Raw genomic sequence first — 61,068 nt, forward strand, 5'->3', positions numbered from 1 at the left:
AAAACTATAAGGCAAAATTTTCACAATATCGGGTCATATTTCAAAAAATAAATAATTGATGTTTTATTTCCATAATTACAAGTGAATTGCTATTAATAACCTGCATTCGTTATAAATTCAGATTCAAAAACCCATTATCAAAATGCACACTGCCACTATTTTTTTAATTTTTTTTTTGATATTTTCAAATTAAATTTAAACATGCTTAAATAAATAAATATAAATGCAAACTGTTTTAGTTTATCGCAACTATAGTATTAATTAATTAACTATATCATTTGAAGAAATGTTATTGCTTTCTTTTCAATCATTGTCAATCTGAAACCAACAATTGTGGAGTAAAACTGTTGTTACAAAAATATCTTTCATATTATTATACAACATATTAAATGGCTTAATAAATTATAACATTTATTTTGAAAAGTATTTATGTCTTTTCTATGTATGTAATTATAAATTTTTTAATTTGTAAAGGTCTCATTATACTAAGAAGTAGATTCTACCCCCCCCCCCCCCAATTTTTTCTATATTTAAATGTATTTTTCAGCGTAAAAATTATATTCTGCCGTCAAAGTTGCTAAAACAATTTTGAAAATAACATTATTTTTACTACCTACACTGTGAGTGTAAAATATGAACGAAACTAGGAAATAACTTTTAAAATAAAAGTTGCAATACACTGTTACATACAACGCAGTTAAACATTATATCACATATTTATTGTGTGTGTGCGTTTGTGTTAAATTGCGTAGTTGTTTGGTTTGTTACTTTTCGAAACTAGGGATGTATTGTGGACTGTGGTGTATTATATTATTTGTATTACTATTGAACGAATATTATCTGAAAAATAACGATCGGCGATCGGGTGGGCTTTTGGTGAAATACTATTACACTATACACCCATATTACTATCGCGTATATATATAATATAATATAGGAAATATCGCTCACATATAAAAGTAGGTACATATTATATTATGCCGTAAAAATAACCTTTTACTTACTAAAAACTAAAACGCAAACACGTAATATTTATATATATATGTATATAAAACACATATAATAATATACATATATATAATTTACAATACATTGTGCACATATACATATAGACAATAGAATACATCTGATGATCTAAAAAGCTTGAGAGAGCTCGGGTGAGATTTGGTGGACGTATATTACACGAAGATAAATAAGTTTAAATGCATTGTAGGTACGTTTTACACGCGCATGATTTCGATAATAAACTATGTTTATGTTGAAATGTATTCGATTTCTATACTTACTATGTGTATTATAATAATGTACATTTAAAGACTATAATATAATATAAATATGTATAAAAGACAATTTTTTGATAGTTCGATTTATTATCGCGTATGTATAATTAATGATCTAATATATGTGAAGTTGGTTCCCGACTTTGTGCGACCGATTCGAAAAATAAATCGATACTTTATAAATCAATTGCAAATCGGTTTTTAAAATTTGTGATTATATTCAATTGATTTGCAAATTTTAAGAAACTTAATCAAAAATGAAAATATCAACCGTGAATAATCAATTGATAATTGTTGGAAAAAATGAATATAATAATTGGTATAATCAGTATAAGCATACAAATGTATTATTATTATATTAATGTAAATAAAATAAACTGTCATACCGAAAATTGACAAATCCGCTAATTCCGGCTTTGATTTGAAATCCGAAATTGGATATCTAGATAATTCGAATATTTGCATTACCCGTATTATATAAGTACTCTCAGAGATTCTATATTGACATTCCTAATTTATACTACGTGTTTTTAATACCTAAACATGTAGAATTTAAGGGAGAAAATAACAAGGTTATTGAATATTGATTAGGTATGGGTATTATACATGTTTACCAGCAAGTCTATTGCAGGTAGATAGGTCAATCAACGCCCCGGGGCTCGGACTTGACACGATAGCGTGTATAACCAGTCCCTTGGAAATATAATTTATATCAAACCTTGACAAAACAAATCATAATCTGTGATGACAGAAATCAATTAAACATATTTGCAACCGAGTATATGGTAAACAGTTTAGGTATACACAAGGCTGCACACGAAAATGCTTCTACTAATATAATACTGCACAGCCAATTTGAATTTTTATGGAATGTCAATGGTTGTACAGGTTTACAATATTACTATGTTATGTAACACGGTGTGTTGGGATTGTTTATTACTAGAAAAATAGTTTCGTTATATTATTGACAGATTAAGGATTATAACTTTTGAGATTATAATCTAAATAACATGAATATTAGTTAAAGCCAGCCATATTTCATATAATATGTAAAAATACGTGCAGTGTATTAAAGTAATACATTATACGTATAACTGTACTAAGAATACAATCTTACGAATAATCTTGTGTTGTATGAATTATAATTTATAAAAGAAATTTAAATATGCAAAATAATGCACTATTATAATGTTATATCATTAAATTTAAAATAATATCATACCATGATAATTTACAGCGAATAAAAAAATAACTTTGAATAGTACATAATTTGTTGACGCCATTTTTAATTTTTATAGATCCATTAATCTTATAAATCTATTATAATCCTAAATGTAAATACTTATATATATTGTATATATACTTTTAAAATGTAAAACCTTATGTACTTTATGATCTTATGTAATCTTATCTATCATATCTGTATAATTCTAAGTTAATATAACACTGTATAGGCTAATGACCATAGATGTCGAAGCCTTTATTCTTAATAAAAAAAAAAAAAAATTGTTGTAGCGATTTTATTACCTATAGATTAGGTTAGGGTTAGATACGCTATCTGTGCGTATATTATACCCCAATAGTTAAAATCTTCGAGATATAATCAAAATTAAGAAATTTTATGTTATTATTTACAGTATTAAGTGTCTAATGTATCATTCAATAGATTGGTTAAATAGTTTCACTCATTTACTACAAGTCATGTAATGACATCATGCATAACGTATACGATTTCGTTAAAACTATAATTATTATGTGTTTAACTATTTTCATAAAAGTAATTAAATGCACTTGCCACACAAACATACTTGATATATTCTCTTCAAGAAATCGTATCATCAGAAAATACGACGATATTTAAGTCCAAAACAATATGTACTTATGTGATGTTATTTCGAAATCGTATCTAAACAAGATAAAAAAAAAATCGGTATATAAACTCATAAATCGTCAGAGACGTAGGTAAATATTTGTATTATATTAGTATAATTGTACTCGTCCATCATACCGAGTACATTGAGCAAAAGTGTGTCTGGGACAGTTATAGGAAGAGGGGAAAACATAACACAAAGTGCACTTAACCCTCGTCATTTTCTGTCATAATCCGCATGCCATCAGGAAACATACTTAATAAACAGATTTTAAACACGCTGAAAGAAAGTAAGTCCATCACCATCACCGTCTTCGTTATAAACAAATAAAATCACGATCAGCAATACGGAATACAATATAATATATAAAGAATGCATTAAAAAATATTGTATTATCTATCTATCTATGTTTGCGTGCTAGATATCGTTTTTTAATTATTCATTTAAATTTTAAATTGTTTTGAAAACTTCCTAACATTACAAGGCCTTTATATTACTATTATTATTATTACATTATTGTTTAGTAATAATAATAAGCAGTATTCGTGTTTCCTATAACTGCGTGGTTTGCTGCAGGCGACAGTTGACAAACGACTACTATCGTTTAAAAAAAAATACGTTAGATATAACGTTTCTATCGGGCATTCACGTCAATTATTTTATACCTACTACAAAATGTTGACTATTTTTGATTAGTATATATCTAACAATCTGACGATATCTTGTTTACGGTTGTTATAGTTGGTATATAGGTATGACTTTAAACAATATACGTTAAAATCACAGTGACATCGTTTGTCATGTACAACAATACAATTATTATTAAAGCATAACTGAAATAACGAAAGTTATATTATAGCAAAGTACCGACTTACGTTTAAAAATAATTTATACAGTGTCTTAAAGAATATTTGTTCTTTAACCGATACAGCATAAATTTTTACCAAATAATGTGAAAAAGACTTATAATAATAATAACAACCAATCATTGAATTTCAATAATTATCCACGATTTTTTTTTTTTCATTTTAATTGTAACTCATAAAATTAATGTAATTAACGATGAGTAAACGAACAATTAATAATAATAAAACAAATGTAGCGAAAATAAAAGCGAGTAAAAAACAGCTATTTAACTGTTTATAAATCTACTGCTTTACCTTTATATATTATTCTAACGACAAAGTCTTATACAAGGTTTTAAAACATTCAAAGTTAATTATGTTGGCTAGATTTATGTGTTTTTAATACGTTTTGTGCATAGTCAAAAAAAAATTAGCAACTCCATTTAATTATATATTTATTAAAGTACAGCTATATCCATTAACATATTAAGACTTAACCTCTGCAAGGATTATCATAAGCCAGTGAATTGAAACTTTATTATGTTATATCACACATCAGATCGTAAATTTTGGCCTCAACACATGCTTCTACATTGTTAAACTCAGTCTAAATATTCATGACAATGCATAAAAAACACCGAAACTTACTCAGTGTTTGGAGAAAAAATAATGGTTCTTGTATCTTTTACCTACTCAAAAAATCTCTCATACACTGTATGTATGTGTATGTATATGTATGTGTATTATAAAGTCACTCTCTGAAAAACTCCATAAATATTCTTAAAAAGTGTTTGATTCGGTTATTATTTCTTCCTATATTCAAACATCAGCAACACCCGACTTGAATTCTGATTTTCTTTTAATTTAATACGCAGTCTTTTTCCAGATTTTTTTTCAAAGAAAAGTCAATACCTTCTCTCTTTTTAAAACCACTTTAAAATTCTTATTACTTTTTTCTCAATCAACTCTTTGTACCTATTATATAATCTTGATGAGTAATATCGTCTTAGTATAGAACGCATTATAGCTCTACATTTTAAACTTTTTTCGATTTTATATTATTTTGTGAGTAGAATGTAATGTTCCATAATATGTTTCGCACGTTAATAAAAAACTCTTAGAAAAATTACGTTATCCTATTGATTTGATTATACTAATATCTATTCGAACCAAGTGGCACGGAGATTATACTAAGCAACTTTACTTAATACTTATAGATCAAATTGTTTTTAGATAAGATGTAATTGAAAAATTATAAATTTTTCAACAATTATAAGTTATAACGATTTAATTTGAACGTTAAAGGGTTTGATACAATCATTACATTTTACGTTTTTGTGATAAATTTTTATGACGGTCCTCTATTAATAACTTTATATATTTGCCTTTTTTAATTGGATACAATATGTACGTTAGTTTTATTATTTTATGCACAATAAATTTTCTCAAGATTACAACAATTTATTTTACTTAACTTATTTTTTCTAAATTAAAAGCTATACGCATTTAATAACTACCTACTTTAAAATTCTTGAGTAGGGACAAAGAATTTATTGCTTTTACAATAATGTATTTTTTTTCTCGAAAACCCTTTTTAAAACAGTGAAGTTCTCTGAAAGTTTCATAAAGTATGTCTATCGATTGGAAATTGGACGCAGATGGTACTCTGGTTAATTAAGATTAAAACGTTCAAGGAAATTTAAAAAAAATAATAAGAAAAACAATGAAAAGACAAAATTGTATTATCGATTTTTAAAAACGTATAGAGAAAAAGAAATCCTAATTTACGGTGGAATTTTTAAAGGACTCATAATATACAGGTATTTTTATACTCTAACTTTATTATTATAATCGATTATTTAAATCTGTAGGTTGTTATTAAATTATATATATATTTAAAGTGTTTACTATAAAAACAACTAAACTTTGTTTAGAATAATATATTTTATAATATTCTATATTTCTAAATACCTATTTACGTATAGTCCATTGACTAAGTTTTTGATGAATTACAAATTTTATTTAACCAACGGTTGAATTATATTCACACAAGTATACAACCTATATAGACTATATAGTATATAAATATGTAATATATTATTATATCGAACATTTGTCATATTAAAATGCAATAAAACATAAAACTATCATTCGATAAAAAATGTACTCATTAATAATAATATTATTCAATCTTTGATCATAAAATAACGGCGGTACACCATAAATTATGTATTATATAGGTATTATTATTATTATTTTAATGTTACATCGAATTTCTAAGCATTTATTATGTACACGATGATATACTGTTTTTTAATTACGAATTTTATGTTTTTATTTTTTTTTTTCAAAGATAATAATATTATGTATACTTAGATATATAGTAGTATAAATCATACGCGATTAAACCCAAATAGTTTATTACCGAAACTGGCTACCATTACTTTCATAACTCATTTGGGAACAATGAAATTCGTATTTTTTCCACCTAATTTCCACATTTGGCAAAGATTCAACGAAATTCACTCCGTTTTAATGGACGAACACACTTTCCATGTTATATATATTATTATTGTTAAATGCATTGTAAGGAAAAAAAACTAAATATAAAAAAAAAAAATTATTATCCATCAGTTATATATTAGGTATTTACCTACGCTGACTTATTTATTATATGCGATTACAATTCACAAACCATTTAAAGTCGTCATTTTAAGAAATCATGGGTACCTTCTTGGACAGAAAATATCATATACTAAAATAAAAAATTTAATTAATGTATATGGCTATTCCCTAGTTGTTGACGGGATTTAAAAAAATTTTAAATGATACGTCCGAGACCGGTTTTCTATTCAAAGCTCTACAGCTAGGCCACTTATTATTGTTTTACTATTAATTATTCCTTATCTGATAACCACTAACGACGAAATATTAATAAATTGTATTATTATTGTTATTATACGTGTTAAGTATAAGTATGGTATGTCGATGATAACGAAGTGATCAAGTTGTATGTATATTACAAATAATCAGTCATTAAACGCCTTACAGTTCAGCATCTCAGCATTATGTGAAATGCAGATATTTGTTAATAAAATTACAGCTGAATTATAATTGATTACCTATCTACCAACAACTTTCCGAAATAAAATCGATAAATATATATATACTATAGTAATGAAACTATTTTGACATTTCAATGTAATCACATAATGGTAAATATTATAATTTATATTATATATAATATATAATATATATATATATATTATATTATATTATATTTGTATAAATTAAATACACAACAATATAGGTATCTAATCTGACATTATTTAGAATTTTTTGATTGTTTTTGACTAAATTAATTAGCGGTAAAATTTATGGCGTAGGTAATATAAAGTGTGCGGTTAGGTTAAAAAATATTCATTACTATAATTTTAGCCTCACCGATCAATATTGTAATGATATAAAAAAACGAATGTATTTAATTAATTAAAAACACTTCAACAATTTAACAAGACTTCTAATAATTAATTAAATTTAATCAATTGATGATTTAATATACGAATAAGACTTTTGATAAAATAAAATCACCACTATAAACAACAATTATTTCCTGTAAGTGATTTTTATAATTTTTCATCATATAGGTTTAACGTTTTACTTCTACATTCCTATACCAACTCTTAAAAACACATATCTATATAAACATTATAAGCAAAGAATTTACTTTAACCTTTCATATTATTTATTAAGGGCAAAAAGTAAAATACTTCGTCGTATGTATTTTAATTCAAACTAAAAACTAAAAAAAGTATTTTCGAAAAGTTTTTATCTTCATAACACCCAATCCTTTCTGTATATTCTTTGAGAAAATACAATATGAGCAATAATTCTAATTTAAGGTAAAGTTAAAATACAATTTTTACTCAGTTAATTTTTATGAAAGACAAGTTTTTTTAATTAATTAATTCTTATTTAAAAAATAAATAAACTGATATTACTACTTTTTTACAGATATACTATTATCGTTCCATATGGAATATATACGTACGTTAGAAACCTGCATATACGTAAATATTCAACATGCCAACTTTAAAAATTAAACTAAAACTTTTTCAATCATATTACTTAAACATTTTTTATAAAACCAATAATTAGTTAATGTTTCTACATTAAACAATTTTAAAGTGAAACTTGATAATTTTTACGATGATTATAATTTTCTTGCCTACCACATATGCATATATAAAGCGTATAATGTATATTATAAGTATATCGCATCTTTAAAAGCATCAATACTGTATTGAATAGCTTAAATGTTTGGCCAGGTGAAATTGTAGGTCTTCGGTGGGAATTCCTGTAGTTCTTACGAAATTAATGTCTTGGGTATTGGAAACCAACTAAATATGTAATGATTCCGCAGCTGGTGTTCAAGACGTACATTGAACACACTTTCGATCCCCTAGGTAACATTTGTATACGTCGTTATAATATGTTGGCCTAAAAGAGTCACTGGTTATTTATTTTATGCCTAAACAGTCCACTTTTATAGACTAGTGTAGTATGTACGTTTAGTTGAGGGCAATCACTGATCATCAACTTTTGACGATCTGGTGTGTATTCCCTTGCTTGTATTCGGTACCAAATTGCATGCCAAAAATAAAAAGAAAAAAAATTGGATTTACATGCCATCTCTTAAAAGGTTGTTCCAAAATGCATGACATGGGCCCTTTTCCATTACGTGAATTATAAATGTTACATCTGTACCTATCATAGTTGTATTTACTTTGCGTGTTATCACATTCTAAACAAAATATTGAATTACTCTTTTCAGTTCCAAGTCTGAAAATGAAAAGAAGAGAAAATTTTCTCTAACTTTATTCTTGTATAACTATTCAAAATATAATCACAACTTTTATATTCAATTTAGTAATTATTATAAGATGTTTTATACTGTCATACATATTATAGCTTATATGGATTTATTTTTCTTCGTAATAAAAATTTGATAGTAATTGATTTATTAGACAATCAAACGTACTGTCATTAGATATATTATGTATGCATTTTATATGTGACCGATTTTTTACTCGCGTTAAACGTAGTGTATCGATAAATATCGCGGTACGTCCGAACGCATTATTAGTCTAGATTATACTCAGACGGCCTGCGTCCACATACTATAATGTTAAAAATGCCTAAATATAAAAATATTCATTTCAAACAAAAAATTATTACTATTTAAAACTAATCATTGTTATTACATTATGATAAAAATATTTGTAAAATAAATAAAAAAAATTATGTTAACGAATATTATAGATCACAATTACAAGCACTGTGATAGAGTTTTAGTAAATGCAATTTGAACAAAAAAATAAAAATAACTGCGTTAAGATGCACGCAAAGAAAATGAACATATGTTGCGTTTAGACGTCTCATTTTTCTACGTTTAGATACTGTGTCCGTACACAGCGTACACTACAGAGAGAACATTCCTTTAAAAGAATTTTAGAACTTTGAGTACATGAAATAATTAAAATCATAATAAGTAAAAGTATAACTTTATGATGCCTAATGTCTATATTTTATGGTATTTAATGAGCTATGGTAATGGCATACTTGAACCGATTATTTTAAGAGATAATATTGCTACATAAATACAATTATGCAAATCGCATGGTTTTTCTATATTTTACGTAAATTAGATCCATTCCTCATATTTATTATTCAAAAAATGGTTAGTATTCATTATCATTTATAACGATAATTTTAATGAATCTGTCCTGTAACAATATATATTTAATCAGATCCGATCTTAATTCCAAATTCTAAAATTGTGTCCCAAAATATGAACATTCACGATTCAAAAGTCAAGACATAAGATATGATTTTCATTTATTGCTAATACGATATTGCAATGTCTTAAAACTGTTTTACAGCTACTATATATATAATTTGATTTATCGAAGGTATACGTGCGCTATACCATTTTTGTGCGTTTCCTGAATTTTTATTATTATTAACATTAATACGTACATTATTTTGCTTTTTATAAAAACAAGAAATATCACTTTTAGATCCTTCTTGAAATACATTGGAAAAATTTAATAATTTCATATTATTATTATTATTATTTAAAAGCGGACATTCACAACTGTAGTTTATCCCTTAACTTTTATGTTACTATAATTTTAACGATAAAAATTAACACAATTCAAGTAATTTTCGTTGTTATTATTGATCAAAACAATATTTTTCTATCAAATTATTACTATTTTTTTTTTTCATTAAATATTTCTCAAGTTATAATTTAATCTTTTTATAATCATTACTATTTCCAAATTGATGATTATTTGTAATAAGTACACACACATAGATAATTTAATTATTTACCATTAAAAGAATATACATATAAAATATCATCAGGACTTAAGTAATAAGAACCTTTTGTACTATTAAAAGCCACATACTTAAATTTACCTAAGTTTAACTGTAAATTATTATTTTAACGCCTTTATTATTATTATTATTATTATTATTATTATTTTTTTGCTGACGATAAACAATAAATGGCTATGTAAAGAAATCATCATATTTAAGACTCTTAACTATGTATAACTCAATATTTGTGTCTTCAGCATATAACACAATATGTAAACATTAAGGTTTAAATTCAAAAGTTCGCTTTTGAAAATAATAAGTAAAACAGAACCAAGTATTGTACCTTGAGATAATGAAAAGCGATTTATATTTTTACCACTAAATCATCAATTAAAATTTACCTATTAAGGACTATCGAAAAGATTATTTTAAATTAATTAAGAGCATTGTCATTTATACTAAAAATTTAACTTATTAATTAATAAATCAGGGTTATTTACAAAGTCAAATTCTTTTTATAAATTTAGAAAAAAGCCTATTTCTTCAATTTTTTTTCTAAATTACAATGTATATAATAAAGAGTTTTAGTAGAATATTGATTTGAATTTAACATATCATAACAAAATTCTAATTTATTAGACGAAAAAAATTTTTAATTGTTCAAAAATATGATTGATCCTGATTTAATATAATATTTCAAATCATTTTATGGAAGGTTAAAGTTGCAACAAAAGATCTACAATTTTCACATTGTTTATTATCATCAGATTTAAACATAGGTATAAAAATAGTTATTTTATAACTAAAAAGATATTTTTCAAAAATTAATGATCTATTTAAAATAATAGAAAACAGAGTAGATATAAAGTCTGTTTATTAATATTCATTTTGATTAGCCACTATTGTAAAAAGAAGATTTATCATGTATTTTTTTAAATTAAATAAAAAAATAAGACGGAATAGAAAAGTTTATCAAATTGGATATTTATATTGAAATTATTATTCAAATCATCATAACTCAATTTCGTAGTTTATCCTGTCGTATTTAAAATAGGAACTCAATATTAACCCTGAGAACGGCTAAAGGCGTTGTGCGTCAGACATGCGCTTGATTGGAGTTGTCATCACGCTTGGGACTTTTCGAAAACAACCCCGCTTTGCACAACCACTCAACAAAGTCAGCTGTACTTAAATCCACCTAAACTACAATGGTGATTTATTTTAGTGACCTTGTTATGAAAGCCTGCGCGAATTCGTTGTGTCGCATGAAAATAAGCAGTTATAACGACATAAAGATTATTTTCAAATACATATAACATTCCAAACAACATATTCCATTAATTAAAAAATTTTAAAAAACAAAATGTTTTATATATTTTGTATTATTATAATATACGTGTACATATATATTCTGTATTATTACGGGGTCCCCCCATATAATTATAATTATTTTTGATTACATGAAAATATTTATAATAATAATCATTCGGCCTACTACATATTGGTATGCCAAACGAGTCTCGTTTTATCGCTCGCTGGCTCTATAAATTGCTTAAGTAAAATATATTATACTAACATTTTTTTCAATACATAAAATTATATTCGTAATAATTAAATGCTTTATCTAATATTATTAACATAAAAATTCTCTTATATTCCTCCATATTTTATTAATTTATCACCTTACCAAAGATAGACAAAGTTTTAATTATATATAATATACGTAAAAGTTTTAAGTTTTCACGAATAATGTTTTAAATTATAAGAAAACAATTAATATTGTTGTTTATCGTTTAAATATTTTTGTCTAAATTTGAAGCTAAGGTTAATGTCTGTAAAAAAATAATTGTCTTTAAATATTGTTTTTAGATTTTATTGTCCTAAAATGAACTAATTAAGGAATACTGTATTGCATTTTCAAAGCTTAAATATAAAAAAAAAGTTTTTATGTAGATATTTCTAACTACAAAATAATTAGCAGTTTTTTTTATTTTAATAAATTTTGTTAACATTTTTAATTCAAATCATATAATCAAAATAATGACTTTCATTTTTAATATTTTTATATAGATATAAGAAAAACTTATGATACATTTTGTATTAAATTTTAAGAATTTTAATCCAGTGAATATTTCTATATCCATATTTATAAGAAAAAAAAACTAAGAAAAAGCAATTGTTCATGCGTATAAATTGAACAAAAATAAAAAAAAAAAAATTAGAAATTATATCATGGCATCATACAAAGAAAATTTTATCATAAAAATTTTGAGAAAATGTCAAGTATCTACGGATATTCATTTATGAATTTAATAAAAAACAAAAATGATTTGAAAAAAAACAATTATTTAATGGGTAAAAATCCCACGCTGTTGTAAAAATTTTAAATTCAATCGGTCATAAAAAATTTTTTCTGGAAGAAATTTTTTTCATATATAATTTGTAAAACGTATAAAGAGCTTTATTTATAATATTATTTTTTTTAATCTAAAGTATAAACAGAATATTTTTTATGAATTTTTTACTAATAACTACAAAGTAATTTGTAATTTTCAGAATTTTGACAGAATTCCGTCATAGTTTTAAATTTAATTGCTTTTTAAAAAATATTGTGACTTTTACAAAAATGTAATTTTTGATATTCTTCAATTGAAAAATTAACCACAGAAATCAAATATTAAATTTTGAAGCATTTTTACCAGTTCATAAAAGTTTTGTCAATATTTATAACGAATAATTTTAAAAAAATCGAAAATTTATATTGTTTATAAGTAACTCAAGAAGAGTAAAATTATTTTGAAAATTATAACATATGTAGAAAATAATAATATGAACATATAATTGAAATTTAAGGTTTTTAATTTATAACAAAATTAAGAAATCTATCTAATCAAAAACCAATTTTGTGTAAAAATTCCCGTTTTTCCTTCATTTTTTATTCATTTTTCTCAATATAAAAAAAATCACAAGACATTTATAACTTTATAACCTTTTTAGAGAACAAATTCAATTCAATTTTCTACCCAAAACTACTCTTAAAGATAAAAGTCAAAGCATTTTATCAATTAGGTACTTATGAAGTACACATATATAAAAATAAAATTAAAAAAAAAACATATTATGAAATAAATACATTTATTGCTTCGCTCAAAATCTAAAATTATTAAACTGTTGAACTATATTGATTGTGTAAATTTTTACTACTTATAGCAACGAATATTATTTATTTTAATACATCAAGTTATTTTTTTATTAATTAATTATAATTTTAATAATCATTAATAAAAAATTATTAAACATACCAATTAACATCAAAATGCATACAGAACACAGTTTTAGAAAATCCTACTTTTTTCATTTTAATAAATGCATGTATTGCAATAAAATAAGTGTGCTCAAACCAGTCTATAAGTGCACCGGCTGTTCCAAAGTAAGTCACCAAAGCTGCTTGGATAGAAATCAGTGCACCACTAACGACCGTCTCGGGCTAGACAAACGTATAGTCAAAGACCAAAAAAAAACTACTGAAAATCAAATACAATGAACTTGGGGAACTTTCAGAACCAAATTACCTAAATAATATGTTGGTAATAGAAAAACAACACCCAATATCGTTGATGTCGGAGAAATACTTGAAATCAAGGCATACAGAGCACAAATCCTTGTTTTTTTCCATTCAGGTACCTCTTATGATCTTTTTATAAGTAAAATTATTGTATTACCTATTATAATATGCTAATTATATAAGTTAAATAAATATTTTTGAACCTAGTTTTCAAACTGTACTTGTAAAATATATCAAATTAAATTTCTATTAGTTTCAAAAAACATGTTTAAACAATTGATAATAGTTTATTTTTTATTCCTTAGCTAAAATCTAGTATCATGTCTGATACCGTTATACTAATATCATATTTCAAACATATATCTTTAATAAAGGTATTTTTCAAAGTTTTTTCTCTTATATTAAAAAAAAAACCAAAAATAATAACTATTGACATATAATATTATAGACACTATGTATTTAATTCTAATAAATCAACTATTACTACTAGGTAGTGTTTTATTTACAACCCATATACCTAAAGTTATTAAACATGATAACTGGTAGCTATGTTGAAGTTATCAATCTTAAAAAACCATTCGTTCTGTAAATAATATTTTTTTTCTACGAGCTTCGGCCGTCAAGTTGATATTATTAGGTACCTAAGGCTCTTAATTTCTCGGGTTTCATAAAGTGTTGTATTAAAATGTATCAATATCAACTATTTACGTATTTACGTATGCTTAATTCAAACTTGTTTTACTTTATCTTAGTTTATAAAGTTATTATTTAGCACTCTTGTAGTAAATACTAACAACATAATTTAGACACGTGTTTTGGAACCATATACCACCGTGTCGTTATTGAGAAGAACCGAACAAGAATCGAGTGCACTGAGTGCAGCAGTTACAGAACCGGTACAAGGTTTAAACGTATTTCTGTCTACACAGGAAATTAGTGCATTAGTCTCGACGCCAGAAATTAATTTAGAGGAACAGGAACAAAGTTTAGAAGCTCTAGAACCAGTTTCTGAATCATCGGAATCAGATGCGAGGGTACCAGAAATAAATTCACAAGCATTAGAATCAGATGCAAGAACACCCGAATCAAGTGCTAGGCCACCGGAACTAATTACAGAGGTATCAGAACCAAATGCAATGGCAACAGACCCTGATGCAGCTAAACCAGAATTCAGTAAACCAGTTTCAGAACAAGTGTAAAAATTCTGTAATCGAGAGTAGATAATCAGATTTTAATACAGCCACAATTTCACTAAATGCCGAGTCATCAGAATCGTTTGTATAACTGTATTAACAAATTAAATGTTCTATAATTACTAAAAATTGTTAAAAGTTGTTTAACTTTGGAAATTTAAAAATGTCTATACATTACAACAGCTCAACTATATATTGTGATATGTGAGAAGCAACAATACACATGTATTATAGCCATGTATTTTGGCTATGTGAAAAATATAATTAAATTCCCAAATAAGATATTTAAAATATATATTTTAAGATCGTTCTTTTAAAAGTACACATATTTATACCGCAGTATAATAGCTACTTGTCTTACTAAATAATCATACGCAGACAATATTATGGTTTATGATATTATATTGTATTCTATTAACAACTGTTATGTATACACTCATTATTTACAAATCGGTTTACAACATGTTTCAATAAAATAAGAATATTCATTATACGATTGACGTCTATTGTCGAGTAAATATCATTACAAAAGTCTTTATTTATTTTTATTTTTATTAATCGAATTTTAGTTATTAACATCTAACTATATAATTTTATTATATAATGAATAATGATTTATAATTACATCATTTACAACACTAGGATTATAAAAACTAACTGATTTACAGCTGAAACACTTTAAATACATTTTATTTTAGGTAGGTCCAAATAGTTTTGTTTTCGTACAACAGAATAATAATTTTTGTAGTGAAATGTGTACATAATGTATAGCCCGTCAGCCTGATAAAGGTAAATACATCGTATTAACAATGTTATTATATAGTGTTTTTATATTTATTTGTGTGTATGTGAACTACAAGTTTACACGTTATCCCGTTAAAACAAAAACAAAAATAATAATGAATAATCCATTACGACAATCTAATGCACGAGAGTGCCAGCGTTGTTGTTTTTCATATAATAATTAAACGATCGGTGACGGTGATAAATGCGTTTCTATTATATTTTTGACCTTTTTGAAATTTAATTGCCTCAAATTATAATTATCACGGAGGAGTAGCCTGTTAAGTTTACCTAACATTACCAACAGCACCACCTATATCCACCAATATAATACGCCTGCACCTGAATATATATATAAATGCATTATGCATATAACAATATAGTGTCATTAAAAACTATGTTTTCCGTCACGAACGTTTCTTAATACAACAATTAAATGATTTATACGACATGCATTTATCATCTACGAATATCTCATCTATACGTATTATATTATATTACATTAAACATTTTATTACAAAGTGTATACCTATAAACTATAACTTTTATACAATTATTATAAACATCTATATTTTGTGGTTAGGTACAAGAAAGGTCATTACAAAAATAAAATATGTAATTTTGAACCAAATAAAACATTTTATAAATGTTTTTAGACTACAATTTAAAAGGCAAACATAAGACTTATAGCCATATTTAAGTTTAGGGTACCTATATAATTAAGAAAATATTTAAAAAATTGATAAATCGTTGAATAAGATGCTTATATTTTCTGTACGAAACTATAACAAAAAAATAAAATATTTTTGATGCACACTATGTTTTAAAATATTTTTATTTTTCTGATAATATTCAATAATAATAATTTGTTCATACAATATTAAAAACTAATTTTATATTTTTTGTTTTCTTATTATTGCTTAGTTATTATTTAAATTAGGTAATTTACCAATAACGGTCTATGGTCAGCTAGCGAACCAAATATTATTTCTGCAATATATTGTATAAATTAAAAAAATAATAAGTTAACTATAAACATGTATCGAAATATATTTTTTATTTTCTCCGGATTATTTTTAAAATTAAATATTTTAATAATTATTTAAGGCACTATAAAATATAGCAATGTTAATGATTTTTAAGAAAACGAAATGAACTTCCATTGGAGTGTTGAACGTCACGTGTTATATAAATTATACGATGATACCACTACAATTAAGCATGTAGTACTTATGAGGGCATAAGGCTATACATACATATATATTATACAAGTCTTACGAATAAAAAAGTATTCTTGTAATTTACCGAAATACTCAAAATTAGCAAAATCTATATTATATATGTCGCATCCACATTATGAGACCACTCATTTCATGAACTGGATATCCAGATAGTGAAATTCGTCCACATCGTAAATTTTGACGAAAATACATTATAATATTGACATCCATTTTATGAAATAGACAATACCTATATCGTGTACTTTGTGTAATTATTATTTTATTATATAATGGTTCATAAATTATCATTATACATTTATACGTATATTATGTTTTATTATATAAATAATTATATTAAAAAAATAAATATTTTTATTTTATTTTTCACGATTGATTATGATATTGACTGTTACAAAGCATACTTTTCAATATCAATAAAGATAATAATGCTTTATCCGTTATCTATATTATATGAGGCTATTAGAGAGATATCAAATTTAATTTCGGTAATTTCACATCCGATATCATATGAATGTTTCTTTATCGGATATTTGGATGGCAGTTAACGGATACCTATGTAACTCCTAGGTTATTTAAAAAATAATATTTAATGAGTGTTTGTGTATAACACAGTTACTATTATTTTTGCAGTTTATACGTGTACAAATATACGTGTATATTTCATAATAAATAGGTAACAATCAATGTCATAATCAATTGTGAAAAATAAAATAAAAATATTTTTGTTAAAATATAATTATTTATATAATAAAATATAATATACATATAAATGTATAATGATAGTTTATGAACCATTATATAATAAAATAATAATTACACAAAGTATACGATATAGGTATTGTCCATTTCATGAAATGGATGTCCATATAATGTATTTTCATTAAAATTCACGATCTGGACAAATTTCACTATCTGGATACCCAGTTCATGAAATGAGTGGTTTCACTATGTGGATCCGACATATATAATCTATTTTTCGATACTAACGATTTTATCGGATGTATAATAGTATTAATATTTCTATGAATTATATAAGAAGATGGACCCTTTTTCCCCATACCACAATGCGACAACGGTAGCCGGATTTGGAAGTCTTTTTCTCACAAACTAACCTGCAACTGTTAACAACATAATATGTTACGTACCTACATGACTAAAAAATATAAGTGTCATCACAGATACATTTATTAACATCTTCTCCACATCAAGCCTATGTCATAGTTCTCCACTTTTGATTAGTAAATTTTTCCCCTATGTTTTAATAATAATAATAATGTCAACTAATAAGAAGTGGAGAACTATAGTACGTATGCAAAAAAACTATGATGATACCTATCAATATTGTTATAGTTTTTTCTATAAATATATCATTTTTATATTCACAGTTCGAGCGTTTTTCTTATATAATTTAGGTAAACATTTAACTAATTAAAGACCATTGAATAATTGCATGCGCGTTATTATGACGTATAAGGAATTTAATGTATTATATTATTATATATATTTTTTATGATATAAACTGTATCATATGGCACACATATGTGTTCTCATATTCCGGGGTTTTATATATATATACCTGCCGAGTGCCGACTACAGAACAAGACCCATCTGTGAGGGTGGTACTAAATAAGACACTGAGACAGCGTCGACGATTGCGGTGTTATTTACACGTGTTATGCATAGTTTGCAATCTATTTGACTCGCTTCTGAACGAGATCACACAGTGTTTAAGTGTTTTTCATACAAATTTTAAAAACGATCTCTTATGAAATGAGTATAATCTGTAATATTGGGTGTGCTAATGTGCTAAGATGTGTAATTATTTTTTATGGTCCTACTACCCGAGTACCCCTTTCCAAGTCAAATAATAAATAAATATGTATTACTTAGGCTATCCATTGTATTCATCATATTTTTGCCGTGCTATAAGCTTGGGTATATAATAGCTATTTTAAAGACAATTATTTAAGTAGTTTTATTCAGCTATTGTAGAATTCCATAATAATGTAAATATAATGTATATAATTGAAACTTACTCGTTTTCTATTTGTTGCATAATTGCTCACCAAAACAATTTAATTTAGTCTATACTTATGCATATATATGATTATAAGTGATCTATTAATTGAAAAATAAAATTTAATTTAATGTAATTTTAAGAATTATTTTACAGCTGCAAAATGTATTTTGTTAAAATAAAAATTTAACAAAATTATTTATAGGTAGCTGACTTATTTTACTTATAAGTTTTTAACGAACTCGCTTTTGTGGAATTTTTAATTTTTTTTCTTTTGCCAGTTTTATCTATTTAAGTATATAAAAAATAAAAATAATAAAAAAAAATGGAATAATTAGTGAACTAAAATTATAAATTCATAGATCATTAATATTATGCTACAAAAATAAACGTGACTCCGATGGAGAATTTAAATTTAAAATACCCATAACACCTATACTTAAAATAAACTACCCATCATAAATTTAATTTTGTTTTTGTGTTTCACCTAAATTTTTTGGAAAACAAAACTATTTTTAAAATAATTTAAAAGTACTAAGAACAAATACCCATTGGCCATTTTACTAAAGTAAACGATGATAGATTAACTGTTTACAAATAAAAAAACAATCCTTAGATAGTATATAAAAATGCTTAAGTAGATAAAGATAATATATTGAATGTCAGCTTCAGAACGTATTACATAATATAATAAAAATATACATCACCAATGGTGGCAATATGATGTGCGCATATGATGAATGGTTGCTTAAATAAATAACATCCCTTTTCCACTATTTTCCCAAAATTCTAGTTGTGAAGACTGTAATTTTTTTTAAAGAATTTGATACCTTTACAATATACATTATATTATGTGTTTAAAATAAAAATAAATAGGACTGCGTATACGGAAAAATTAATGCTGATGATAACTTTATGTGTATATATAATATATATAGAATATATATGTATAAAGTAACATTGTATTCCCTATAATTTAATTGTCATTAGCTTATTGCCTTACCGGAAAAAAAATAACGTCGACCCCCTATAGTGAAATATATACGTCGCCGCAGGAAATCGCACACGTATATTTTTGAAAGACGCTTTTTCACCACCAACAGTGCAGCAGACGTAGTTTCTTGTCAATTTACAAACTCACTTAAGACTGAACGGTGATTATTAGAAATAGTAAAAGGGGTCGGATGCTAAATTACCCGGTAGTGAATAAAAGTGACTTTTATTCAAGTTAGGTTAGGAAAACTACATATTTTTGATTGGCATATAATGCGTATATTATAAATTATATACTCAACCATGACATATACAAGCGATCGTGGTAGTTTTTTATTCCCATTGAATTGTCTTGGACTTGAGCCATCAGCAACAATCTTTAGGATAAAAAAAAATTCTTGCCACCCTCCTAATTCTTTTATAGTATATAAAAGCGCAACAGGAAAAAGACGCACGATGACATAAAAAATATTGACGGAAATAAAATGACGTCGCAACTTTTTCTCTGACTCAAGGTAATTTGAGAAAATATCATGGGTCTATATCAAAGTTATCCGGGGTAATACGAAAAGAAAAATTTGAAAGAAGATTATAGCTGAAGCCTAATGTAGTACATGTATATAATAATCTACCTATACATAGCTATATATATAAATATATATCTAATCCAGCTATGTAAACATAATATTATATATTATTAGAGAAAAAGAGTGAATGAGGCTATGTGTATATATCGATATGTCTGTGAGCCAAATCCCATTTCTATATAGTTACGAAGCTACAGTTAAGATGTATTACACCTCAATGACATTGATTACTATAAATTAATGACCAAAAATCAATGCGAACATTCATTCGAAAATACATGACGAGTTGTGGTGATCTATTCAGTACAAAAATGATCTAAAATCAACAATTTTTATTGAGAAATAAGTATAAATAATTGATACATATACAAGTACATATAATAATATAATGGTGGGTAAGTATATTATATAGTTAAAAATAATATCAACGTACACAATATCACTAAGAAAATATTAAATTAAAATTTAATCAAATACAACAATTATTATTGAATTTACAACATCACTGTATTATTAAATTTTACTTCTTAAAACCCGACCAGGAACTACACACTCATCGTGCAAAATTCTTATTTAGATATTACACGCATATTATTAACAGTTGGATTAGTATAGATTCATATAAATTATGCTAAATTTGTACTTTAATTATTATTTTATGACAAAGGTTCAAATTTGAGATTATTAGATATACATACGTATGTACGGTATAATGTATAACCAATACAATTCGTACTATGCGATTGTTTCAACTTAAAAACTCGACTCGACAACGATTAAATGTAACAATTGAATCCTGACCAAATCAAACGCTATAGTTGCATCTTTATACGGGTTAAATAAAATATAAATTTGACGTTTAAACTCACTGTGTAAAACAAAAAATAAGTGTTTAATAGTGTTAATTGACTAATTTGTTAGAAATATTGAGAAATTAACTAAAAAAGAAAAATATAAGCTAAAATTGGAAAAAAATAAAAAAATGTAAAATAAAAGATTTGAATTTATTGTTCCACGATCAAAATTCTGTATTTAAAAAGCTACATTTCACAATTACCTAAAAATAATTCAACAGATTCACAGCTCTACTTATTGGTGTGTGTAGACGATTATATGTATATATTATACAATATGGTGTCAACTACTGAACTACATTAAGGCTAAACAACAAAACCTCATATTATAATATTGAGTAGAATTGTTAAGTACTTGGTTACCACTTAAAAAACTTTATGTCTCGAACAAATAAATCGTAATATATATAATATAACAAATAACAACATTGTAAATAGTTATGAAACTTATAATAAACCGGATTTAGCTATTTGCTTATCTGTATAAAGGTAGTAGGCACCAAATATAAATTTTATGTGTACACGTCGCAATAACAACAATACTTCAGAAATCATAAAAAAAAATTATCAATAGTTTCAAATTAATTATCATTTATAATGTATAAATAACTGAGGTAAATCATTTTTTAAATCTTTGTTCTTCATATTTCATATTACAATAAAAAATATGCTTAATCTTCCTATTTATATTTAAAAATAATCTGGACAGAATAGAAATCTGCAAGTGCGAGAATCTTCTCGCCTAGGTATAGAATAATTATGTCAATATAGTCATTTTTTTATTATACTCGCAAATAAAAATGAATAATAAATCATAACATTTGAAAAGCTGAGCTAATTTCGTTTTATTATTTGTCTTACAAAGGCGTTTAAAAACGATTAGTTAGTCGTAAAAGATAACTAATAATTAACAAATTTCAACATTTATTTTATTGAATACGGTAGATAATTAATATATTAAGACAACCATTTTCTTTAAATATTAAATATTTAATACATATAAAGCTATAAAAACTAGTTAAAGCAACGAATTCAATTTAAAATGTGTTGAGAAAAATTATCAGTATAAAAAATAAGAAAATAACTGTTATTCAAACTTTAAAGCGATATTAAATATATTTTAACTATTATAAATAGTAATAGTGTATAATTATGAATAACTTTATATTAAAAATGCGGATTTTAGAAAAAAAATCTATACATATTTTATAATACGTAATTTATACAGCGTACAGAGAAAAAAACAAAATATTTCAAAAACTTATGATTTATATTTTTCATTTAGAAACTATATTTAACAACCAATATTATATTATATCATGAGGATTTGGAATATCTAACCTGCTGCCTCAATCGACACCTTATAGAATATACACAGAATGGTTAGCGGGCGAGCAGAACGGACTGTGTTAGGATATTTTGACTGCCGAAAGGTTTTGACGCGTTTATATCGATAGAGGTAAAAGGCGAAAACTCGCACGCGCAGTATTATTGTTGGGCCCAGACCGGCGGCAGCGGACCCTCGCCAAATACAAAACAACGCACACCTATACCCTCATGCTGTAAGTATATGTGCCCATAACTTGCGCGACTAGCACGCCACATCGGCAGTCGTCGCTGGAAAAGCGAGTTTACAAAAAAAGAATAACAATATAGAAACGCGTAAAAAACTTAAGCAAGACATTTTACAACCGCCTGCAATGCATGTATAATAGATAATTGTGTACAAGTATGAAAACACACTTTTGGATTATCCACGACGCGACTTTTTCAGCAAAGTTTGACAACCTCAAACATGTTTCCTTTTTTTGTCTGTTACAAACGATTATTTTTTTTTTTAAACAATAAGACACCGTCTCATTATAAAAATGTGTAGTGGCGTATATTTCTATCACATTATTAGCATAAATATGATTCTCACTCCACCATAATATAGTTTTAGGGTATGAGACATTCGGCGCACAAGTTATACGATGTAAGAACTATGGTAACTATACCGACTACCGAAGTTGTTCAAATTTATTGCCATCTATTTAAGTTTAAATTTAAATTTATTATACCCTACACCTATACAATAAACACAAAGCCGTGCCATGCTATAAACCATAGGTAGCCAACTTGCGGCTCGTGAGCCACATATGGCTCTCGTAATTGTCAGGTGCGACTGACGTCTTATTTATAAAATCAAAAATTTTAATTTTTTTGGTATTAGATCATAAAAAATTATCAAATTATATAAAATGTATATAATATAAACTTTTTGGCTCTTAGTATTATTGTATTTTTTTAAGTGGCCCGGGAACCTATTCATATTGACTACCCCTGCTATAAACTATTCAAAGATAAAAAATGTTATCAGATTTTCTTTAATCCACTTAACGGTTTTCTTTTTAATCGATAGGTATATAATTAAATGTATGATATCGTTTATTTCGTAATAAATAATAATATCGACATCAACGACAACGACAACGATGATATAATTCACAGCGATAATGCACTAATGGTAAACACACAATATAATTAGATATTACTAAGCACTAAAGCATTATCTCGTAGTTTACTTAATGTACCTATATTTTACTCTTTCGTTTTTAGTGCGGAGAGGATTCATTTGAACTTTAATGATATATGTTTTTATACTATAGTAAAGATAAAAAAATCTCATTATACTATAGCGTAACGCGTTTTAAAAGTTAATTACAGTTTTTTTAAATTAGTTTAAATTGATATTTATATAGATTTAACGATAACTATATAGTTTCCATCATTCATTATCTTGTAAAACAGAAAAAAATTCAAAACAAAACGAATAAATAAATAAATTTAAATCACCAACGTTTCTTTTCTCCTCTCATTTAATTACAATATAATACCCATGTAGGTAGCGTGTACTTGCCTTCTATAATAATTAAGATGTTTTAATACTATAATGTATTAATGGTATGGTCAAACAATTATATATCAGCTATATACGCAGCAACGGGAATGGGAAAATAAAAAAATATCTATAGGTATATGTTGACGCAATAAGCTATTTTTACCACGTACCTATCAAACCAATTTAGGCCATTTTACGGTAAAGCGCTACTTTCATACTGATTAATGACAGCTAACAATATTTATAATTTATATAATAATGCGTTTAAAAAAAAAAAAAAAATTCAACCTACAAAGCCAAAAATAAATAAATTACTAATAGCAATATAAAATTGTTTTTTTTTCTAAACCATTCAACTTCTAACAAAATCTTTGACTTTATTTATGTTTTTGTTTGTATACTTTTAAATCATTTTGGTTTTTTGCTTAAATAAAGACTGCAGTCTTCGTTTCCTCGTCATCTTTTATAGTTCATTTAATTTTTTTGTTGTTTTAAATATATTTACTTGTGATATCTTTCGATTTTTTTATTTTTTTCATTTAGTAATAAAGTTTTTTGATTTTATACACATTTATAATATTTTTACTAAATAATCATTTATTATAATTAAATCAATAGTTATTAATTTATTGGGTTTAAAATATTTAAATATCAGAAGATTAAAAAGCTTCCATTTCACTATGAATTTATAATTCTCAACTTGTTTGCTTCTTAAAATTAAGTTTATTATGTGGGCCTTAGATACTCCCCTTGATTTTTTCCTATTAAAGTCTTTTAATTTATAATTATTTATACATGCCATTTCTCCTCTAGTCAGTTTTTCTATATAATTTTATAATCAAATTAATTAATTTTTATACTTTTTAGGTGAACTCTAGCTAAGTCACATTGAAATAATCATTCAATATATATAAGCTTCATTGTTCTTAATTTTTGGGGATTAAAAATTTGATTGGATTGCAGTCTTTGGTTCCATTAAAACATACTTTAATCATTTACTATTTATAATATAAATGCATGCAGTATGCACATTTAAATGCGACACATTTTCGAGACTTTAAGAGGTATATACCGCTTATTTGTACACAATTGGCAGCCAAATAAACATATCGATAAAATGCGGCGTAAGTTTAGTGGAACAAAGCAATATATTATATATACACGCTATCTACTATCTACATATATACAGAACTATTATTAAGTACAATACACATATATGTGTATACATGTATACATACCTGCAAGTTAGGGTACGCACGTACCTATTTATGTCCACTCAAAATCCAATCGGTATACATTTTATAGCGAATACGAACAATAGCGTCGACATATCTGGATGGATTCCAAGCCTAAGTGGGCATTTTCCCGCGACGGTGATTACAATAAATTCTACCGTTGCATAGAATAGAAAGAAATCGAAGACACGATAATTTAATATGGTCGCTAAATCCTTATGCGATCGACTGTGCCGGAACTAAGTCTCGTATGATTGAAGAACAATTACACTAGCCAAAGGTAGAAGATTTCTAGTAAAAAAAAAAAAAATACATGGCTAATTATCGCTTTTTTGTTGAAATTAACAATAATGTAATATAAAGTAGGTACCTATTTACTACTAGACACTACCTAACTATTGTTCTCATAAATATAAAAATTATTGTATTTTTGTAAGATAAAATTACATAATAGGAATCTAATAATAAAAACTTAAAATGTAGAAAAACATTTACGTATACACACCTGAATAACACTAACAGCAAGTATCTATAATGAATGTTTTTAACGTTCACTTTTTTGACCCACATTAAATTTTTAGCGTTACAGTTTCAACTTCACATTTTTATAAAAAAAAAACTTTTTTTGACAAGAAATTTAATTTTAATTATTTTTTATAATTAAATAAATATAAAATAGGTACTATTTGAAACTTTTCGCTATTACCTACTCATTGCATAACAGTATTATATTTTCTATACACGATGATAATTTCAAAATATACTAAATTTAAGTTATCTATTCATATTTTGCACCAGTTTACCTTACACGTAGTACGTACCTGTATACAGTATTCGTAAATATTAAGTATTAACCATAAAGCATACAGTGGTATAAAATTATGAAATAATATGATAAGTATAACTAGACTAAAAAATTAATAACAATAATATTTTGTACATATTATATCGTTGTACGATTGAGCCTTACTATAATTAGTAGTTACTCATACAAAAATAAATTAATTTGTAACTAGGTTCTAAACAATAAATAATTAATCTCCTTAAATAAATCGCAAACTTTATTGCTACAATACACTATAGCCAGTGCAGCCACTTATCTAGTCTTTCACTGGGTTGCCATATATTCTTAGTTGTAAACTTTATTTAGGAATCTGTGTATTAGAAATAATAATAATTAAATTCACTCGTAGGTATAATAATTTTAAAATATTTTGTAAACACAACATGTCAACACATCAGGAAAACAAATATGATGTCCGAAATTTTGTCTTTATTTACATTTGTCTTAAATGTGTCTATGAGGTTGATTTGTGTAGTCATCTCAATTCTCTGCTATCTACACTCTGGCGACTGGCACTTGAATGCAAAATTAATAAAATAAGAGTGCAAGTTGCATTATGAAACTAAACACGAAAATTAGAAAACACCTTAATAGAACAAATACCAATCACATTACCTGTGGCAGTGGCGTACTCACGAGGGGAGGGGGGTTCATGGAGTTCATATGAATATGAAATAGAAGTATAATTTGAAGCAGTTAGCAATTCATGGAGATGTACCATTAACAGCAGAGGAAGTGTTGGACGATCTGGCAAAAAAGCCAAGAAGATTTTTTATTACCATAATTGTAATTAATGTGCTATAAGTAATAAGTAATAAAATCTTTTAAAACAATACAAATTATTATGACTAAAGGGGTGTGGGGGCAGAGCCCCCCACTTTTGTATTTTAGTAAATTGTCAGACCCCCTCCCATAGAAAATTCCTGAGAACGCCACTGACCTAAGGTAAATAATAATTATTAAACAAACTATACAACAGCAAATAATTCCAAAAAGTTAAAATTAAGACTTTTAAGAGTAGTGTAAAAATCAAACTATATTTTAAGATAATAGTTTTTGTAAGAGTTACATTCAGTAATCTTAATTTAAAATTTTTTTTGTATTAATTGTTAAATTATCTAGTCTTGAATTTTTGTGTTAGTTCAATATACATAATAATTGATAGCTTCTTAAATATTTTTCAAAAATAAAATAAGGATAAAAAAAATGTAACACATATTATATGTTTGCAATGCAAAAGATAAAATGTTTTAATACAGTAAATAAAAATGTAATTTATCACAAAATAAATCTTAAATTATTTACTTATTTATTTTCTTCTTTTTAATTGCTTTAGTAATTTTATTCTGTAAAATGAATAAAAAAATTGTAATTACTAACAATTATATAAACATAATAAAATGCAAACAAATATAAAATATTAATACAAGTTCATACTTACATTTTTAGTTTTCAGAGATTTATTTTTATTTTTATCATCTGGAATAACCTTTTCTACATTTTTTTCATTAGTTTCTTTGTTTTTCTGTTTCCTTTTATTTTTTGACTAATAAATTAAACACAATTAATATATAAATAACACACAACATATTTTTCATTTACTAAGATACCTGTAATTTTTTTGTTTCTTCAAATTCCATTAAATATTCTTCTTCAGCGTCATCACCATCATCTGCTTCAGATTCAACTTCATCAGACTCTAAGCCACTACTTTTAATTACTTCCTTTTCATTTTCTTGATCTATTGAAACATCAGATTGCTATAATTAAAAACAATTTATAATTAATCCAAAATTTAAAATTATGCAAAAAATATAAAAATAAAATACATTATAATTATTAAGAGAATATTTTTTATTTCTATATATATTTTTTATGGTTGGTTATATTATATGCTAAAAACTGAATATGTACGTTTATATATTTTCATATTATATGTATATCATAATGTTGAGAATTAAAATAACAATTTTTATCCACTTCTACATTTGTGTTTTTAGAAAAGATTAAAAAACTCATACTATTTATTTTATCAAATTTATGTATTATATTCAAATAATTCATAAAAATTATAGATTAATTCCATATTATAATGTTTAATTGATACTGCACAATATAATATGACTAATGCAATTTTAAGCTTTCTATTTATCAATAATTCTTTAAAATTCACTATTTAGACAAAAGTATTTTAAATTTTAAATACATTTTTTATATCATTTATATATATATTATATATATATATATATATGTCATTTCAATACATAATTATCAATGCCCTAATTATTCAAGTATGAATATAACTAACTTCATCTTCTTCGTTATTTTCCTCAACAGATTCTTCACTGTCATTTTGATTATGTATTTTATTAGAAACATTATCGTCATTGTCATCATCAGATTCATCTTCAGATCCCTAAAAAAAAAAAATCAAATTTAACTCTTCACAAATAATTTAATTAACTCATAAACTAACCGACAAAATTGTGACATCTCCATTAGGTTTTACCAATACACGTTTTCCAAACAATTCTCCTTCAACTTCTTTATCCTTAGAATACAATGTAGATTTAATGTATGGTCCATTAACTTCATTTCTAGATACTAAATAATAATTTGTTAATTAAAATTATTGTTTTTCTTTTAAATAGATACTCACTCAGTGAATAATATATAGGCAATGATTCAGAAGTTGGACCCTTAATCAACAAACACCTGATATTTTTCAAACCGCCTGGATAACTATGTGCTAAATTATTAAAGGTAGCTACAATATTTTCAGCCACTTGCTTAACTGTTTGTTGCATATGACCAACCTAGTATAATTACAACTTAACGTTATTAAACATTCACAGGTAATAATCAACATTCATTATAGATTGTATAACAGAACATTTTTAATTATTTTACATAACATTGAGATTATAACTAAAAAACAAAAATTTAAAATAGGTAAACATGATAAAATAACATACTTGAACAGTTTTTGTAGAGCCTCTGTAATCCAGAAAAAAAGATGTCTTATGTAACTTTGATTCTATTTCAGCTTTCAAGTGTTTTTTTGTTAATTTAACAGTTATTGGGAGCCTGAAAAAAATATTTATTATCTCAAGGTCATAGATTTTTTCAAACCATATATTATAATATATTCTCAACTTACTTTCGTTTAATATAAAATTCTTTTCCTAATTTCTTAACCAAAAACCCACTTATCTTCTGATCAATTAAAAATATATCATGCGAATTACACAAATTTCTTCTAGCTTCATACTCATTAAATTCCACGCGAATTTGTCTTGCTGGCAAAATCTATAAAAAAAAAAAAAAAAATGAATTAATCACTTTTTGTAATTTTATGTATTTTGTTTCATTAAAATTGAACACAAATAGTTGTAATCTGCTATTTTATTCAAAACTCTAATAAATACCTACAATATGCATTGAATTGTTTTTTTTTTAATTTAAATATTTTAAAATTTTATGTTCTTGTAAAACGTTGTATAACTTATATCAAAATGTCTTATGTATAACATTAAATAAATGTATATTACATTAGTATTTTGAATTTAACTTTATATATATTACATATTTTTAGATAACTAATTTTAATTTAACTTACAGTTTTTATATTTTTAATGCCATTTTTTGCCAATAAATCTTTATAATGATGATATGTTTTCTCATGATCCACATTCCGACCACGTACAAGATCTGGTACTATGAGGCATATATCTGTTGTATCAGTAATCAGTGAATTTGGTAATGCTCTAAAGAATACAATATTTATTACACGTAAGAAATGCTTAAGAAAAAAAAATTTTAAGCTTACATTCGAATAACACGTTTTGGACCAACTCCTATTTTAACTCCTGTAATCACTAAATGTATTGGTGTAGCTTCATCCCATAATTCGGTTTTTGGTAAATTTGAATCATTTTTTATTAATGTAAAAAGGCCATTAACAGCTGCTTCAACCTATAAATTAAATGTATAAAAATTTAATATTATTAAAAATTATTATTATTGTGTAAAAATAAAGAAGTATAAATTTACTTTTTTTATATCAAGTTTAGGTTCACTTTCATTAGTATTCACTTCCGTTGTTAGATTGGATTCAAGTAGTTTAGATTTCATTGACATCTTTGATGATCCTTCAACTGTATCTTTCTTAATTTTCTTCTGTTTAGGTTCCACAACAGTTTTCTTGTCTTTTTTTTTCTTGTCGACCGTACTTTTAGGTACCTTACCATCGGGTTTTAATTTGTCCTTGGATACAGTTTTTTTAACAGGTTTTGGTTCTTTTGAACAAGAAATCCCCGTTAAGTCGTTTCCAGACTTAAGCTCTTCAAAGGCATCGGTGATTTTCACTATGTTTTTCAAAACACCGCCAGTAGGTTTTGAAAACTTTTTCTTTTGTATAGCACCTGCCAAAGGTTTTTTTGTTGGCATTTTTTTGGATGGAAGAGTTTTAACTTTCATTGTGAATATGTAAATACTAAATCAAATAAAAAATCAACTAAAAATATTTTGATGACTTCAATGAGATAGAAGATAGAAGTACAGAACACGTGCTATTCAGTATCTACAAACAAAAACAAACGTTATCGAAAAACTCCTTATCAATATTAGCACGCAAGCGTGTCGTTTTAATAAACTCTAAATTACTTTTACTTGGAACATAAGTTCTCCTGAAGTGTGATAAAAATTATTGGGATTTTTACTTTTTAATGTTGGCATTACTGGCAGTTATAAATTCAAAAAATGAAATTAATTTTTTTCTTATCGGTCATCACTCATCAGTAATTTCAAATTTGAAATCTCATATTTTCATCACTTCTGGTTTTCGCCGTCTTCGGATGTTCGGACACGAATCACGATATGAAAATATATAGGAATTCACCATATGTCCATATCTAAGATTATTTTGGGAAAAAATAACAATGACCAAGCACTAAGCAGACAGCTGTTTTATATGCTCCCAAGATTGAAATAACTAATAACTATTAACTACTCATCTATTTTCTTTTAAGTAATTAATATTCAATGATCAATGATAGTACCTACTAACCTACTTATCTCAAATTTAAAAGAAATAATTTTTTCGGAATTTGTAGTAACATATTTTATTAATACCTACTATATCCTACTATTTAATAAATAATAATAAATGTAATGTTTTCGTCAAAAATTAACTCGACCTAATAACTAACGTATTACCTACTAATAATAGTAAAATAAATTATAATGGGTAGATAGTAAACAATTTTGAGGATTTGGAGTTCGTCATAATCACGAACATTTGCAAATTATTTTATTATTAAATATCCCTAAATTATTTTAATATTCATACCTATAATATTTGGAAAAGTAATATTTCATTCAGTCCCGGTGCTCAAGTTAGTGGATAAGTGGGTATAAATATCACATAAAATTTTGTTTTTTTAAAAAATAGTTTTTCCGGGGTCTTTTGATGTAAATTTTTCAAAAATGATAAGATTGCATAAAAAGGTACATTATATCAAACATTTTAACTTGTTTCAAACAAGTTTACAAACTCCTTAAATTCTAAAAAAAAGGAAATAATATAAACTAGGTTTTTAAAAAAAAAAAAAATCAATAGGTGGCTGTGGGCCCTATAAGAAAAAAAATTGCATACCTATTTTTACTTTTTCTTATGCTTAGTTTTCCGACTTTACATCTACTGGTGAATGTTAAGTTTTGAAATTCAAAACTTATTCTTTGAATAAGTAAAACTACTCATACAAATTTTTGTGGTTATGAGAAAGGGGTATAGAGGAATAAAATAATATTTTTATTTTAAGTAATTAAAAAAAAATTAACATTTATTTATAAAAAAAAAAATAACAATCACATTTTACTATGTTAATGCATCATAATTATTTTAAAGTAAATTTATATTATATACAATTATTAATTTAAAAAATATTTTATAGCACAAAATCTATTTGTCGGTTTTTTTCTTTAGCGAAACGATCAATAACTTCAGCCGGATCGATATGAATTTACCTATGAACACTCAAAAGAGCTAAACCTGTAAATCGTTCTTGGCCTGATGAGTTGCAACATAGTTATTAAATTATTAGGTATATATAGGTAGTATAGGTACAAAAATGGCCACATGGTAAATTAGTATAATTAAGTTACTTATATAAATTTATTAGTTGTAAAATATTTCCGGGGGGGGGGTTGAACCCCCAAAACCCCCCTCATATACGGCCTTGAATCCGATTTATTTTCAATATTTTTTTTATATAGCCGTTCGTCCCAAAACATTTTGTTTCAATAGGTACCTTACGCGATCGTATCATTTGTATCAATTATCCATGTTCCTAATGTAACGTCCCCTCTTCACATGCGTGTTTGCGCGCTCTCGCGTCTTCTTACCTATAAAGTTATGTTTTGATTAACGAGGTCTCGGGGACTCGACCTCGGTGTGTAATATTAATATACTAGATCAGGGTTACCTTATTTAAGTAAAGCACAATTGTATAAAATGTAACGTATATTTAACAGATAATTTAAGATTTATATAATAGAATGAAGGTTACCGATCCGGGTAGATTGACAAGCCGTGAATGTGGATGGTGGATGGCTGCACGGATCGTTGAGGAGTCTTCTGGTCGTCTGTCTGCTCCTGGTGTCGCACACACACTCTCCTGGTGTCGCACACACACTCCTCGCACACACTCTCCTACACTACACGTATTCGTCCTTGTTATATACCTTAAACTGCTGCCTAAAAGCCTTAGGTCAGCAGTCGGCCCGGCTTGCCATTCCTCACACTCAGCGTTTTAACAACGTGTGCCCTACTTAAGGAATAATGTACGATGTCGATAGACGACAATCGTTACACTAATAAGCGGCTTCAACTGTTGATTGGAAATTTAATTTTTAACATCTAAATACAATTATTAATGGTATTTAGAAATTATCACTTTTATTAAACCAATTTAAGATAAGATAATTTAAACTTCAAATAAAGTTATTTTTTATTTATTAAATATATTTAAGTAAACATTTCATTAATATATAAGAAAAATTGATTATGGATTTTATAAATAACATAGGTACACAGCTAATATTATGAATATATACATATACATAATATATATATATATATATATATATATGTTATCACTGAAGTCTCAAATGTTACTTTAAACAAAATACATCGCATAAAAACAAAAAAAAAAACAAAATCCTTACGAATGTCTTAAATATTTTAACATAATAAATTAATATAAATTATTCAAATGTGCATGGCAGGTTGTATAGTACAATAGAAAATACACAAAATATATAACAATTATTATTATTATTATAACGAAAATACCAATAATGTATTAGGTACTTATTAATAATTTTACCATGCTATTATACAAACTGAATATTTCTTGTTATCAATGCAGAATCATAGGTAAATAACAAAATGAAAATTTTTTATTACAAAAATAGCTTAATAAGAAAATAAGATATAAATAATTTATTTAGATGATTCTTTTTTTTCTGTTAAGCATTGCAAAGCATTTTTTGATATATAACTATTATTTGTATTTAACTGGTGATAGCTTAAAAAAACTGTATAAGGTATTATGAATTATGAACTATGGTAAGTACTGAGTTTTCATTTATTTTATTATATTTTAAAAATTATTACTATACACATAAAACATATATATTCACCTAAAACATGGCACATTAATTAACAATATTTGAGAAAACAATAGAATAAAATATACAAAACCAAATAATTAAGAGATTAGATTGGGCGGATTATAAGTGCGATTGTATTAAATAACTACTACTTAATATATTCATATCAAACATACATTTTCAATTTTGTATTCAAATATGTTTTACTTCTAAAATTACTAACATTATCACAATTTGTCTTGGTAAAAATTCCTGGAAGGTAACTTATATTTATTTTCCTTAATTTGTAATAACGTTCAAAATAAAATATCATAGGAATTAACAGATTAACAGAATACAAATATTCAACATAGTGATCTTAAAAATTTCAATAAATATAAGTGATTGATTATTTGGTAATTACTTATTATATCCAATATCCATATGTAAAAAAATATGAAAAAAATTATTATTTAAATATTAAATAAATTATAAGAGAACATAATTGATACTACTATTTTTGAATATTATACTTTGTATAACATAAAATAATTAATTTAAATAAAATAAATATTTTAAACAATGAGTGATTATCAAAAAGGTACAAGAATTTACAATATATTCATATCCAAAAATTAAATTAAAAGCTTTAAATAATACAATTATAATTTATGTGACATTTCAAGGTTTTGTATAAAATGTTATAATAAAAATAGTTACTTTTTTTTTTTTTTTGGCACAAAAAACACTTAAGTCTTATATAAATAAAAATTTAAAATTTATAATAAACTGCCTTATATATATGCTTGTAATTCTTAAAATGTGTAGAATTTAATTTTTGTTCATTTTATAAATTGAGTTATTTCACAAATGATGTAAAACATTTATAATAAAAAACCATAAAATAAATTATTAATTTTTAAACAGCAAATGTATACTTACACCCTTTTAATAATCACTCTGCATTATTTAAAAATTAAAGATTGCTAATGATAGCACAAGTTTATAAAAAATAGAAAAAAAACAATGACTTAAACAGATATAAAATACTAATAATTTTTTAAAAAATCAAGTATCTAACATTTAAATACTTTCAATGTATTTTTTTCTATTCATATCAAATACTTTTGATTTAGGATTTAAGATTATTTCAACTTTGTTTTAAAAGTCAGACTGTGAGAATAAGTCATTATTTATGTCAACATTGTACTAACAAAATTTCTGAAAATGTGAACTCCAATAACAATTTTTCTTAAGTTTCTCATACAAATTAAGTTATTAACATAGAATCTATCATTTAATTAAACTTGAGCGAATCATAAAATGGCTATATTTTGATTTAGGGTATTATAGTATATTGATTGAACGGTTAAATTATACTTTGGTCAGTTGTGTTTAAAGGTCAGTCAATTAAAATAATATATGCATGATACATAGGATAAAAATATTAATGGAAGACTTCAAAAGTTACGGTATGAATCCAAAAAACTAGCAAAGTCACAATTATTGTTGCCTCAACATTAGCTTGGACCAGCAAATTGAAAAAGTTTGTATATTTATAACATTTAAACTGCAGGTATTATAATTACAAAACGACAATAAAACAAAGACCCAGATTCTGATTATTCAAAAAATCAAATATATGTATAACGAATACATTGCTTATTTACGGATAAAATATTTTGAGATATGTAGCATATGAATCGGTCTAAAATCGGTCATCAATGTTGATTTCATGTTTCATATTGTTGGTCCCATAAATACCTTAAAAATATACATTGTGTTTGTATAATAGGTATAAACTGTATCATATGTATGATATATAAAACGTATCAATTTAGGGTTGATTTACAAGCACTGTTTGGGATTATGTATTGTGGACATTGAAATATGAGATATAAATCATAAACCCTTAAACAAAAATTAGTAAAAAAGTTTTCACTTTACAATTTTAAAACACAAGATAACAAAAAAAAAAAAAAAACGATTCCTATTTAAATTTCTTTACTAGGTATTACATATTAATAAACTCACTACTCAGACCTGTCATCAAACGATGTCGGTGAGAGTTAAAATCACAGACCTGTGTATTTGTGGTGTGTGTGTGTGTGTATGTGATGTGTGTGTGTGTGTGTGTGTGTGTGTGTGTGTGTGTGTGTGTGTGTGTGTGTGTGTGTGTGTGTGTGTATTATATTATATAAGTTCTATGTAATAAAATACAATTAAAGTATATAATTTATTGTGTATAAAGGCACCGAATAATCTTCGGCGAAAATCCGATTCATGTAACAGAGGCTAGAACTGAGTAGCTGACCGACAGATTAATACTATAGATACACCGTTTAAAATTTAAACCCGTAAGTATTTAAAGTGATCTATTATATAATATCGTCTATAAAATTTACGAATCTAGTAAATATCGTATATTATATCGAACGCATTCTTTTTTCGCGTAAAAAATCGATCCTTTTTGCAGGCGAGACCGACATTTTCCCGCTATCGATTCTCTTCCGATAACGATATGCAAACGGCAAAGAGTAAAAATTAAATAACATACTTTTGTCTATAAATAATAATATATGATTCACGTTGTCCTAAAAACAAATGTGTGTGCGCGTGCGCGCACGTGTTTATGTGTGAGTAAAGCAGATAAGCAGAAATCTCGATCGTCTTGTAGCGGTGATGCGGCGTCTTCTCCATTATTACGCGGTCAATAGCACTCCCGGCGTTGACGGGGTGGATCTCCTTTGTCGACGTTTGATGACCCACGGCAAGAGGCAGCACCGGACGATGGCCGTGAGGATACCGACCAGCGTGGTGATCAGACCGGAGAAGATCAACACGAACTTGTACTGGGATGCGTCGGCGCCCGGCTTCAGCTGAACAAGCCCGACGATCAGCAGTATGGCCCCGATAAGTATGGTCACCACGGCTATGTGCAGAACGGACACCTGTGGCAAACATATCCGTACGGCATTTGAGACACACGTTTACGGTTCGGCCAAGCGAATAAACAATTACTCAAATGGAATTTGCAAATATCGTGAAAACGAATACCTTTGTTGTCCCGCTCGGATCGACCGAAATGGCTCTATTTCATGCAGTTTTTTTTTTATTTTTATACCCTGGTGAACATAAATATAATATAAAATAAAATGAAAAATGCAAAAACAAATAAATAAAGCAAAAATAATAATAATAAATCTATGACTAATAATATCACAGTATATAATATATTTATATGTAAAAAAATAATAATAATAACAACACAACGAAAACCGAATAATTTGGTTTTTAATTATTCGATTTAGGTTATTTGTTTGAAACAAAATAGCAATAAATGATAAAAACAAAAAATAGAAGATAATGTATTTTAATATCTTATATACGTCCATTCGCAATTAGCATGCGTATACGATTTACCATATTATACTTACGTACGTCTAATGATGTTTTAAATACTATTTCAATTGCTACAATATACTAAGGAAATCTTATAGATATATTGGAAACAAGGTGTCAGTAACGATGGTACATTTATATAGGTACCTACCACAGAATTATAATTGACAATATAATAACTTTTCTGCTTATCAATATCATTGACATTTTTTTTTTTTTTTTAATTGAAAAATTATATTGTTAACTAATTATTTACATTTTTATTTTACAAATACTATGTATTTGTTTTTAATTGTGATTTTTACTAAAATGTAAATAAGATTGATTAAAACTACAAGATTTTAAAACATTTCGAAACGAATAACATTGTAAACATAATATTTAATAAACGTATAATAAATTATACAAAAACATGTAGACTATGCAGATTAGGATACTTTTGAAACTTTAAGGTGGAAACCTTAAAACTTTAACTTTTTACAATTGAAAATTACAATATTCAACATATTTCTTCGAAAAATACATAGGCATACAGCGATCAATTCAAAAAGGATATAATATCCCAAATGATTAAATACAACGCACATTTTCATTCAACAATTTGGACAAGACAGTTATAACAAAACAACAATCATTAATTCATAAAAATAACAATAATCATAATTTGGAAACGGATGAATACGATAATTGAGAAATTTTCATACGCGGTACCTATCTTAAATTGACCCTTTAATACCTACAAAGAGCGTATGTTCTCACAATTCATAGTAAACTCGTATATACTGCACCAACCGCCAACCATACAGTATATAATAATAAACATATTAGACAAAAAGAGAGAAGATTTAAGTTAATCATCAGTTATTGCGTTCTTGGTTGATTTTATTATTTGTCAAAAAAAAAAAAAAAAAATAATAAAATAAATGTTTTTCTCATACACATAATATAAACTGTTTAAAGTACCTAATTATTAATTCTTATACAATAAAACACGACATTTTAATGATAAAAATAATCTAATAAGCAGTTAAAAAATTTAAACTTTAAAATCAAGAAAAATGGAGTACTGTATCACGCATTTTCAGGGTACTTTAACATTATATATTTATATAATCACTCGTATCTTATGAAAACTTTAAATTCTTGTTAGAAAAGTTCGAAGTTGCTTCGGATTAAGAAATTAAAAACATAGTTAACTATTGAAACTATAATTGTGATATAATTATTTTAAAAGTTTAATTAGTGCTGTAGAAACTTTTTTTTTTCTATTCAATAAAATCGACTAACATAATGACCAATTTGTGTTAAAATAATCGTATATGTCAGCAAGCTGACTGGTACACAACGTTGGCCAAAGGCTAATTATAATAACAAAATACACATCGTTAACCCTGTGGGTGATGAGGGATATGTGCGGGAAATAGTCGGCTTACTTTTGAACAGACGTATATATCTGGCAGTGAGTTTTGGACGTACGGCGGAGATGTGATTGGTGTACCAGTCTGGGAATGAGGTGACTGCAATGTTAGAAGACTCGGTCTCCGATTTCCAGTGGTGTTCGATGTGCCTTCCCGGTCACCGGTATTCAGATTATTCACACACACAACTTTTTTCTCCTGCCTCCGCCGCTCGTGGCGGACGGCCACAGCAGGCATTGCTCCAATCATGGTTATTTCGTCTGTATTTTGTATAAACCGTGTAAATAAAATTAAAACGAAAAAAAATACATAATAATATTTAAGAAACCCGCTATTACATAGATAAATGTGTATTATACTTAAACATCATAATTTATTCAGTTATTATCATGTTATATCAATGTTACAGATCTTTTCAACAGCCCCAACGATGTATCTACAGCACAGTACACAGATAGCTGTACCCAAAGGCCAAAACAAATACATAGGTACCTAATAGTAATTTTTTTTTTTTTTAATTTAAAAATGATCATAACTTGCTTCAAAATAAAAATATCAATAAGTCTCTGATGAGAAAACCCTAGATAATTATCTTACATTTAATTCTGAATTCCTGAGTAAATCCAATCTAATTTTAAAAATAACAGAGTAAAATAAATTATAGTAAACGTAAAATTTGATGTGTTGTAAGTTTGTATAACAAAAACATAGGAATAAGGTTTTCCATTAATTATTTTTTATTTTACCAATGAAATGATACTAAATTCCGATAGTGATTTAAATAACCGGGTTTTAAAGATCGAGTTTAGTCTTAATCCTACAATCTGGAAGAGCAAATAAAACAACATCTTACAATATGAAGTAAGTTTATAATCGTTCAAATAAATTAAATAAATTTTATTTTAACTAAAGTATAATAGTTAGGCTTTAATATTAATAAAATTATAAAATTAGTATTAATTCTGATAAAATAATATTATATATTAGTTAGAAATATATAGTAATTATTATATTATAAAAAGAGCATTTGCTCATGATCATAAAAATAAAAATTATAAAAGATTAAATTTTATTATGTGAAAAAAAAATATTATTCACAGGTACAGTTGTTAATGTTTATATTCACTTAAAAGTTGACTCAACAAAAAACGATTTCAAAACAAATTATTTACCTATTGCTATAAAAAATAATACGTAATATAAATAGTCAACAAGCTATATGTCATATTGTTATAACAACTATGCATTGAAGTAGGTATTCAATTTAAATCTTTATAATAATATATGTACTTTTAATTAACAGATAGTTGAACTTTTAACACATTAAGACCATCATAATTTTAATCATAATAATATGACTGCCAAAATTCGTAATTAACGATATAAATTGACAATATAACTGACATAACATGTTATATTATTATTAGTCAAATATTTCATACAAGTGTGTAAAAAGATATAATTTTACTAACTGTCAAATGCAGTTTTTATATAACAAGTATTAAAATGTTTTATAAATTGTATGTTACAAAAATTATAGCCCATGGAAATCACATTATATTATTATGTAACATCTTCTTTGTTTAAAAAGTCAAATTTAAGTAGCTCAATTATTACCCAACTATAAAATAATTATTTATTTTTAGAATCCTAACAAATATAAAACTGTTAACAATACATTGTCTCAGAGATTCATTGTTAATAAATAGAATTATAACTTTTATACTATTATAATAAGTTCCAAATATGACATTTTTTAGATGATATTTCCCATATTCAAATTAAGAACTTAAATATTTGTGAATATAATACATACTGTAATAATTATAATAATATTGAATCTTTATTTAAGAAAGTTTTACTATAGGATTAGTGTTACTTTTGCTAATTCATATAAAACATATCAATTTGATTTTCATTATAATTTATAGCTAAAATTATAAGTATTAGATTTACATAATAATATAATGAAGTCATACTAGTAAACGCTTTAAAAAGGTGTATAAAATAAACATTGTTTACTATTTTCAATTGATAAAAAAAAGGAATAACAAGTAACAAGGGTAAATTATTTAATACTTCATAAAATTTTATGTATAATTGAAACAGACAATAATTTGACACAAACATAATATAAATAACTAATTAGTATTCTGTATTAAACCATATAAATTCATACATAACCTCAAACAACCAATTAAGACAGCTTTTTCTTTCCCTTAAGTTATAAGTCATAACATAACAATACCTGTACAGTATGCATATTGAGAAACAGTTTTCCCAAATCAAATACTGATTATTTATGTCATTCGTAACAAAAATCGGTAATAAAACCAACTGTAGCACAAATAAATAAGAAAAATAATATATGATTAAAAAACTTTATTTTATTATTTTGATGAATATTAAAATGTCATTAATAATTGTTTTAATTAAAATATGTTAAGCAATCATAAATAAATATAGTAATTTTAAATAAATTAGTTCTACTTAAATAATTATATAGTTGAATGATATAATAAGTTATTTATAAAAATTCAATATTCAATGCATTATTATATAGTATATATGCCTTATACTTATCATTAGTTAGATATATAAACACAAAAATCACAGTGCAAGTTATTTCATTCAAGTCAAGAACATGATTCAAACCAAATAATAGGTATGAACACAGAGTTAAATTCTCTAAATATTAACCAAATCATTTTACATGGATATTAAAACCATAGAAACAGTATGTTTTTAACTTTAAAGTGGTGTTAATCATAATTATATAATAAAACAATAATAAATAGCATAACTTAAGACAATTAATACTTCTTTGATCCCCGGTGTTCATTTTTTAATTCTTTAAAATCAAGATAAGTGTTGAGCAAGAATTGAAAGTACAATGATTGCAAAAAATATTTGTTTTACTAAAAATGGAACATAAATTAATATTTTCAGTCTTGCAAAAGAAATTCTTCATGAAATATTTATTATACATACTCATTTATACTTAAAATAAAATTAACTCTATAGTAGTACTATGATACGATTGTTGATTTAAATTACATAACATATTAATCTAAAAACATAACAAAAACAATAACTAAATATAAATTAATTGCTTATAACTTTTTCCTTAACAAAAACTAAATATAACTTTCTAATTTGCGATTTCACTGTTTAAGGTAATTTTAAGTTGACAAATAATTTTTAAACAAAAATATTATAATACAAGCAAAACAATAAATACAATATTTATTTTAATCAATTAAATGTTGACAGTTTACTAAATATATTGTGCATCTATAGTTAATTAACAATATTTAAACACAAAACTAAAAAAGTCAACTAAGTAGTAAATAGTATAAAAATATCAAATTACTAGTATAAAATATAAGTATAATTAAATATTTAAATATTAGATAATTAAGGAAGTCAATGTATACATACATTTATATAAACAGACAAATTAAATAAATTTAAGTTAAAATGTAAATATATTTAAAGTATAAATTAAATTTCTTAAAAGTAATTTATCTTAATGTCATTTTTTTTTTTTAACTACTTATCAAGTTAATTTATTACAACTTACTATGCTTCAGTAGTATCATAACACCGTGTTACCAATAATTCCCTATTATATGCATTATGGGTCCTATCTGGATGCCGTCTCTCTATTTCAGGATTATTATATTGATCAACAGGTCTATATTCCGAACCAGATGCTTCTTCTTCAGCAATTTGATCAAGATCTGAACCAGGAGAATTTTGCTGTTGACTTTGATTCTGTTGTCTTACTTTATGTTGTTGCTTTGTATGCATAGCACCAGTCTCTGCGTCTGGTACCAATCTTCTGCCTGATCTTGTTCTGGTCAATTGGCGTTCTACATAAGCAGCTAAATCTGATTCTGCTTTGCGGTTAATGAAATGATTCAATATGAGCAAAAAGATACCAATTAAACTTGAAGTTATACCAGTTATTACAAGTTCATTAACCCAATTTTTTGAACCCCAAGAAACATAATCATCAGGTATAATACCAGACCCAATCAAAAAAAGACCCAAAACTAGAAACACCACACCAACATGAAGCATGCCTATGCTAGAAGCGACTTTGGTATCAAGCATTTTAGGTGGTCTCTTTCTTCTCCTTGGTCCTTGTGATAGGCTACCAACAGATCCATGATATTCTGTTGGGCTCGTTACTGTAGATTTAGAACCATGAATCCCACTTTCTATTGATTGAGAACTAAGGCGACGTCTTTCCATGTGTCGTTTAAGTTCAGCTCGTCTCTTACGTTGACGTCGAATCGCCAAAGCTGACTGCAAACCAAAACTATGCATTCTAAAAAAAAAGAAAAATACACAACAAAAATGTATCAGTTTATTATTTGAAATTTAAAAGTATTAATTTTTAATTAGAGATTACAAATTGTCTTACCTGTTATTTGAATGCGACTTTTGAGCTTTATTAAATTTAAAAACTGGGATTTTAAGCTTGTAGATTTTACGTGTTACACTTAATTTAACAACATCTATTCGTTAATGTTATATAAATGACGTTTCAATAATGAACACTAATCACACAACTCCCGATTTGATGAAAAAAATCAAAACAAAACGCAATATTATAGTATCGAACAAATGTGTTCAACAGACGACGAGATAATGTGTAAATAAAGTAAACAACGTAAGGTCTGCATGGAATAATCAAGGGTAGTAGTAGGTATGTAGAGAGGAGAAATATAGTATTGATCTACAGCAGTGACGGCAAAAACCGTACGTTACTATAGAAACTGTGAGCGTACTAGCGTAGAGCTCGCGATTTATTTCATATTACACCTATAGAAAAATAATTTATTTTTCCGTACTCAAATACATTATTGTTTTACGAAACTTTGTTGATTTGAAAAGAAAAAAAATGATTACGTTACCTTATTATAATTAAAACAACAGTTATACTTTGTACCTACTATATGTACCTAATATTGTATTAATGCATTATTAATTCCACAGTACCTTTAGAATAATAATATAGACGATAGACCCTATTAAGATAGATAATCCTAATTTATCATCATATTAAAATAACGTATGCAATATTGAAATGAACGTTCATAGTTACGTAATACTAGGTAGCGAGAAACAGATAATTTATACATCTATAACCTAGTTGTCTCTTATTTCAAAAATAAAGGAGCTTTCAGACTATTAACCGATATAATTGTTGACATCTATCTATAGAATCACTGATATGTTCGTTTAATATTTACGATCCATTAATCACATATAATTTATTGCTTTTTAGTAATACGTACAATGTTTCAATAATTAACACCTAAGCTAAAGCGCTAACTTCTAATAAGTATTTGACAAATGACTTAAATGTATAAAAAGTCGGTATTAATTTAAAGCGTGTGGATACAATTTCCAAAATGAGAGGCTTAATAAATACTATTTTTTTTTTAAATTTTGTACGCTAATATACCTTTAAAATGTAGAATTATGCAAATTCATAAATAAATAAACCTAATATGTATAAATAAGTGCATAATAAACATACAACTACACGAACGTCATGGAATTAGTTGGTTTTTCCAATTATTTTACGTCAAATATAAACATAACAAATCATCGCTAACATTTAATTAGTATTGTTGAAAAAAAAAATTATAGTTAATCTTGGAGTTATAATTTTTAATTATAATAATAAAAACCATATGAAAGTATAAAGTTCACAGAAATAAATCATTCTAGTTCTAGATATTATTTATTTCAGTAATTAAATAAATTGATTTTTAAATAAGATTATCTTCTAATTTTGATTATATATACCTATTCTTTCTAACAATACATCAAAACATCAAATATTTCAAGTCTTAAAAAACTTGTAAATCTAAAAACTTCTATAGCAAAGAATTTTTTTTTGAAACATGTTTCATTTATGAATACAGCAATAGAGTAAAAGTTCTATACTATACTCATAATCCTGTTAAAAGTATTGTATTTTATCTAGAAAAGTAATAGACAATAGTAAACACAGATACTTTAAAAGCAAATCATTAGAAACTATTTATAAAAATCTAAAATACAGTACTAAATAAACGCACCAAAAAATATTACAAGACAATATTTACTTACACCCCCCTCTATACTAAAAACTTGTTTGAGTATTGTCTTGCCTACTACTTCTTATTAGAAAATAGTAGGATTTTCAAAATTATTTTTTTATATTAAAAAATAAAAACATGTTTATTGAATAGGATATTATTTCATAGTTATAAGATTTTGAACATCAATTTTACATATACAATATTTTGTTATTTTTTTTTTTTTTATATTATTTAAGAACTCCATTCATATACTCTCTAGAAAAAAAGTATATCCCTCAGCTCATAGGAAATTCAAGCATAAAATCTGCATACCCAGAGCATACAATTATGGTAAAAATTTTTAACATAAGGAATTTACTTTAAAGTTATATGAAATCAACCATTTGCTGCTTTTATTATATGTTTAAAAAAAATAATATTATGAAATAACTAATCCCTGAAACTATTCTAGAGAAAATATAGATACAGTTACAGTAAACCTACTATTTATCTGAAACCACACAAACTACCAAACTTAATTTTCATACTTATTACTCAGTTACACCAAATGAGTTTGGAAAGTGTATTACCTGATTACTACCTTTAAAAATAAAAATAAAAAACTCAATGTTTGGTATCTCCTTTACTTATAAATTATAATTAGTGTCATTAAATATTAAACTCATATTCTATAAAACTCTATTAAAACTTAATTTGACTTATGAAATCTTCACATAAAAATTAGGAGAGCCTTTAAACATATAAGCTACACAATTATTCCAATCCATAAGCTTGCCTAAAGTCAGAAAAGTAATTAAGTAAGTTACAAATGTATTAATGTTTTCTAGCCATAAACTAAATAGAAAATACGATTGCTAAAACCACATTATTGTGTACCATAGATTTCACAAAAATACCAGAACAATAAAATGTAGAATTCAAAAACTTATCCAGAAAATTCAATAAATTTATTACGTTAAATTTGGTTCAGAAATATTTTTTTAACAAAACCTATTAAAATTAGGTGTTTCAACTTCTATTTATTTCAAAGCTAAGTGTATTTCTTACATTTACAAATAAAACTATTATTTTTACCATATTTTTTACACAAATAATAGTTATTCAATAACAATAAAAATAATAATAAACAAAAATAGTCTATTATAAAAAATATGTTTCTTTTAAAATTTAATTTATATTTAAATAATAGTAAAAAGAATAAAAAAAAATACTTAATTTTTTTTTTAATGGACAAGTCGATTAAAAAAGATAAACTTTTACAAAGGTAATTTTTGGCTTTTATCATAATTATAATAGGTTTTACTGCACTACCACTGTCTGTTGATAATATATATATATATTATTACATAATAAGATCATGAAATAGATAACATTAAAAAATTATACTTAACTATAAGCTAATATTATATAGTTCATACCTAAATTATATAAATTTTGTGGTTTGAGTAATTAATTCAAGATAAAAATATAAAAATACATATTTAGTATTCAAAACTAATTAATTTAATTTTTGTATACTTTCAGTCAAAACAAAAAATAATAGAGTTGAAAAACTATAGTATTTTTCAGTTGTTTCTAATAAATTCCAATTTTATTCTTTATTTTCTATAGAAATTATGCCTAGAAATCATTTTATTAAATATGATATTGCTATTAACAGTGATGCACATAGGGAGGATCAGGGAGTCAACAACACCCCTCAGATAATTGGTGGTTTAGTAGGTGACTGGTTATGTACAAATTTGGATGTTATTTTAATTAATATTTTACCAAAAATACTTAAAAATAAGAGTTATACTATGCCTAAACTTAGATTTGACTGTGTGTGGGTGGATTACTCGAGATATATATGTTCAACACCTTTGTGAAAAATCTACTGTTTGCCACTAGCTTACTCAAAATTTATCTAAGTAAAACATTCATGAGTCATGACTAATGCAAATATTATTCAGACTCAAATTTCTAATTATTAGTACATCTATAATAGTGTCAAGTGGTCTATTTAACTATTTGTACTTGAATACCGAATATTTTCAATGGGTTATTACCAATAGCATATAACAATTTTAAAAATTAATTATTAGTTTCAAGGCTCTAAATATTTTCAAATATCTATTTAATTAATTATTTGTCTAAAATAAATTAAAACATACATTTTTTTTATATATAAATTTGCTATTTTTAGTTTACAGTTAGTATTATCCATAACAATAGCTAATGAAATGTTGAAATATTTACATAGATATTTAAATTTATAGAAAGTGAACAAATTTTAGAAGATCAGTTATTTTTAACTGTACTATTTTTAAGTTCTATGTAAGTAGATATATAATTTCACTTATAAGATATTTAACGAAAGCATGTGATAACAATTATACAGTTGTTATTAACAGTTTAATTATATATAAATTATATTAAAACTGATTTTTATGTTTTGTTAGACTATATTGTCATTAGAATCTGTTGTTTAGTATATTATACAAATACAGGAAATTTTCCAAAACCCTGAAATTAACTTTTTACATTTTACCCAATATATCTTATAACTGGTGTCATAAATTATAGATGATACAAGCTGAACATTTAAATTAAATATATTTTTTTTAATTATAATCATTTCTACATTTGAACAAAATAATGCATTTTCTAATTTTTTCAACAGTTTAAAAATATTTTATTAATTAAAGAATACACAGCTTAAAGTTAAATAACAACTAAATTATAATTATTTAAATTATTCATTTTAAAATTAAAATAAATATATTTTAATTTTTACAGTACGAAATGAGAAAAATTCACCTAAAATATATAGGTAAATTTAAGCAAGATGTAAAAAATAAAGTCACTGTATGAAATATAGCAGGTGTGTAGGTCTGTAGACTGTAAGTAGTAGGTATAACGTAAATAAAATAATAGTATTTAAATATACAAATTTAAGTCTGGAAGTATAGTCCTAAAATAGGAATAGATAATATTTTTTTTATAAAATCAACAATAATTTTGTCAATTATTGAAATAAAAGTAGAAACAGACTACTTAAAATTAATATTAAAAATTAAGTAGTTGTATATTATAATAATAATTATAAGTAGTTATGAAGAAGAAATTATTTTATCCTAACAAAAATAAGTATGAATTAAAATCATAAAAATTAACAATAGTTGCTTAGACTTATTTTGAAGCAATCTAAGAGTTAGGTTCAAGGCACTTAAAATAATAAGTCATTTAAGCTGTTTTCAGCCTGAGATTGTATAATAAAAACATCTTAATCCTAGGGTATAATAATTATTCAAAGATGATGAGCCAAATGAGATGAATATTAATTTTATTTCCTATTGTAAAATTTGGTAATTTATTGTTTTCAAGTATATAAGAGTAAATCCTACTTAATAACACTGATTATGTTATTGTTGTTAAGTATTTAAATTTTAAAAAAATAATATTTTTAAAGTATTAGAAAAAATTTTCTTCAGTACAGTCAATATTTAATATTTTAATGCTTATAATTAGTTTGGCATTTTTTCTGAAATATAGAATTGATAAATTTAAATTTATAACAACTAATATATTAATCAGAAGATTCAAAATACAAACATTAACATTAATATGGTTTATATTTTAAAGCTATTTTAATTTTAATAATATAAATCTTGAATAATATTCATAGAAGTACAAGTTATGTTCTGTACACTTTTTATTTCTAAGTTAGTTTTAGTTAATTAGTATTAGAACAACTAGGGTAGCCAAACTTAATAATTCCAAACATACATTTAGTACCCCTAATTAACAAAATATTTTTCTTTTACACATTATAATATATATTTGTTTTTATTTTAACATAATAATAAATAGGAATAATTGGACTATAATATTCTTAATATTATTGTACTAATAACTAAAAATAAAACTATTATAATTTATATACTAAATCAGATATATTTTTAATTCATTGATATATGAATAAACATGACTAATAATTTCTATAAATATAAATCATATAATATAGATTATTGGTACACATACACAGAATATACTATAGTCATTAATAATTATAAAAAGTATCTTAACAATGTTGCCCTTAACAATAATTAAACTATTACATTAATCTAGCCATATTAAATGAAAAGTTATTAATAACTGGATATCATGAACTATGTACTTATTTAAACACTGTACAATTTTGTTTCATTACTATGTTCATAAAATACCTAGTGCATTTTCTTCAAACTATTAATGATTAAACGACTAGAGCACTTACTACACACTACCTAGTTAATTTGACTGTTTCCAAAAGATTAATACTATACTATATACTATACAGCTGTAATATTGAAATTTAAAATACAAAAATCAAAATTATCTATGTACCTAATCCAAAATCTAATGTTTGGACTATGGGCCTTATATAAACCCAAAAAATATACTACCTAGTGCAAACGAACCAATATTAAAATATATGAAACTACATTTTAAAATCTAGACTTCAAAATAAATGCTATTAACAGGATTTTGGGAGAATGTCCTAAATATTTTACAAAAGCCGAAAAGGCATTAAATAAATATTTCCACTTACGTAATTTGGTGTTTCGGTATGAGCCTCCTTGCAACAGGTACTGAAGTTGCAATCCCGGCTTGTGTTTAACAGTATTCATACACCCTACATCAAAGAAAGGAATATTATAAGTCAATATGTGTACATTTTTATTGTTATTATTTTTAATTTGACAAGAGCATTTTCCAAAAAAGAAAACAATGCTTGTAAAGGATGCTGACCGTTTCCGTTGATCTGATGTGGAAGCGACAATGTAACGATAATGTTTTCTTAATAGTTGGAACGCATGCTGCCAGATACCATAAACCATTTAAACGTTGTCATATTACTAAAACAATTATTTCAAGAAGCCCCAAACGCGATCAATAACAACAACAATAACGCTATAGGTGTCTATTACTTAATATGTAAATTCTCGGCAGTCAAAACGGATACATCATCAACTCTCAAGTCTCATTACTCCTAATTACTATTCTTTGGTTGCTTATCTATGCTCTGAGGTTCTCAACTCTTAAGTTTCAATATGTGAAAATTGTGAAATGTGAATTAAATAATTTATTTACTTTTATTATTAATTCTACAATACTATCACTACGATAATATTTTCTAGCGACTAGCCGACTAGCCGACTAGCGAGTAGTAACTAGTAATCAAAATAATTAAACCAATAATATTCCGATCACGATAACTACCGAGTAGTTTCCCCGTTGAGTGTGACGTCATACGGAAGTGGTTGCTCACGTTCGTGTATAGTACGTGGGTCGTGTGTATGCGTGCTCGGGACTGTGACTTGTGAGTTGAGGTCCGGAGATACGCCGTGCAGTGCCGTACACCCGTCATTCACGGCCCAAGCGCCGTTATCACAGACCAAGTAAATCTTTTGTTTTTCAAATCTCACAAAAGACGCGTTATCTTGTTTTGATCATTTGATGTAATAATAATAACAATATGTCAATATCGAATGTACATTGTACATTGTAAATCGTAATATTGTGCTATTTCATATTTGTATAACACTCGTATAAGAATTAAGAAATACATTTTTTTTTCGTTCGCGAATAGGATCTTTTTCTGATTCAACCGAGAATCGAGGCTTGATTACGACGATCGGTTTTTCGAATGTATCTTGCACGAAACCCACTTACGGGAATAACTTTGTTAATTCTGGTTCCGTTCTGAAAACGTGTCATCGCGATCGGTGTCATTCACAGCCAAACAAGACTTGTCAACAATAAATTTCATTTTTTCCTTACACGTTCGTGAGGTACCTGAGTATTAAGTAACGACCGTCGACAATGATTGCATTTATGATATCTGTACTATGATTATGAAGAATACCGAGAGGATCTAAGATGAACGTTCAATATATCAATGACACTTTTAACATTAATGGTAGGTGTACTTTCTAAGTTAACTAAATATTATAACAGGCTACAACTCTGTCATCAGTGTGAATGGGTAAGCAAAATATTTACTGATTTAATGATTTAATTGATCATTAAATAGTAGTTTTTTTTAGCCAATATTATTATTATTATTTATTATTTATTGAATTATCGTCTTGTTAGGCTCAAATACAGAAATATAAAACAATTAAACACAATTAGTCATCGTGATAGATAATGATAAGTTAGATATGATATAAACAACAGTAAACATAAATAAGTAATAAGTTATGAACAATATTATATTAAGACCTTTATTAATTTAAATTATGATAACAATCAATATATATATATCACACATTTGTACATAAATTCCCTGACAAAATATAAAAATTATAGTGACAATCATATTGTTTTAAGTCTATCAAAAATAATTAACATATAGTTAGGTCATATATATGCCATAGTTTTCTGAAATTTTATATTTTAATAAATTTGGGAACACAATGACACTACATTAAAGCTAATAGTGAATAGATAATCAAATCAATCAAACAATAGAAATTTTAAATGCAAGAATTTTCTACATCTCCATATACATATAATGCTCATCTAATTTAAATGCGATACTATATCTCTACACACTTAAAATCATTCATATTACAGCTGAACTTTTAATATATTGTTAAGTATAAATAAATTTCTATCAAATTTTTTATGCTGGTTATAGCTTTAATTATGTTTTCTTTTAATTATTATTCAAAAAGTTTCTTCTAAATTTTAATTATACTCAATAATATTTTATTACTATATTTTAAAACATCAGATATAAAATTTATTTAATAATTAAGTAATATCAATGTAATTTCTATAAAATCAAGAAGGATGAAAATAATAACCCAACTTTTCAAATTGATTAATATAATTATAAGTATGTTATAAAGAAAATTATTTCATTATTGTAAATTCTAAAAGAAAATTTTTAAAAATGTTTTTTATACACCTGTTACACTAACAATTTGAATTAAATTAATATTTACTTATTACTGAAATGAAAAATAATTATGATTGATTGTACTTAAAAATTTATTATTTTTATTTTAGAACTTTCAACGGATCAACAAAAACTTTTAATTGAAATTAGACGTCGTAAGGCAGAATTATTACTTGAAATACAGGTTAGTATACAATTATATGTTATCTACATATTTTTTATATATTGTTTTGATATATTAATTTAACCTTGAAAAAGAAACATAAAATAAAATTGTATCTAAAAAATAATTAATAAGTAGGTATAATTTATTTAATTTAAAAAATAGTACTGAAATAAATTTATATGTTTAAATTATTTTGAATAAAACAATTATATCTAATTGGAAAGATTAATATTTAATTAGTTTGATACTGTTATTTCATTAACTTGTAATAGTTTCTATAAAATTAAATGTTCATTTATTCATCTACCGTCTAGGTTATTTTGTTCATTATTATAACTAATGCAAAAATAATTTTTTTATTTGACGATTAGGTTGTGAGTAATGAGTACATTGCTATTGTATTTTGCTTAATTTTATTATCTATATATTAAATAATAAATAATTTAAAAAAAATTGTATCGTCTTTAAAGTATATATTATATTTAACTAATATATAAAATAGAAAACTATTTTTTTTGTTTCAAAGTGTGAATATTTTACTTATCAATACTTTTAAAAATAAAAACTAACAATTAAAAGGTACTTAATTTTTAAAATTTGAATTACAAATCTTTATCTTAGATACAATTTAGAATTTTTCAAAATTAAACAAAAATTGTAATTTCAAATAATTATCATTTAGATAAGTAAAGTACCTATTAATCTTTAACAAATACTCACACTTTAAATTAATGCATGACACATTTTATCATATGGATTATTTCAATCTCATATTAATACTTGAAACAAATAGCTGATAAACTTGCAAAACAATTTTTTGTTGTTGAAAATATACATTATTAACTTAAACTATAAACTTATTATGTTATCTATTACATATTTATATGTTATGTCTAACTACAATATTAATTATTAATTAAAAATTCCTAAAAAAATTATTCACGTGTTAAATCTTGATAGTTTTCAGAAATATGAAAACTCTTTAATTATATTAATATTGCTTTTTCATATGTTATTCATTTTTAATTGTTTTAATTTAACACTTTAAAACTACTAAATGGTGTATTATTTAAAAAAAAAAAAAAACATTTTTAGTGTGAATCTTTATTATTGGAAAATAATACTATGTTTAATATAAATTGTATAACTATTTTTAATATTTTATTTCATTGTTATATTATATTTTATTTTTTAGCAATTGAAAGATGAGTTATCCGAAGTTGTTAGTGAAATGGAAAACATGGATTCCAATGACGATAGGTAATTATTATTCATATTATTAACTTAATTCAAATATATTTAATGTAATTTATAAATTTAAATTTTTTTTTTTTTTAGTAAAAATCAAACCAAAGCTAAACAAATATCGATTGGTCGTAAAAAATTTAATATGGACCCAAAAAAAGGAATTGAATTTCTTGTTGAACATGGTCTACTAAATCACAATGAAGCTGATGTAGCTGCTTTTCTCTATAAAGGAGAAGGATTAAATAAAACTGCAATTGGTGATTATTTAGGAGAACGAAATGATTTTAACGAAAGAGTTCTAAGAGAGTTTGTTTCTCTACACGATTTTACTGATCTCATACTGGTCCAAGCTCTAAGGTAAGAATTTAAATAATATACCTAAAAACCAATATTAAAGTTCCTAGTAAATAATGCTTAATATGATATTAAAATATATATTTTCACTTTTTTGCAATTATATAATAATAAAAGTAGTTCAGGTTGTTCATAGCATGAGATTTATGTTTAATATTTTTTTGTATCAACTTTTCTCTAAATATTTGATAGATATAAGGTATATAGATAAAATATATTTAATACAGTGTAATATAAATATAAAAAGTACTTAACTTAATGTTAAATATAATATAATATAAAATAAATTTATTGAAAACTATTAATTGATAAAAAAATATTTAATTATAACTATTGTTCAATATAAAATATATTTGTAATTGATTATAAGACTATTTAAATCTATCATCAAAAATATAAATTTAAATAAACTACTGATTATTTATTAAACATTATTTCATATTTTTAGACAATTTCTATGGAGTTTTAGACTTCCAGGCGAAGCACAAAAAATCGATAGGATGATGGAGTGTTTTGCAGAAAGATATTGTCAATTAAATCCAAATATTTTTACCAATACAGGTAAAAGTCTTAAAAACTATATAATTTATAATATTATCTAATTTAATATTCTTGTAGATACTTGTTACGTTTTATCATTTGCTATTATAATGTTAAACACTAGTCTTCATAACCCTAGTGTCAAAGATAAACCATCAGTTGAACAATTTATACAAATGAATCGTGGTATCAATAATGGTGGAGATTTACCTCGAGAACTTTTAATTGTGAGTTCAAACATTTATTTTAGAGATTTTCAATACTATTTTTTTAAATATTTTTAATTTTTTGTTCATTTAGAGTTTGTATGATAGTATAAAAACAGAACCTTTTAAAATCCCTGAAGATGATGGTAATGACTTAATGCATACATTCTTCAACCCAGACAAAGAAGGATGGTTATGGAAACAAGGTATTATATTATACATGTATTAAATTACTATAATATCTTACAATTTCATTAAAAATTAAAAATTCTAGGTGGCCGTTATAAAAGTTGGAAGCGTCGTTGGTTTATTTTAAATGATAATTGTCTATATTATTTTGAATATACAACTGACAAGGAACCTCGAGGAATAATTCCACTTGAAAATATTGAAGTACGAGAAGTATCTGATCGCCATAAACCACATTGTTTTGAATTGTATGCAGCTCCTGGGACTACAGATTTTATTAAAGCTTGTAAAACAGATAGTGAAGGAAAAGTAGTAGAAGGTGAGAATAATTTTAAATTTATAACTTATTGATTATTATTGCACTGTTAGTAACAGTTCTTTTTTCTAACTAAAAAGAATCTAACTCTTGGTGTTTGATATAGTTTGTAAAGCAAACTAAAAATTAACATAAATGAACCCCAGACAAGTATAAAATTAACTAGTATTAAAACATAATTACTTATTAGTGTAAGAGAGAAGCTTTTGAAGGAAATACTTGAACATTAATGAAATAATATAATGAATGATTGATTGGTTAAAAATATTTACTATCAATTTAAAATCATTTGTATTAAATTAATAATGGTATTTTTATTTTGAAATAATACAATTTTATTACTGATAATTTTACAAATAAAAATTAAGTATTTATATTATTAATTATATTAATTGACTAAATATATTGTAGGTAAGCATACTGTTTATAGAATGTCAGCAGCTACAGCAGAAGAAAAAGATGAATGGACAAAATGCCTTAAGTATGTTATAAAAAATAATTTTCAGTAATGATTAGGGTGAATCAAGTTTGTCTTGTTGTTTTAAATATAAGGACATGTTTTTTTTTTTAATAATTATAAAAATTTATTTAGAAAGCTCTGTGTTAACTATTAATTTATTTCATCATACAACTCATCAGTATTTGAAGAATAATAATTAATTTTAAAATGATTCTGTTTATTATTTGTAATATGCAATCTGAGAGTAATATCAAAGAAAATATATACACACACACACCATATCTAAATAAGACATTTGTATAGCTCTTCATGTTGTTAATAATCAGTATCACTTACTAATTATTAATTAGTGACTTATGTCTTTGACTAGTTCATACTATAGACTAAGATATAATCTTAAGAGGATATTTTAAATTTTTTAAAAAAATAATGAAAACTATAAAAAAAATGTCTTTTAAGTATCCTAGATAATGTTTTTACCATAAATTTAATAGATTATTTGGCTTTAATATTAAATCTAGTAACTCAAAATTTTATCTACTGATTACTAATTTTCTATTTAATACTAGGGAAAAATCATATTATGTGTTAACAGCTGACATACTCTTAAATTAAATCCCCATTATACTTTGTTGTATTTTATTTTCTCGATAAGTTAATTTCATCAACTATATATTATGAATTTTTATAAAATATTGTAGTATGAAGCCTTTAGTCTGGTTTATCCTCATTATTGTTCTGTACCATTTATCACATAAAAATTATAATTTAATGTATTTTCAATTGCTTATTATATTTATTTTACTGGTAATGTAGTATATATATAATTAAATTCAATGAAGTTTTACATTTGGATTAAATTCAAATAATTGGTGGTATTTTAATATTTCCAACAAATAACATAAATGAATTTTGTACACATTTTTTTAATTGCCTAATACATCAAAATTATGATTTTTATCACCTAACCTACACAATAATAATTAAATCATGATTCACCTTAATCGAGAAATTGATTACCTAAACTATCACTATGTCAACATGTGTATGTAATAATTTCAGTAATTTATCATTATAATTTTCAGACAAAGTATTAGTCATAATCCTTTTTATGACATGTTAGCAGCACGTAAAAAGAAAGCACAAAAAAACAATGTTCATGGTCGAAGCTAGCGTCATTTATTCGACTGTTTAAAACAGTATTTGGTAATTTATAATTATAAAAATATTAATATTATTTTTTTTAAAAACTATAAAACTTTTGTTATTAAGTGGATATAAACAAACTATTTGTTTCCTTTATCTGACCCATGTGTCACATTGTAAATTTGCATTCGCCAGAATCAATCTTATGTTGATGTTTTTAATAATTTTTGTATAAAAGTAAATTATTATAAAAATTAGTTAAGAACATTATCTTTTGCTTAACTTTAAATTAAGTAATATGTAAAATATTATATTTTAAAAACGCTTATGTATCATATACAATTTTAAATATTATAAAAAAACTAAAAACTAATATATTAACATAGATATAGACTTCATAGGTCTTTAGATCGCAATTAATAATAATAATATGTATTGATCAATAAAGTAAAATCTTCCAAAATGGTGACAAATAATTAGAAATTAAATTATTATTATTTACTAGTATAGTAATATTTGAAAAAAAAACACTAATTAAAATGTTAATAGTATCAGATTCTGAAAATCAATTTTAGTACTAAGTAATATATTTTTTTTAACAGAAAAATTCAACTTAAGTCAATCTACCACTTTCTTAACAAACATTAAAACACTCAATACTAAAATTCTATTATTCTGGTCAAAGCCTAATTTTATAGATAATATAGAATTGTATAATCTTTTTATATGATAATGTTATGTTAATATAAAATTATAGAGTAATGATTTTAACTTAACATAAATTATTATTTTATTTTAAAATGCATTTTTATTTTTAGTGTACACTGATGTATTCGTATGGACACTTTAGATACTGGAAATCTAACAAGAAGATCAATTAAACAAAACTTTCAAGTAAAATAATGATACCAACGATTTATTTTTTTATTTTTTGTATCATTTGGATCAAATTGAAATTAGTCTGATTGAACAATAATCAATAATTTTTATTGATTTGCACATTATTTTATTATGAATAAAAAATTTTTAATGTACTTCCTGGCATCACCAAATTTATTCTTTAAAAGCTATCATTTTCATAATTTAGTTCAAATTAATTTTATTATATATTTTGTTTATTATCACAATTTTATAGTTATTTTTATAATATATTATCTAGTCCCAACATTTTACATAATTATTATTTTAAAACTTACTTTATGCATTGTTTTGGTGGAATTTTTGTAAATAATTTAAAAATAAGTATATTTGTTCATAAAATTAAATAAAAATTATAATTCGATTGTTATTTATTTTACCTAAAAACGAAAAATAACACAAATATTTTATCATATTGTATCATCATATTATTTATGGTTGTGTCAAATAACAAAAAGTTAATTATAATTTTTTTTTTTTTTTTTTTTTTTTAAACCATTTATTACATTTTATAATCACAAACATACAATTACAATGGTTTATCTACTTCCTGTAAGCAAAGCTTGAGTTGGAAGTAGAGAGTTATGAGTTATGAATTTGTTGTTGTAATGATAATTAATATTGCTTATCTATATATACTAATGAAAACAGATTTAAAAAAGTACAAATAATAGCTAATAATAGCTATGTTCAATACATAACATATATATATATATGTATATACACACATATATATATATTGTATAGTTAATAGTTGTGTCATTAAGTAGGTCACTGTGTAACAGATTTACTTAGACTTTATTTTTAATTCAATAGTTTATTATTGTGTATAAAAAATTATTCTGGTAAGTTGCACTAATATTTTTAAAGTATCATTTTGTATCAACTGTGCCTAGTTAATAATAATAGAGGTATATAATAGTAAAAAAATGTCAAATCCTTACAAATAATTATTTTATGATAAAATTGTATGCCCATATTGGATTGGTGAACTACCAAGATTTCTGTAGACCGCTCAAAATATGGGTCAGTTATACTTATTTGTTCTTGATTTTATATTTTAATGATAAATTTTTACAAACACTATTCAAAAATATAATTGAATCAAATCATTAAAACGTGCTGTATCTGTAGCAGTAATCTAATGATAAAAATCCTAAAACTTTGTAGGGTGATACCTTGCCTATCTGGTGCTATACGTGATACCTACTATTAGCTGAAGAAAACTTACATAAATATGATATTAATAATTACAGTTTCTTTTAAATGTTTTATTTTTAACATTTTTATTAGTTATTTTCTTGAGATACCCACTCACAATAAGGTATGCCATTAAAAGATACCTATGCTTTTCAAAATGTAAGGATTATACTTCTTATCACCATCTGATCTTAACCAGTTTTACATTATTAGTATTTAACACGGCCTATAAAAGGAATTGGATAACTAGATACATGGTAATAATGTGGTATAAATGTATAATGATCGATCATCCAATCAAATCTTTAGAAATATGTTTTCTAATTCATATTTATAGTTTAAATGTCTAATACCTATATAAGAGGTAAAATTTTGATGAATAAATAGGGAGCACTAATGAATTCTACTGAAGGTTATAGATAATATATTTACACAATAAGAAACTTCGCACATCCGTAAGTAAATAATCATATTATATATAAAATGGCTTAAGCAGTTAAGTCATTATAAATGTGTATAATTATACTGTACATAATATTGTAATATATAAATATTTATATTATTTATAAAATAAGAATGAATTAACTATAGGTGAAAAGTAACTTTTACTTTTTTCACTCTTACCTCTTGGAAACTTAAATTTTATCAATTGTAGGTACCTATATTGTTTTAGTAAAATAATTTTATTTTATTCAATAGTTCTATCTATAAACAAAAATCAAATTGAACAAATGTGATTTCTGTTATTTTGTAATGTTCTGTGAATAAAATGTATTCATAGAACGTTATAAAAAATAATAAATTCTATGATAAAAATTAAAAATAAATTTTAATCCAATAATTTTGGTTATAAAGTACCTAGTTAATTTTTATAAATACATCTACCTAAAACCTACTAGTTACTGTTTAACATTATAATAATAATTATCATATGAGTATACAAGTATCCATATTTAACTTAAGTTCAATAAAAAATACTTTGATTCAAATATAATATGTTTTCTTTGCTTTTATTATTCAAGAAAAAAATTATAATAAATTTATTAAATAATTATTTCGTTATATAAGGAGTTTTAATGTTAATTAATAATTATTTATTTTGAAATTGAAAATTTTAAGAAAAAAATTAAACATTTTTCTATACAATAACAAAATAAATATTAAATACAATTTTGCTGTGTATAAAAAACCGCCCTACAAAAATTTGTCGCCCTGTGGGACTGCATAATTCACAGTGCTTTGAATTCGCCCCTGGATATATATTACATATATTATATGAAAAAAAATGAGAAAGATTCCAACGATTCGCAAGGCGTTCACTATACGAGTCTACGAGTAAATTGTGAAGGCATTAAAAAAAATAATAATAACTTCATCAAAAGTTGCAGTACATATAGATATGCATTTTTGGTTTTCTTAGGTTTTCATGTAAGAATAACTCATGAGAAACCTTAAATTAAAAATTTCAAGATTTTTTTCTGAATAAAACATTTAATCAAATATGTGCATTGAAATAAAAACTAATAATAGCAAAAGGAACTAAAATTAAAAAATATAAATCGTATGTATAATGCTTGTATAAATATTTGATAAAAAAAATTAAGTCTCAACTTCAATACTATACCTTTTAAGTTCTAAGCTGGAAATTTAAATATTTTTACTGCTTCAAAAGATAAAACCCCCCAAAAATACATTATTATTGTGAACCAATACATATTTATCAGTTTGCTTAAATATTGGTGTAAATGATTTAATATTATGGTCTCTATATTTACAAACACTTTAGTCTGAATAACCTATCTTTAATAAAAAAATATACACAAGTAATACGATGGTACCTACTTAGCACCACGAGAAACCGCGACCAAAACAAATCATAATCCACGCATCACCCAACATTATAGGTAATCATACGACAACAACTGAATGATGGGGCCGATGGGGGAATCCATTATTTGGATACGTATGATGAAGTTATACGGTATTTACTCTTTTGTGGCACAAAATATAATTAAAAGCTATTAAAATTTTTATTATACTTGAATACATTGGTATAATAATAATTACGACTTTAAAATAATAGCAGTAGGTATTTATGTAATCATGAAAAATTATTAATATTTTGGTAGGTATAATAAGAATTCTCAGTAGATACAAAATAAATTAGTTATGAAATCATATTTAGTTGTGTAGAGACAATTATTCTTCCCCCTGCAATACTGAGGGAATACAACTTGAGTGACG

The 61,068-nt window shown here is 24.9% G+C and overlaps 4 protein-coding genes and 1 pseudogene across 8 annotated transcripts; 2 read left to right on the top strand and 3 right to left on the bottom strand.

Moving 5' to 3' along the window:
• Positions 1-13,696: 13,696 nt before the first annotated feature.
• Positions 13,697-15,144, top strand: LOC112599400 (annotated as a pseudogene).
• Positions 15,145-27,874: 12,730 nt separating this feature from the next.
• On the bottom strand, positions 27,875-31,159 carry LOC112599324 (ribosomal L1 domain-containing protein 1-like). Its single transcript, XM_025346175.1, has 11 exons — positions 30,627-31,159; positions 30,403-30,548; positions 30,193-30,340; positions 29,734-29,882; positions 29,549-29,660; positions 29,233-29,389; positions 29,050-29,177; positions 28,882-28,989; positions 28,184-28,333; positions 28,015-28,119; positions 27,875-27,919 (listed from the first exon to the last, which is right to left on the bottom strand). Exons 1-11 carry the CDS (start codon positions 31,050-31,052, stop codon positions 27,875-27,877), a joined length of 1,674 nt encoding a protein of 557 aa, XP_025201960.1. The 5' UTR covers positions 31,053-31,159.
• Positions 31,160-36,398: 5,239 nt separating this feature from the next.
• Positions 36,399-50,561, bottom strand: LOC112599393. Of its 4 annotated transcripts, none has more exons than XM_025346289.1 (5): positions 50,103-50,386; positions 49,924-50,030; positions 49,724-49,807; positions 39,062-39,306; positions 36,399-37,177 (listed from the first exon to the last, which is right to left on the bottom strand). In XM_025346289.1, the coding sequence occupies exons 3-5, from the start codon at positions 49,800-49,802 to the stop codon at positions 36,929-36,931; spliced, it is 573 nt and encodes a 190-aa protein (XP_025202074.1). In that variant the 5' UTR covers positions 49,803-49,807; positions 49,924-50,030; positions 50,103-50,386; the 3' UTR covers positions 36,399-36,928. The 4 variants fall into 4 exon arrangements, with proteins under 4 accessions (XP_025202074.1, XP_025202071.1, XP_025202073.1 ...); XM_025346287.1 differs by lacking the exons at positions 49,924-50,030; positions 50,103-50,386 and adding exons at positions 37,248-37,351; positions 50,395-50,561 and having other exon boundaries at positions 37,067-37,177; XM_025346286.1 differs by lacking the exons at positions 49,924-50,030; positions 50,103-50,386 and adding an exon at positions 50,395-50,561.
• On the bottom strand, positions 42,575-43,918 carry LOC112599392. The gene is made up of 2 exons (XM_025346285.1): positions 43,479-43,918; positions 42,575-43,382 (listed from the first exon to the last, which is right to left on the bottom strand). The coding sequence occupies exon 2, from the start codon at positions 43,379-43,381 to the stop codon at positions 42,629-42,631; it is 753 nt and encodes a 250-aa protein (XP_025202070.1). The 5' UTR covers position 43,382; positions 43,479-43,918; the 3' UTR covers positions 42,575-42,628.
• A 138-nt stretch (positions 50,562-50,699) lies between the features above and the next one.
• LOC112599391 (cytohesin-1) lies at positions 50,700-57,750 on the top strand. Of its 2 annotated transcripts, none has more exons than XM_025346283.1 (11): positions 50,700-51,094; positions 52,192-52,265; positions 53,443-53,507; positions 53,586-53,852; positions 54,298-54,410; positions 54,468-54,616; positions 54,690-54,801; positions 54,870-55,103; positions 55,512-55,581; positions 56,646-56,766; positions 57,525-57,750. In XM_025346283.1, the coding sequence occupies exons 1-10, from the start codon at positions 51,055-51,057 to the stop codon at positions 56,731-56,733; spliced, it is 1,212 nt and encodes a 403-aa protein (XP_025202068.1). In that variant the 5' UTR covers positions 50,700-51,054; the 3' UTR covers positions 56,734-56,766; positions 57,525-57,750. The 2 variants fall into 2 exon arrangements, with proteins under 2 accessions (XP_025202068.1, XP_025202069.1); XM_025346284.1 differs by lacking the exon at positions 50,700-51,094 and adding an exon at positions 51,138-51,160.
• The last annotated feature ends 3,318 nt before the right edge of the window (positions 57,751-61,068 follow it).

Source organism: Melanaphis sacchari, unplaced genomic scaffold (assembly GCF_002803265.2).
Source record: "Melanaphis sacchari strain LSU unplaced genomic scaffold, SCAv2.0 Contig50_pilon_pilon, whole genome shotgun sequence".
Taxonomy (NCBI): domain Eukaryota; kingdom Metazoa; phylum Arthropoda; class Insecta; order Hemiptera; family Aphididae; genus Melanaphis; species Melanaphis sacchari.

Coding starts and splice junctions, on each gene's coding strand:
- LOC112599324 (XM_025346175.1), bottom strand. CDS start 31,052: ATGAAAGTTAAAACTCTTCCATCCAAAAAAATGCCAACAAAAAAACCT. Junction 30,341..30,402: donor CCAAAACGTGTTATTCGAAT/GTAAGCTTAAAA, acceptor TGTATTCTTTAG/AGCATTACCAAATTCACTGA. Junction 28,120..28,183: donor AAGAAACAAAAAAATTACAG/GTATCTTAGTAA, acceptor TTAATTTATTAG/TCAAAAAATAAAAGGAAACA.
- LOC112599392 (XM_025346285.1), bottom strand. CDS start 43,381: ATGCATAGTTTTGGTTTGCAGTCAGCTTTGGCGATTCGACGTCAACGT.
- LOC112599393 (XM_025346286.1), bottom strand. CDS start 50,542: ATGACGGGTGTACGGCACTGCACGGCGTATCTCCGGACCTCAACTCAC. Junction 49,808..50,394: donor CTCAACGGGGAAACTACTCG/GTAGTTATCGTG, acceptor TCTTTGATGTAG/GGTGTATGAATACTGTTAAA. Junction 37,178..39,061: donor ATATATACGTCTGTTCAAAA/GTAAGCCGACTA, acceptor TGTTTGCCACAG/GTGTCCGTTCTGCACATAGC.
- LOC112599391 (XM_025346283.1), top strand. CDS start 51,055: ATGAACGTTCAATATATCAATGACACTTTTAACATTAATG. Junction 53,853..54,297: donor ATACTGGTCCAAGCTCTAAG/GTAAGAATTTAA, acceptor TCATATTTTTAG/ACAATTTCTATGGAGTTTTA. Junction 54,617..54,689: donor TACCTCGAGAACTTTTAATT/GTGAGTTCAAAC, acceptor TTGTTCATTTAG/AGTTTGTATGATAGTATAAA.